The sequence below is a fragment of the Solanum dulcamara genome, chromosome 12 (assembly GCF_947179165.1).
Source record: "Solanum dulcamara chromosome 12, daSolDulc1.2, whole genome shotgun sequence".
Lineage (NCBI taxonomy): Eukaryota > Viridiplantae > Streptophyta > Magnoliopsida > Solanales > Solanaceae > Solanum > Solanum dulcamara.
Genome location: NC_077248.1, coordinates 5,372,541 through 5,433,488, shown reverse-complemented (window position 1 = coordinate 5,433,488; position 60,948 = coordinate 5,372,541). Strand labels below are relative to the sequence as shown.

Below are 60,948 nucleotides of genomic sequence, written 5' to 3'. Positions count from 1 at the left end.
GATCAGGTGGGAATGCGTCTATAGCACCACATATACACCTCCCCATATCCCCCATATACATATACATATACATATAAACAGCATGCACGAGAGCCCAACGAAAGTCGCATATTTATCGGAGTGACGGAAGGATGGTAACCTCCAATTATATTATGGATTAATCATGATCGCTTCGTCTCACCTTGAAGGAATAATTGTTATAAGATGAGACTATTATTTAAAAATCAAGACGAGAGTAATATCAAGAACCTTTTAGACATGAATCCGTTCTTATCATAGCCATCATAGACATATTCTCATCCTCGACATCATCAATGTCGTTATAAAACATATCCATCGTTATTGTCATAAAAGCTTGTAATACTGTAAACCTTTGTTTTGGGAAACTATAGGCATTTTGGAAAACATTGACGGGTTATAAGAAAAGTAGTCATTTTCTTGGGACCATTGACAGCTAGCTTTTGAAAACAAAGAAAACATGGAAGCACTTATGAAACCATAACATCGGAATCATGTCTTGAAAGAAAAAAAGGTAAGTCTTACATACTTATGCCAAAGACATGCCAAAAGAAGGAAAGGTTAGCTTTACATACCTGTGTCGAGCCTTACTAGCTACGCTTATGCGTCCAACTTATTTTTCCACATTCAAGAGAATTGACATAGTCATTAGATTTACCACCATATACTTGTCTTAATCTTTCAAATAAATTAATTTCCAATCTGTCAAAATTTCGACAACATCTCCCCTATAAATACACCATCCCCGAGATCTCAACTCGGCCACCATGTCAACAACCATATCAACAACAACAACCATCAGTATATATACAATCAAATCACCTCAACTTTACACAACACAAGCTCCAAACAACTAGCATAAAATTACGATACCAAAATAGAGTTTTTAACCTTTATTTCATAAAATCTTTAACCATACCAACCGGGGGGTCGTGTGGCTGCAACCAGAAGCACCCACACCCTTTTTAAAATACTTTAAATCCCTGCAACACGCAACCCAACCAGCTGCAACTGCAGCACCACAACGACAACACACTACGCGACTTCGATTTAACTACTACGACTTTAATTTAGTAGTTTCTAACATCAAGCATCCTTATACAATTTCTCTACTTCCAGCCATATTTAGGACATGTAATACACCTCATAACAACATCATAAACTCAAATTTGAAAGGAGAGACCTTACCTTTCCCGAAACTCGCCAAAACTTGCCTTGGAAGCTCGTCTAGCGCGGCTAAAACTTTGGGGCTGTTTGGTGACATTTTGGGCTGCTCCAAATCATAAATTTTCATTACCAATACCTTCATGACATCATGTTATACCCTATATAATTATTTTACGAAGCAAAATCGGAGACTTACCTCTTTTTCTCCCCCAAAACCGAGCTCTCTCTCTCTCTAGCTTAAAGTTTCTCTTCTCTTCTTCCTCTTGAATTTTCTAGAATTCTCTTGGAATAAGAATGACCCTAATGAGTCATAAGACACACACTTATATATAAATATCTTCCATCACTTATCCATATTTGAAAATAAGTCCCTCAAATATGAATATAGACAAATGACCCCTTCTCCACTTTTTTTCTAGAACTTTCTTTAACAAATAAAGATGACTTAATTGTCTTGCCATGTACACTTTGGTTCATATATATTATTCACATGGACATAAAAGAGTACACCCCTACATGAATTTTCTTGAACACTTTGGTTGTGAAATTCCCATTTTACCCCTAGCCTTCCACAATATTACCATAAGCCACTTTGCGAATTTTCCTTTTTGCCCTTAGCCTTTCCCAATATTTCCACACTACTAATGTTCATAAATAATATTCATAACCAACTTGTATAAAAAAAATTTGGAAGATGGTCATTCTCTTTACTTTACCACAGTTACTTTAAAATATCCAACCGTATAAAATACGGGATATAACAGTACATATCATCCTTAATTCGAGAAATACACTACTAACAATTCTCGAATCATGGAGAAAATTTAGAGAGAAGAATCAAAGGAGGAACTGAATTGTACCCATATTGTTTTAAAATCATAAAATTATATTTCTTCATATTTTATTTGTGATTGCAATTTATTTTCTATCACTTTAAAATTTGTTGCATATTATTATATTTTCAAGTATAAAATATATAGATCGATAGATAGATAATTAGTGTATATAATTTATATATTAATAAATAAGTTTGATCAGATTATGTATATATTGATAAATTTTTTGTTACTTAGCTCACTACTTTCACCAACTAAATGCACTAGAACGAGAAGTTAGAACTACATCATTATCAAATCAAAGATAAATTATCTTTAATATCACTTTACAATCATATTGATAATTTGTTCAAATTTTCATCTACAATTGTGAGCTATAACTTTCAACTTATAAAAATCAATGATTTCATCTTTTAATTTGTTTATAAGCTTAAAAATTTATACACCAAATTATCTATTATCTAAATTGAGTCACACATGTGGGGAAAAAAGTGAATTTTTGCATAGTCATTCAAAAACATCTTAATTATGCTCCATAGCTATAGTTTGCTAATTACAATTCGTAGCTATAGTTATAGCAGTGTTTGTATAATTCGTGCAGAATTTGTATATGTTTGTATAATTCGCTATATAATACGTAGTTTTTGTATAACGTTTGTATATTTCACTACACAATTCATGCACAATGTTTGCATAATTTGCTATACAATTTATAGTATTCGTATATTTCTCTATACAATTTGATTCGCGCACAACGTTTGTATAAATTGTACGAATTATACAAAACTTAACTGTATAATTGTGTGAATTATGCAAAACTCAAACTGTACTTACAGTTAGATGTTTGATGTGAACTATAATTAATTCAAAAAATAGCTATGTTAGCTAATTAATTAGTATATGTTTGCTTATCTGCGTAATTTTCTCAAAAGATAATCTATTTAATGTAATATTTTTGAATTGAATAAATAAAGAAAACAATTATTTCATAAATAATACGAAAAATAGCCTAAAATACCCCTGAAGTATTAGAAATGGTACAATAATACCCTCCGTCTACCTATTTGGTCTGTAATACTCCTACCATTCACCTTTGGGTCCATAATTGACCACTTATTTAATGGATCAAAATTAAAATAATTTAAATATTTTTAATTATGTGGCGGGCTACTATTGGTCACTATTTATTTACTTAAATCATTTTTTAAAACCCACCCATTCTAATTATAAATCCGACCCAATTAATTAAAACCTGACCCATTCTTCTAATTAAAACACATCTCATTCTTCTAATACTCACCTATTCTAATGAAAACCCTCATTCTTAATATTTCAACCTAAAAGATCACTTTTAAGATCAGTTCTTCTTTTCATCTTCTTTCTTGTTTTTGTTGCTTTTTTGTTAAAAATGTCAGCCTCTTCATCTATTTCTTCTCCTAAATAACTTCAATCTCGTACATGTAAGTGCGGATTGATGGCAAGATAATTTACAGCTACAATACTTGAGAATGGTGGACGCCGATTCTATAAATGTCGTCGTCTTGGGCCAAATTTTTGTGGTTATTGGAATTGGATTGATGAAAATCTTCCACGTCATATGTTAACAATGATTCATAATTAAAAAGTCGAATTGGATTCAATTCGAAAAGAAAGAAATTATTTGAAGAAGATTGTGGAGGATATGGGTGGCATTGAAGATTCTAATTTGAAGGAAATGAATACTAACGAAATGTATGAGTTGAATAAGATGGATACAAATAAAATTTCTGATTTGAAGAAAGTTTGTATCTTGAAGGAAAAAATGTCAAGTTTGAATTTGATGGATGGTATAGTGAGTTGAAATTTGAAGAAAGTTTCTGGCTTGGATGATAAAGTTTCAAAGTTAGAGTTGAAAGTACATTAATTGATAACTTTTCTTGCAATTTCTTGGGCTATTATTGTTGGTTATCAAACTGCAGATTTTATAGATGACAAACTATACCATCTTGACACTTTCTCAAAATATTACAACCACATCAAATCATACTACATAGAACTACATAATTCTTTCAGTTAATTCTCTCATTGACAATAACAAAATGACAGAAAACTAACATAACCTAATAATACTAATTTAACACAAAATATAGCAATTGTAACTACTTACACTGACAACCTTCAACTACTTATAAGACATATATACTCATAATACAATCAGTAATCCACAAAACATTTTCTAGATAAACCACCAAATTCATTCATATATTTTTCAGCCCATAAAACATTCTAACATTGTTTTACAATCACAAGACTAAATTGTCATTTAACATAAATGGCCAATGACAAATGGTAAGCATTCCAAAAATAGAAAAATAAGAAACTTCACCGTGCCATTACATAAAAAACAAAAAGTTACAATCACTACTTAGCAGTCACTATCTAATGTTTGCCCCTCTTTGCCTTTAGTTTCCCAATCCTTATCTCCTTGTCTATTGTCAACTGATTTGAGGTCACACATGTTTTGCCTTGCCAAGTCAGCTTTTTTGGTGAGTATGGCAGATTAGTAAGCATAGTAGCACCACTCTCATCACCCTTGAAGTCGATCCTTCTTTAACAAATTGGTTGTTGATGCAGGTTTTTCATTTGAAGTCTAGCCTTTTCTTCATATATCACCCTAGGCGCAACCACTGTCTCATCATCCTCAGATTCAATATCACCTTCAACTTCATCTTCATCAACAATTATAGCAACAACTTTTTCTTTCCCACTGTTTTTAGACCTCTTTGAAGGTGCAACAACTTTGTCCTTTACTTTTCTCTTTGAATTTGAAGGATCGGAGGAGCTTCATTAATTACTTGACTTAATGTTGGCTTGTTTGTTGACTAAAAGACACATTAAATTCAGGAGTTGGCATAAAAACTGATTCAACTCCTTCACCTGGTTGGGGCTCTGAAATTGGCACATCTCGAGGAACTTGTCTTCCTTTTTGAAGCTATAATATTTGAGAAAAAGTAAGATGACTAGATATATATTATAAGTAATGAACAATTGATAAAACATGACTTACCAGAGGGTATTTTCTTCGATTATGACCTGTTGCACTACAATTTCCACATGTCATTTGCAACCCCTTCCTACTTTTGGACCATAGTCCCTCTCTTTTTCTTGCCTCATCCTTTTCCTTTACTCTTTTAACTTTTGGTCTACCAACCATTTTACGTATTTTTGGTGGCTTCATGGCTTGAGAAGGATCAACTTTCCAAAATTTCTCACCACTAACAAGTTGAATTTTATGCAGGTACACAAACATATAAGATTCTTTTGAATACCACTAATGCATCTCATTCAGTGGTTCTTGTCTATCATGTTCTAATGCTTTAATAGCATGAGGACATGGAATTCTTGTCAAATTTCATGTCCTACAAGTACACTTCTTTCTACCAAGATTAACAACATGCCTATCTATATCCTCATCCACCTCATATCCTAAGTCTCCATTAGCAATAACTTGATAACCTTGTGCAATGATTCTGAAATCATTAAAAAGTTTCATGGCATATGGACTATATTCTTCTGTCCATTTTTTACCTTTTTTTTCAAGTTCTTACAACATTTTCATAACCTATACAAAGAAGTAAGATATGATCTTTTTTACAACCTAAACACATCCTTTTCAAAAGAGTAAAAAGCTTGAAAGAACTTTTAAAATATAATTTTTTACAATGTTTTACTGTTTCAAAATATAGAAGAGTAAAAATAGTAACCTTTTCAAAATAGTAAAAAAAAATTGAACATTTATGAAAAAGAAGTGATAATACCGTGATTCTAATGCCTTCCAACATCTTGATTATTGGTTTTTCCCTTGCTTCCAAAATTCATTTGTTAAAAAATTCAGTGAAATTATTTTCACAAGAGAAGATCTTGCAAACTGTGTCCAAATAGGTCATGCACCAGTGTTGTGGTGGATAACATAGCAAATCTTTGGGGGCTTGTTCATTAACAGAACCCACGATCTTTAACTGGTCTTCAAATTCTTCTACAAAGTACTCCAAGCAGACCACCAAAATAACTTCTTCATCTGTACACCATTTCAATTCTTGGACCAATTGGCTTCTATGTGCCTTGCACACCATTTATGTTGTTCTTTTGGAAGTAAATTGTCAACAACACCAAGCAGTCCCTGTAATAATAAACAAAAATAAAATTTCAAGTTAAAATGTTCAAGTGTATAAATTAACTAAAATCAGAAACAATCAAACACTTACAAAATTACCTTTTGCATATCAGACATAAGTGTCAAACCTTCACCATCTGCCAACTCCAAAGAGTTTCTCAGCAACTCTATAAACTATTTTCATGTTCTACTTGTTTCTCTATCCACCACTTCCCAAGCAAGTAGATAGAAATGCTTTACTGAATCTTGTCCAATTGCAGCCAATAAAATTTTCTTGCACTTTCCTTTTAAAAATATTCCATCTAACCCTATAAATGGCCTCAAACCAGCTCTCCATCCATTTTTTAAAGTTTGAAAGAAAATATACATTCTCAAAAATTTTCTTTCTCCATGTTCCAACAAAGTCTCTTTAGCTATATTTATAACCACATTAGTACCAGGGTTGCTATGCCTCAACTCTTGAGCATAAGCCTCCAACTTATTGAAATCATCAACATAGCTACCCTTCAATTTCTCTAACACAAGGCTTTTAACCCTCTTCATTTTTGAATAGCTGATAATAAGTGCAAAGTTATCATCTAAATTCTGCCTCATTTCTGTCACTTTATACTTAGGATTATTTTGGACCTTCTTCTTGAAGTAGTGTGCTAAAGCTTGTTGAGTAGCTCTTCTATTTTTAATGCTTCAAGGCATGCATGTTTTGTTTGCAAGGTCTTAATTTCAAACCCTTTTCCTTTCTTAACTTTAGAAATCAAACACACAAAAGGACAACCCACAATACACCTATATCTAACTCTAACAGAGTCACTTTTATAAACTCTAAGGGCAACTTCCTAGCAATTGAGTAGTAGCTTACAATTCTTTTAGCTTCATCAAGACTCTTGAAGCTCATACCCTTTTCCAACTCTAAAAAGTTGTCTAGTTTCTCATTTACTTCTTTTTTCTTCTCCATCCTAAACGATTCTGATTTATCACTATTGTGATCACTAGTATAAGGTTCATTTTCATCCTCTTCTTCCTCACTTGATTCACCTTCAGTTGCAGCATTTACTAGGACAAGGCAAGGTTCATTATGGTGGCTGATGTCAGTAGCTGGAATAACATGCTCTTCCTCATCTATAACAAATAGTTCAACTACACCTGACTGAGTATACAAAGATGTCTGCAATGTTCTTATGCCATAATCCTCCTCAATCACATAATACTTCCCAGAAGGCCCTTTGAGTAGAAGTTGTTTGACGTTTGTGAAACCTAACTTTTCATTAAACTCTTGACATATGTCTATATATGACAATAAATATGTATCATATCCTTTCCAAACCTGAGTCAATTTTTTAATGTAGCTAAAGTGAGGTGTCATCACCCACTTGCCTCCATAATTAAATAATAGGTCCACTTTGTCAACCATTCTTGAAGAAAGGCACATTAAAGACATAAAAGAAAGAGAAAAGAACCCTATTAGATAGCAACATAACATAAACAAACAAAAAAAATCTGCCAAAGCTAAAGAGATAGGCACGTTATAAACATAAAAGAAAGAGAAAAGGATAGTCAGCAACATAACATAAGCGAACAAAGAATCTATCAAAAGTAAAGGGATAGGGACAACATGCTATCAATATACATAAGGAAAAGAATATAATGCAGTACCCAAAATTCAAAAAAAGGGGATCATTCAAAAAAAATATCCATACCCAACAACCATAAATATATCTACAACACAAATCAGAAAAAATCATGTAATCAAGAGAAAATGACAACGAATAAAAGCTGAAAAAGAACAAATTTGAGACAACATTATAAATACCCTAACTCGAGACACCAATATAGTACAATGTAACACATGTATCACAATAAAAAATCTCCATAACGAGCATAGAAAACATGGAACATCAAAATAAGCATAAATATACATTGAATCGGAAAACAAATAAAACCCTAACTGAGAATATGAAGTACATAAAAGTTCTTACATGAGTTGAAGACAAGATTCTGAACGAAAAATTACCCCTACAATCAAATAGCCTCACCGATAAGTGTATTTATGTAGTTTTCTTCAATATTAGAGGCAAATGGTGGGGTTCTTTCTGAAAGTTTTCTTTGAAGTGTGAGAATGAAAGTGGGTTTTGGTTTGTTTAGTCATAGGAGAGTATTAGAAGATATGGGGCGGGTTTTAATTAATTGGGTCGGGTTTATAATTAGAATGGGTGGGTTTTAAAAAATGATTTAAGTAAATAAATAGTGACCAATAGTAATTTGTCACGTAATTAAAAAAAATATTTAAATTATTTTAATTTTGGTCCGTCAAATAAGTGATCAATTATGGACCCAAAGATGGATGGTAGGGGTATTACAGACCAAATAGGTAGACGGGGGTATTATTGTATCATTTCTAATACTTCAGGGGTATTTTAGACTCTTTTTCATAAATAATATTATATCAATAGTATATCCTAAAAAAAAACTAATATGGAACAAAGTTGTGTCAGGAAAAATAGAGTTACTAGGAAGTAAGTCCCAAAATTCAAAGCGGCGAAGAACAAATAAAATTTGCTATAAAAGTCTATGTGCTTCAACATTATTGAATTGTACAATTTTATTCATCAGCTTCATGCATTGATTTCTTCAATAACTCATAGATGAAAAATTCTATCGCTACGACCTTAGGCGAACTAATCAATTTTGATTTGTCAACAAATCCCTCCTAACACTTCTATTTATTGATGACATTTGGAATAAAAAGCATCTAATTTCATTTCTCAGGCATGATTAGCTGGATAATGCACATCTTTGTGTAGGTGATTTTTTTCATATAACTAAAACATTGACTAGTAATAAAAAATCCACCCACATCATATACACTTTATGCATCAAGTTTAAATAAATAGTCAACAACCACATAGTTGGTGGGAAAAAACAAGTGGCACAACTCACCAAGTAGTTTGTCAAAAATGAAGTGACATCTAACAACCATTTCAAGGTGGGTTGACAAGGCTCAAGTTACTAATATTTCAATGACTTTTAAACAAATATGTACAATTGTCGACGCACAACGTACAAGATTTTCAATGCATCAAGCCAAACAAAAAAAATTCATACTCTCACCAACTTCAACCAATTCTTTTTTCCTTAAAAGAAATAATAGAAGTAGCTGCACTTTCATGATTGGTAAGTGGTCACATAAAATTCAAAGGATTATAATATTCGATATTCGCATTAGAATCCAACTAAATTTAAATTTGTGATGAAATATTTCACATTAAATTAAAATGTTCCGTAATAAATGCAATTTTAGATTCAATTTAAGAGCAAGTAACAAAGAAGCTTATTGAAGTTGAAGTAATAAAGTTAAAATTTTGTGAATTGTAAAGTAATATTTCACTTGATTTAATTTAAAGTTACGTATACTTGATTCATAAACCTCAAGAATCAAAATTAAAATTTGTATAATCCCACAAATAAAATTGCTACAAGAACAATAACAAAATATTAGTATAATCCCACAAATAAATTTAAAGAGGGTAATATATACGGAAAAGGGTCAAATATACCTCTATACTATTGAAAATAATTTAAATATATCATTCGTTATATTTTTGGTTCAAATATACCCCTCATGTTATACTTTCAGTTCAAATATACCTCTCTCATTATATTTTGATACAAATTCACCCTTAATTTTAACGGAATAACACTTGAAAAACTCAAAATTAAATCATCTATTCTCAATTTTAAATATCTGATTTTTTTAGGAATAAATAAAATTTTCAGATATTTAAAATTGGGATTGAGTTTTTCAAGTGTTCTTCCGTTAAAATTAAAGACGGATTTGTACCAAAATATAATGAGAGGGGTATATTTAAACCGAAAATATAACAGAAAAGATATATTTAACCCAAAATATAATAAAAAATATATTTAAATTATTTTCAATAATACAAAAATATATCTAATCATTTTTCATAATATGTATACAGATCTTATCCTTTATTTTTCCAATACTACTAAAATAAAAACATTACAAAACGGTGTGAAACAAAAACTCACTATTTAAAATAGTAAATCCGGTCCAACGTCCCCACTTGGGTTTGGTAAAAAGAAACTCTTTATTGGAAAGTGAGAAGAAATAGAGGAGCGAGTCATTCGGTAGCCCCCATTTTTTTCTCCTACATTTCAGCTTCTATAAATACTCCCCTAAAACTTTCCATAAAACACCATCTCTCATTTTCTTCTTCTTATTCCACAGATCTAGAGTTTCTTTTTCCATTCTCAGGTTCGTTTTCTTCAATAATTAGGCTCAATTTACTTTTTCAGGCTTTATTTTTGCTTCATTAGATTATAGATCTGGTATATTTATGCATGAAAAGGATGTGATATGCTATCTCATTTTGATGTTATAGAGTCAGACTAATCCAATTCGCATGCTTAATGATAGAGGATTACTTACCACTCCACTACGACGTTTGGTGGTTGATTTATATATATTTGTGAAATTGTTCAAGGTAGTACGTAGATCTCGTTAATAAAATTGAGGTTTTAAAAAAAATTCATGAAATTGAACGAGATTAAACATCTAATTGTCATGTTGTATTGTTATAGTATCTGGAGATTACATAGATCTCGTTGATAAGCTGGTTGCCCTGCACAGGGTGATAAATAGGTTTCTTTTGGTTGGGCTAATGATGGAAAATGATAATTTATCGGTGAAATACTTTGTTGTCGTGTTTTTAAAATGAAATCAATTGAATCGTTGAGTACGTAGATCAAGTAAAGAAACTGGTCTTTAAAAACTTTTAAAGGGGAGAAAATGGGGCAATTTTTGGGAATATGTGGTGGTTTTAGATTCTATAATGAAATTTTGTGGACCAAATGTTGAAGCATAGTGAGTGCTTTTTGTAATTTCAGAGAGAACGGTGTTGTGATGAACACGACATTTTCTATTTTCACCAATGTAAACACTAAAATTCTCTGAATTCAAGGAGGTCCAACTTGTCAAAGTGTAACGAAATGTTTTAATATGATGGAATTCTATGTCTTGACATGCTTATTAGCAACGTACCACATTTTCTCGTGAATAGTGTTGAGATAGAAGTGATGACATATTATCTTGATCTTTTCAGCTAGACATGGAGACTTTCTTGTTCACCTCAGAGTCAGTTAATGAAGGGCATCCCGACAAGCTTTGTGACCAGGTCTCCGATGCCATTCTTGATGCTTGCCTAGAACAAGATCCTGAGAGCAAGGTTGCATGTGAAACCTGCACCAAGACAAACATGGTCATGGTCTTTGGAGAGATTACAACCAAGGCCAAGGTGGACTATGAGAAGATAGTACGTGACACTTGCAGAGGCATTGGGTTCACCTCAGCTGATGTTGGCCTTGATGCTGACCACTGCAAAGTCCTTGTCAACATTGAGCAGCAGAGCCCTGATATTGCCCAAGGAGTCCATGGTCATCTTACCAAGAAACCAGAAGAAATTGGAGCTGGTGACCAAGGTCACATGTTTGGCTATGCAACAGATGAAACTCCTGAACTCATGCCACTTACTCATGTTTTAGCTACAAAGCTTGGTGCCAAGCTTACCGAAGTGAGGAAGAACAAAACTTGCCCATGGCTCAGACCTGATGGCAAGACACAAGTTACAGTTGAATACAAGAACGAGAATGGGGCCATGGTTCCTATTAGAGTTCACACCGTTCTCATCTCAACTCAACATGATGAAACTGTCACAAATGATCAGATTGCCCAGGACTTGAAAAAGCATGTGATCAAGCCCGTGATCCCAGCTAAATACCTTGATGACCAAACCATCTTCCACCTCAACCCATCAGGTCGTTTTGTGATTGGTGGTCCACATGGAGATGCTGGACTCACTGGCAGGAAAATTATCATCGACACTTATGGAGGTTGGGGTGCTCACGGTGGAGGTGCCTTCTCAGGAAAAGATCCTACCAAGGTGGACAGGAGTGGTGCTTACATCGTGAGACAGGCAGCAAAGAGTGTGGTCGCTGCAGGACTTGCTCGCCGCTGTATTGTCCAGGTTTCTTATGCTATTGGTGTGGCGGAACCACTCTCTGTGTTTGTTGACACATACAAAACCGGAACCATTCCAGACAAGGATATTTTGGTTCTGATCAAGGAGAACTTTGACTTCAGGCCTGGAATGATGTCAATTAACCTTGACTTGAAGAGAGGAGGCAACTTCAGGTACCAGAAGACTGCTGCTTATGGTCACTTCGGCCGTGATGACCCTGATTTCACCTGGGAGACTGTCAAGGCCCTCAAGCCTAAAGCTTGAGATCGAGTTCCCACTCACAACTTTGCCTACCTATATTCTTGTGCCTATTATTCTTGTCGCGGACCAATAAACAACCTTCATTGATTGAGTAAATTGATGTCCTCTTTTTATATTTAAGGCGCTTTCAAGTGGAGAAGGAGACCAAAGGAAGTGTCTACATACTTTCAGGGATTCTAAGAGCTCCAAGCAATTCATCCTGTTGATTTTTTTTGTTTGAAGTACTTAATTTCAATGTTGCCTGCTTTAATCATTTCTGATATCCCCACATACGATCAAGTTCTTTTGTCATTGTGTTCATTTATCTAATGAGAAATGCAGCATGTTGTTGAACTATTGGTCCTGCTTACTTTAAATGTATACAGTTTTAGTTGTTTTACTCGTGTATAAATTTTTCCTATTAAGTAGTATGGCATAATCATCAAGGCGTGGTATAAAAAAGCAACAATGCTGAAAGCTGTCGAGAGGGTCTATTATGAGATGTTTAGTGTGATTGCGGGACATTATTTCCCATGCCGTGTACCAAACGACTTGTAATAGCATAAGCAAAATCCAGTTAAATCAAAATGGTAATTATGAAGTTTGAATCACCATTACAGTTAGGGGTCGTTTGGTTACAAGGGATTAGGAAAGTTATCCCCACTATAAAATTTAGGATTAATTGAGATAATTGTATTCTGAATCAAACGATTCCTATTGTCTTACTTGTTGAAAGCTCTAGATTACAAACTTCTGTTTCATTTTAAATTCTTCGTCTGAAAAGACGATCAAAGGCCCAAAATACTTATTAATATCTAATATTAATACAAAAAAGCACTATATTTCGTACATACAATATTTGCTAGACACAGTTCAGTTTATTGTGTCAACTTTTAGAAGACCAGAAAGTAGAATTAAAAATTAAAGGATGGAAGCAGAGTCAATAATAGTGCTGTTTGTCTGTATATCTTTTTTGTTGTTACAGTGAATGATGTTATGGAGCACATATAATATAACATAACATGAAAATCAATTCCAAAGAAAAGTTGGTCATTATAGTAAAATGTTGTTATAGAGGAAGTCGTTATTGAGAGGTCTGATTGCTAGATTGATTCTTTGACAACTGAACTATTAGGTCTGAAATAAAGTTGCAGTTAGATTGCCTTGCCTAAGTTACTTGCCAGAAAAATATATGCTGCTGTGTCTTGGTGTGGTGATTACACACACCCCATGAGTACAGTTTGTACTAAAAATTATGTTGCTCTTGCTTCTTTGTCATGTCCATCATTCTCCTTAACTGTGACATGGAATTTCAAACCCTTTCCCTTGGGCAGTTCCGTGTATCTCCTCTTTCAGCAGAGTGGCTAAGGTCATTCAGTTTCAGAGAATGAACCAGGCTGAAAAATCTGGCACAATGATTGAGAAGCTGCCTCTATTCTTGAAAAATCCTACAGTAACACGACAAAATACTACTGAACTTGATACAGAAGTATAATCTGAACTTCAAAAACATGCGACATCTCTAGTAAAAGTTCTTACCTTCCCTTCAAATCTAATCATAAGAGGGCCTTTTCTTGATCCTCGATAACCTCCTTCATGTTAAAGGAAATAGGAATGATTTAATATGAAATTCTTTTCTAACAAAACAGAATAAGTGTGAGAGTAAAATCTGTTTCATATAAACCATCAACCTTGTAAATTATACGAGTGACTTACCGATGTATAAATCAGGAAATTGAAGGCAAAGTTTTGACAGAGGTTGAGCAACTTCAACCTGCAATTCATTGGGAGCTAGTAATTAGTAATTTGCACAGAGTTCTATAAACGAAGTATATTAACAGGAGAATATTTCACAAAGATACATTATAAAGACTCATCTCAAAGGAGGAAAAGCAAAACGATAAGAGTCAATGACGTTGCGCAACACAGTTCTAGAAGGTAAATACTACACAGAATGTTGTTGACTATGTGGGGTAAGGATCAGAAACTCCATCTGATTTTGATGACTATTCGGGTGATAGAGATCTGAAATTCACTCTGATCAGATACCTCTTGGCTGCAAAAAGTCTACCAATGCCTCGTTCACATAATTTGAGACCTAGTTGGTTGTGCTAAGGGTCATGTACCAGATTTATCAATAATTCTTTTATTTTTTTGCACAATTTGGCCAAACGGGAAGAACGATATGATGGCTCACGAGTACCTGGATCAAGCTGTAATGACATTTAGCATCTTTTACATCATGAGAAACCTAAAGTTCTACCATCCCAGGGGATTGGAAGAAACAAAACTTGAAAAGGCCAGTTATTAATGCACCTGGATAAAGAGTTCAAGAGATACATACGAGATATGTCAATCAGCTGTGCCTCAATATCAAACTAGTTGGACACGACTTAAGGATATATATGATAATGAAGAGATCTTGATTTCTGCAATTACAGAAGACTGAAAAGCTCACATATTAATGAGAAAAGGATATCTAAGAAAGGGTTGCAGAATACTCACATCGGAAAGAGTTGTTGCCAAGCATTTTGAAACAAATGGTGCCATCAATACCAAGTCACTATTAGATTTCAGTGAATCAGTCAGACAATGCCACTGTAGGTCCAGTTCAGCAACATTGGTTGCAGTGAGAATGATCACATTACGGCACTTAATCTACGAAAGAGAACAGACATGCTAAAAAAAATTGAGGTTCAAACTTAAGTATCATAAACTCAGTGGTAAAAGAGCAACAAGTATATAGTAAGACATGAAATAGCTCTATGTAATCAAAAGAATAAATAAGAGAAATATGAGATGTTGAAGGAAATGAGGCAAAGACAAAGCTTCCACTAATGATCTATTTCTTCCGAGTAATTAACCACACTGACAACTCTGAATAAGCAGAATACCATGTTAGTTCTATGTTAGAACATTCAACATGACTTTCACAGAGTACAGGTATAGTTTTTACACTTCCTATGCCACAACTCTTTCTCCATTTCTTTCAATATAACTCTAGTTCGCCAACTTGGAAGGCCAGAGGAAAAGGATAAAATTTAGTGAAGAATTACTGCAGCAACACTCATTAGAAGTATCAAGAATAAAACCATATCCAAAGAGCAAAAGATAGTGCAAGGGGAAATAATCTGCAGAGTGGAAATGAAAAAAAAAAATATTCATGAAAGCTGAGAAGATTTAAAGGATCCATTGACAGATACCTAAGATATATGACAACAAAAATGTACATGGATGTGACAGTTTTTCATACAATATAACAAGAACTTGGAAAAAATATGACTACTTGAGAATAAATTCCAATAATGTATACTCTAACAAGGGCATCAAGTTAGAGGATAAAATAATTGTAATAACCATCCAATCTCAGACAACGCCACACATACCAAAGGCACAGACAGTTGTTCATGATGCAGCAATTCTGTAATACCTTCAGGCAGCTGTGCCATCTGTATCAGAAAAGGAACACAAATTTAATTTTTATAGGCAGAGAAGCTTTAGCTGTTGGAATGTTACAAATCATAAATTTAATGACATTTGAAATATATAAAGAACACATTAGTTTAGTTTCTGATACATTGCACTATTCTATCTATCAGAGCCAGATGATCTTGTACATCAGCTATACTAGTGCATGATTCTGAAATTGAGATATACCAATAATATCTCAACAAGTGTTCTAGATCAGCAACAACAACATACCCAGTGTGTTCCCACAAGCGGGGTCTGGGGAGGGTGGAATGTCCGCAGACCTTACCCCTACCTGGGGTAGAGATGCTGTTTCCAATAGACCCTCGGCTCAAGAAAAATGTTTTACAAAAACAGGAAGTGTTCTAGACCAGCCTTGGACAAAATTATCAAGCCACCAATTTTATCTTGCAGGGTGTATATTATCAAGTCAGTAAAAATCCATGTGATATTTTGAGATATTTCATTCCCCAGCAGTGAAACATGAAATGCATTTGCAAAGACTGATTCACCCTGTAGCATTAAGAGGGAATTTATTTATTTTGTATTCTCTTCCTTCAGCTGGTATTAGAGATTAAAGCATAAGTTTAGGTTACTAGGTGCCTCGACTATTAAGCGTTTTGTATACAAGGACCATACTGAAGCAGGCTCAGCAATTCAGTCATTAGTAATTGAAGATGCAGAAATGCAATTTCTGAAGTTCCATGAACAAGATGCTATGCTGGACTTGTGAACCCAAGGAGCTCTAATGTTTCCTTTTCAATCAACAACAAACTCAACATGAAGAGTTTTGTACCAAATTTCTAAATTTCTCTCAGCCGGTAAAAACACAAAATTGGATTCCCTCGATTAGAGCACTATATGCTCGTTCTTTAAATTACTATAGGTACTACATAAAATATGCTATTCTTATTTACTCTTTTTGCATATATACGTGTAATAAAAACCTCAGAACCTGTGGAATTTTGTAATGAGTAATGACTTAACCTCATTCTTGTCGCCGGTGCATTTTTCACCAATCAGGTGCCTTAAATGTTCTTCAAATTCTTCATCAGGAGCCTGCAAAATGAAGTTATGAGAGCATTAGAGATACTGATACATTTTACAAAGTGGAATATCAAAATAACACTTTTAAAAGGTTGTTCGATCAGCTGCATGGACTTCGAAAATACTGTTGCATCATTTAGATAACTAAGATGCTTATACAGTGGATCGCCAAACTAACTCGACCCCAAAAGTTAGGTCATGTGGTAAGGATTTCCCAAGATCATATAAGGAGACAACAAACCATAATAGAAAACAGTATAACCGGATATTTACATTAAACATATTTATGGAGACATCTAGCCATCTAGCTAACTTTATCTTGGCAATTTAATGATATACGCCTGACTATCCATCTCATCATTGTGTTTTCTTCTTTTCTAAATTTAACATTGGTCTCTACAGAACTTTTAACTTGATCTTCCAGCACTGAATAAAAGAAATAAAGGTAACAAATTGCAGCTTCAAGTAAGTCCTTTTTGAAAACACAAATGAACACTAGCCCATTGGTCGAAAAAATTAAAACAAAGCCAATGGTGTCCTAGATGCATGCTCCACCAAGCATGTGAACTGTGACATGTCCTCATATCAGACGAAGACATGGCAATCATTGAAAGTATAACAGAGAGAAATTTATTCCTATTTCCTATAATATCTTACAAGCAATACAAACTTGTGATTATGAAGCTTACTGAAAGGGATGAATCATTTGGAAGCTATTGTCACACTAAGTCGTGGAACATTAAGTAGCAGAGAGACCTAGTAAATCTATATTACATACCATGCGAACACCAAAAGCTTTTGCAACTCCAGCTACGGTGACATCCGAATGCAATGGACCTACCCCACCATATATAAATACCTGCAGTGAAATCAATTTTGGAATATATATGTTAAAACAGGTGGGCAGTACTCTCTCTCTCCCTCCCTCTCTCTCTCTCTCTCTCTCTCTCACACACACACACACATAACAGGCTGGTGCACATATATGAAACAATTCAATAAATATATCAATACCGACAAAAACGTTTACCATGTCATTTGTGGACTTCCGCCTCTCAACTTCCTGGGCCACGGAGTCTATCTGAATATGAAAAGGATGTGATTACGAACAGACGCTAGCATAAAGTTTTTTTTAATAAATGCTGAAGGTCCATCAGACATTTAACTATCAAGGTGAAAATCGAGCAGAAACTGACTTCAACTAAAGAAAACAATGGTCCTCCAGAAAAGTAATACAGCAGACTGTTCTACCTAAAAGTTGGCTCAGTATGGTCAAGAAACTATTTCAATTGCTAGGAGATCTTGAAGCTTATTATAGTTGAAGCTTATTATAGAGACAAACTTTGATGTTTTTCTATATTCTTTTTTGGAGTCACTTTCAGGCGTTTATAACTCAATCTGTTTTCAGTCGTTAGCTGATTTAAGTGCGCATCAACTTCCCAACACTTATTTGCCTTTACTATTTGCGAGCTGGATTGCTGCAAAAGTTGAACAGAATACAGGGCAAAAGAAAACAGAAGGGAATTCTGGTAACTCTTCTAGTATCTATCAGAAACCCAACTTCCAATGGAAAACTAATGTCAAGTTCATGCTAACCACATAATTGAACAAAAAAGAAGCAGAAATTATACAAGCTGTCAAGACATAATTATTACTAACATCATTTCGAGTGACAGCAAGCATCGATGTTGCCCAACCAATAGAATGGAGCTTTCTACACAACACAAAGCCCAACTTGTCCTCTACTGTGCCAAACCTGAGCTACGGAACCAAGAGAAAGACATCTGATAAGTAAGCAACTACAAATAGCAGAAAGTTCATACTTCAGGGTTATACTACATAAAGTATTTGCAGGGTATCAATTATCTGCCACGGATAGATGATGTGCGAACTGACAAGATGTAGCTTATTGCATCACATAGAGCACCGTCTCAACATATACTAATAAACAAAAATGAATATATCTACTTAGACAAATAAACATTGAAAGGATTAAGGATGCCTCTACCTGTTCAGCTGAACTCCTAATATACATCAAAATTTGTTAATATAACATGTAAACTTGACTCCATCATTATGCATTCCCTCATTGTGTAACTATCCTCATAGATGCAATATAGAAAAACTACCAAAAATATTCAGCACAACTAAAGGATGGAAAAACTTGGAAACAAGCCTTGTGATTATGAAGGAACATGTTTGTTTAGACGCCAAAATAACCTCCTTGATTCCTGTTCAATTCTCAAATGAAAAGATTTGCTTAGAGAGGAAAAAATATTTTGAAGCAGAGGATAACTTATTCTTAAAGATCTGCTATGAACAATAGGTTCCGTACAACTATGTGATTGCAAAAGTGATCCAATGCAGGACATCAATTACCCCAAATTATTCAGTTTTATTAAACACAACACAAGTAAAGTTTGAGTTGAATATCCAATAAGAAGAAATCAGAGAGTAGCACATATGCTCCTGACAGATTGATTCTAGCTTCCAACGAAAAGAAGAGATGTATAAGGAACCAAAAAGAAAATAAAGAGATTGGCTGAATATGCACCTGAACTTAGAAATAATAACAAGAAGCCTCAAAAGAACATCACTATCATACTGATCATCAGATTTAAAGGTTTAGAGCCAATAACTTACAAAATTTCATCTCCCACAGCAATGATTGAGGCAGTAAGCATATTATTGGGGTTCAAATCCTCGATTTTCAGTCCATTGCTAACAGAAGATAATTTCCCACAAACTGGAGAAGAGTACTTCTTTACCCTTCCAGATCTTTCCAGCCTTCCATCAGCAAGTAAATAAGCTGGCCTAAACTTTTGTTTGCTGTTGTTGTTGTTCCTGATGCACAATAGTGCATTAGGAACAGTGTCATGGATGCTCCCAATTGAAGTATACCTATGAAATCAGTGAAATAAATAGAATGCTCAAATAATTGCAGGTACACTTCTTTAAGTAAGTTGAACTTGAAATGTAAAAGGTATCACAACCACTTCACAAGAGAAAATATGTCATAGATTTTAGTATAAATCTCGAAAATGTATATCCTTATCATGCTGCTGAATGAAGAATCATTGTAAAGAATTTTGAAGCAACATAACTGAGAAATTACCCATGATCATATAGGCTGCAGTAACGAACTTTGCAAACCAAAAGGAAGGCCCATACATCTCTGCCATATCAAACTTAATAGGTTAGTCATTTTAATTCTAAGAAATAAGAATCAAACAGAAGAATAGATGATTACTTTTCAACAAAAAACTGCTAGATGAACATTATCCATGGAAAAGTAAAACAAAACTCGACAAAAGTGAAACAGGAGATGATGCTAACTCAAAAGGGCGAGCAGTATAAAATAATCTACTGCACAGCTACATGCAAAGAAATGAGATAATGCCTTCAAAACTTTAGCATAATTCAACGTATAGACCTTATTTTATAAGAAAACAACATACAATCTATAAACCTTCATTAACATACACACACTCCTAAATACAAACAGCCAATAAGACCATCATCACTTCCCAGGAGCAATAACAAATGCAATAATAATACACTAAAGCATATATGATAGTGTAACATGAAATAATCTTTAACATAAGGCCTCATATCAAACTTTGAATTCAACCTAAATAATTGCCAATTTCAAAAGCTAACTCAAGTAGTTTGAAGTTAATTTCCATCCTCCAAGCTATATTCAGAGGACCTTCAATGTTGATGTGTTTCATCGAAAATAGCAGCTCTTTATGCATAAAATTTATCATAAATACTATCTTTAGCATTTAGCACGTAATCTTAATATAACTGGAGCACTTTACAATATTTTGCAGCTCCTTATCCCTTGGCAAGTTCTTTTCTTTTTGTAATAACCAAGAAATCCCTGGTGAATTAGCTGGCCCAAGCCCAACTGACCCATATTTGGGAGAAAATGAATTCACCCCTCTACATTGCTCCCACGTAAGTATCAAGCTCCTTGTCAGTGGTAAGGTTAGAGCTCGTGACACGCATTCTATCCGCCCATCCCACGAGTATCTACGCTAAACCAAATCCCCGGAGGCTATTATCCTTTAGAAAGTTCTTGTTAGATCCATTTTGGATTAATTGGTCTAAAGTCCTTACTTGCAGATGCAACCTTTGTTTATATTGCTTGAAAAAATAAGTCTCAATCTTGATCCCAAATATCAAAGGATTCAAAAGTCACTGCCCCAGCACTTCAAGTTTTCCAACTTTAGATGTGAGTGTGACCATGCATATACATAGTAATCTAATAATAAGAAATCATATAAGGAGGGTTTATTAGGTGCAGTCTAACCTGTATGACCAATCCAAAATTGGATTTATCCTCATGAAAGGTGGCCACCCAGGTGAACTAGGTGAGAATTGCTCCTGACCTACCTGAAAAGTATGTGAGCATAAGCAGCAGTCAGCCACAGATCACATCTACAAATATTCTGAAAAAATGGCCCAGTAGTTGGAAAAGTTAAAGATCGTATTTCATTACCGCAGTAGGATCACCAATTCGCACACCAAGAAAAATAGCTCTAATTGGATTAGCCTTCAGCAGAGCTTCCAACCCTGATTTGAAGTCGAGGCGAAGAATATCCATTTGCAAATTGTAACTGTTCATAGAAGAAGGACCAATTCAAATGATAATAAAAGTACTGCTATCATTAGAGGGAATCCTAATATGTGATTCGTGTCAAAGGGAGGGAAGACAAATTAGCATTTCTTGCGTACGTGGCTGCGGTTTCATAAGTGAATGAGTTGATTTCAGGAAAGGCAGTCGGGGTCTCAAAATATATTGTCCGTATCGGAAATGCGTTTTCACCATCAGCGACATCTTGTGCACTACTTTCTTCAGCTTTATGCAGAAAATAGCCTGCTCTCAGTAGGTGAAGCAAAACCTAAATTGTAAAATCAAACATCACATATTTGGTCAAACAGAACAACAATAACTACTTGCCACAACCCCACCACAAGTTGGAGTCGGCTATATGAATCCTCTATATCCATTTTGTTCCATTTGGTCCCTTTTCATCCCACTACTCAATAATTTGTCTTTAGAATTAATTTGGAATTTTTTAAAACTAGAGATAATCTAAATCTTACATATATCCATACATCTTTGTGCAATGTCTAACCAATTTAAAAGACTCCTGTCAATCACCAAACCTAATATACATTTTTGGTTACTAAAGATGTGAAGGAAAAAATAGGCATGTAAATAACTTACCGTAGAGTCTTTCCCTCCATTGAAACTCAATGCAACCTCTTGTATGCTGTTTAAGGGGCCAGGGTTCAAACAGAAGGACAAAGGATGAGAAACACTAAACCAAGTTTACCATAAAAGATAAAAATAATAACAATAACAACTAGATCAACAACTGTTCTTCTATGCTATTCCCTCTGTCCCATTTTTCCCACAATTTTTAATTAGTTTGTCCATAAAAAAGAATGACCATTCTCTAAAGATGGAAAGATTTACCATTTTCTAAATGTCCAAATTAATAAATAATAATGCAAATAAATATTATTGCATTCAATCTTCTAAATATTAATTTAGCATTGTATTACCAAGGCAAATATAATATTACCCATGGAAACTTATTCTCTTAATCTCATGAAAAATCAACATGCTTGAACAAACTGAAACTAAATGAGTCAAACAAGTTAATGACTTGAGAAACAAGTGTAGAAAGTAGAAGATACATCTATTTACTGTTCATCGGCATGACTAAAGTGCCATTAAAACATATGCTCAACACACTACAAACTAAATTATATGCCACTATCTGCAGCACATAAATATAGATCTTTCAGAAGTTCACAATCTAGAGCAAATGATACACTGAATCAATCAAATAGCAAACGGACAGCACTTCATCAAATAATCCATGATGAATTAACCATAGGAAACAATAGACCTTCAAAACTTTATCCTACGAGTACGTACAATGACTTTAATTTACAACTGACACAAACAATCGATTTTCCCTACGTTAAAGATCTAAACATTATGTTGCTATAATTGTTTCTTTTCTGCTTGAACCATGATACACAAAGTTGTTTGCATCATAAAACCATACAAATTAAGTTCAAATTTCCAATTAGAACTAACTTAAGATAACTGATATTATCACACTAAAGCAGGACATTAAGTGACTAATTGCATAATTGACCTACTCAACACCAGTAAAAGATCATAAATTTCAACTTCTATACTTTTTTTTGATAATCATGGTGTTCGAGCCAGCTTGGGCTCACCTCAACTAATTTCATGGGATACCAGCCACCTCCCACTAGCAATAGGAACCAAATAACTCTGTCCACCAAAGCTACGACAGATGGGAAGAAATCACCTAGTGTTTTTGTCTCTACTGGGATTTGACATGAGACCTCATGGTTCTCAACCCACTTCATTGACCACACCATTGAGTGCACTTCTATACTTCTTTGTAACATGCTGATAATTTTCCTTCAACTCAGAAGCCTTTTATCAGATATTTTGACAATAAATTCATCTCCCAGAAAAAACTATATGCGCTAAACTCTTTATCCCCATTTCTAGGTTGTGATCAACTATGTATAGCACTCTGCCCGATAATCAGAATAATGCTGCTCTTGAGGACAGCAACATTTAATCCTAGTACTCAATCAGTAGCTAGCTGGAATCAATTTTATTAAACCATTCCTAGAGACCCCTCTGGTTTGTTTTCTCCGACCAACGCAATGACCCAATTTACATGCTGAAATTGTAACTTTTCCCAATGCAATGTCCCAATTTGCGTGGTTGGTACGCAGGAGAGTATTTTTCATAATGAATAAATTTTCCAGTGTTTGGTGATTGGAATCTTTTTCCAAGGAAATGTTTTCCAACAAATATCCCAACTCTTACTCCATACCACTTCTTTCAACTGAATGCTCAAACATGTCACCAAAACACTATCATCACACCCTATCCTCCGCCTTGTATAATTATCATGTGTCACCTAAACCTAACCTAGAACATAATGTTGAATATTGCAAACACGCACATTGTTGTATATTCAAGGCAATCAACAAGTATCTTTATGCCAATGCAACCTACAAGAAATGCTAAATCAATGCATTGAGACAAGTAGCAACTTCATAGCAAGAACAGAGCCTCCAAAAATACAAAGGAAAAGAGAGAAGCTTACGAATACAGAGCGAGTGCTCGTCTAATAACATATACGGCATTAGTATACTTTGTCTTCAACCTACTGTCATCACATTCTCTAATTGCTTTATCGATCTCCATCGACTCTTTAGAAAAGAATGAACCTTTCTGCACAGAAGCACAAATGACAAAAACAAGACACCCCAGATTCAATATCTCCGAACTTCTACAACTAAGCATACATATCAGTGAAAGAAAAAAAAACTTCTGACATATAGATTTACAGAACAGAATGGATCTCTAAAAATAAATACTTCCTCTGCCCCAATCTATTGGCAGTTCTCACTAATCAGAACTAATTTAACCAACTTCAGTGACACAACCAAAGGATTACCACACATCCCGATCCCAAGGCTATATAAACCCCACATCAGCACTTTTCTATACCGGTGTGGGGCTCAAGTTCCATACCTTGCAATGGATCATAACAAACCACCACGCTTTGCATTAGTCATCCTAGACGGCTCCACACTGGGTAACTTTCACTCTACCACTAGATATTTTTAAGTCAAATGAAAATTGAAACTTTAACAGTGAAAATTTACCTGGAGTTCAAGGGGTCAATCAAGAACACAAGAAAATCTTCTTTGATAGACAAAAGGGAGATTTTGGTATTCAGAAATTCGCTTTAAAAAGTAAGCTTTTTGCTTGTATCTTTCTTGGGATTAGCCATTCTTTGGGTGTCAAAACAGTATCGACCAAGAATGTGGGAAAGAATATGGATCGGATAAATGTCACAATACTTAGGAGCTGGGATTTTATTTTATTTTTCCATTTTATTTAATTCATAGTATAAAATTATATTATTTGTGTTTCTCTTTTTCTGGCTAGATTTTTATCCTCATTAAAGGAAATTTTATTACTTGGGAATTTATCAAGATTAAGGGATGTTTGAATAATCTTTTTTTTTAAGTGATTTAAAAAAGTCAAAAGTAAGTGGTTACCTATTTTTGACTCTCTTTTTTTTTGTACTTTTTAAGTATAAAATAAAGTGTTTGAAAATATTTTATTTGTGTTTGTCAAACACTTTCAAATCTAAAAAAACTTAAAAGTTAAAGTTACTTAAAATAAATCAATTCAAACATCACTAATTATACAAGTATAATAAAGAATAGCATATTATAAAGATTGGATTGAAATTTTTTTATTTTCTTTATATCAATTTTTATTTTTTTTATTGCTTTTCCCAATATTTTACTATAGAGAAAGCCGCTATAAGCAAACAGTTGTTTGTCGATATTTGTTTGTTACTTTCTCTGTTCTTTTTTATCTGTCAAAATTTTTCTAATTTAATTTTTTTTTTTAACTTGATAAATTTGACAAATTAAGAAAGTACAAAAAAAAATTACCTATTATACCCTCAATTTATTGAGAGAGTTAATATTTTTGAAATTAAAATGGTTTGGAATTTGAATTATGGCTTTAGTGATTAATAAGGATAAAATAGTAAACTTAGCATATCAATAATTAATTTCTTAATAGATATACCAAGTCAAAAATTGACAAATAAAAGGGAACGGAGGGACCACTTGCTAGTACTACTATTTCTGTGTCAATTCTTAAGACAGAAATTTTCAACTACTAATAAAGATGAGTGAAAAAATATTAAGAAAAGAGAAAAATAAAGTTTCTCAAGATCTTTATGGGGAGATAAATGGTCTATTAACTCCAGAACATTGGGCCATATTTCTTTGGTCAAGTTTAATGGGCTTCTTTTGATTCTAATGTGAAAAAATTATTTGATTGAGTACTTTTTAAACATTAATTATTGATTTTAGCGATATTTTTTATTTATTACCATTTATAGCAATACATAGCAATATTATAATAAATCTACACTTGTATTAAAAGTGAATTATGCATACAATATAAATATATTATAAGTGTTTTAAAATATATATTATGTTTGTATAGTAAGAAACTGACAGAATGTATTATAAGTCTATTAAAATATGTGATAAATGTATTATCCATCTATAAAACTTGTATTATATATGTTTTATAAATAGTTCTCTGCAATGTGTATTAAAACTGTATTATAAATGTATTATAAGTGTTCAGTGAATTTTTTTTATTGCTATAAATGGTAAATATTTTCTTAATATTGTATATTTATGTAAGTTTTTCTTCTAATCTAATATAGTATCGAATTTTCGAAGATCCTTCGTTTATTAAAAATTGGGAAGCTTATAAAATTTTTATTAGTTTAGGAGCTAATTACTTAAATATACTCTAGTTTGCAATATTATGAATCTTACTAGATTTTGGTGCATCCATATTGTTCGCAACAAATTTTCAAAGGTGTCAAAAATTAACTGCAATAAAAAATAAATAAAAGAAAAGGGTATTTTTTATTGATCAATTTGTGAGTACAATTTCATTACTCTCTTGATTCTTCTCTCCTAAACTTATCCAAGATTCGAGGGCCTTCAGTAGTGTACTTTTCGAATTGTTGGATGATTTAGATGTCCTAGAGGTGTATTCCAATCGCCAAGATTGTTGTTAGGGCTTCGTTGTTTTAAGTTAATCTCCGGGAAGAACTTTGTTGATCACTCCTTAGAAGAACTATGTAGTAGATGTTGTAGCTTTCTCCAATACTTGTTGAAATGTTTTGCAGAATGCCCTTTGAATGTCAGGTCTATCTCCTATTTAGTTGTTAGGGGTGGACAAGATTTCTTATGATTGGCCAAAAGGTGTCATTTTGACACTTGACCGATTGTGATTGGTTCTTGCATTTGACTGGACTACCACCTTATTTAGACACGTGATGTCATCTTGTTGGTCTTGGACGACTAGTCATCATGACATGTGGCATGAGTTTGGGCTTCAAGGTGTAATGGACCTTGGACTTGAATTTATTAAAAATAGATTTTTTAGAAATCACATAGCGTAAAGGCTAATCACCATTTTTCCTATCCTTTTTTCAATTTATAGAAAATCCCTTTAAAAAATAATAATCCGGATACATTAATTCAGTAATCCAGATATATTAATTAGGATTTTTATGTATCAACAGGTAATATTTAAAGCATGATACATTAAACATATATATAATTTATGAATCAGAATTAATGTATTCGGATTATTGAATTAATGTATTCGGATTACTAAATTAATGTATCCGGATGGAAAGAATGAATTTTTGAATTTTTTTTTGAAATGGATGAGAATAATAAAAAAATATGGTAAATAAAGGAGTGTAATTAGATAATTTTTTCTTATTAAAATGGACTAATTAATTTATAAAGTCCAAATTAATTAATCAACCCAAATGAACATGAATTAAATTCAAAATTTTATATGAATTTGACCCAATAAAATTTATGGGTCTACACATTTACACCCAGATACATCTAGATACATGGAGTCAAAATTAAGTAAAATTCATTTCAAATACACTGTATTCAAGTGAATTCGCATGTATTTAAAATACATAGACAAATCTCGCTCACATCCCTCCATCTCGCTCGTCACTCTCCTATGTATCTGGAATCAGATACATATAAATCATATTAGATACATGTATATGATGTGTATCTTGTGTGATCGCATGTATTTATGATACATGACTATCTCGCTCGCCTCTCTTTTTATTTTTAGTATATCTGATAGCAAATATATATATATATAGGTATATTCAATAGACTCAATTTGTCTTCCTCAATATTTAAGCTTAGTAAAATTCCAAAATGGTATTTTTCAAATTTCTTCGATCAAACCAATTCAAAATAAATACAAGTAAGAAATATGTTGGATTTATGAGTAAATCAACATTTTTGACAAGAAAAAATGAAAATTGTTTGAAGCACAATTGCATCAATTACATATTCCCAGAAGTTATTCGATATATGACTTAGTTCATAATTTTAATAGTCGACTTGTGTGTAAGTAAACTATTTCATGAGTACTCCTTCTGCTCTTTTTTACTTGTCAAAAAAATTTTAATTTGATTTTCCTTTTTACTTGTCAAATTTGATAAATAAAGAAAGTATAATTTTTTTTTACCTATTATACCTTCAATTTATTGAGAGAGTCAATATTTTTGATATCAAAATATTTTGGAATTTGGATTATGACTTTAGTTAATAATAAGGGTAAAATTGTAAACTCACTATATCAATAATTAATTTCTTAATAAGTGTGTCAAGTCAAAAATTAACAAATAAAAAGGAACGGAAAAAGTATATGCTATCTCTCATTAACATATATATCAAATAACTAAATCCTCCCCCCCCCCCCCCCAAAAAAAGAGAATAGATAAATAAATGGAAGGAAATTATATTTTTCGTAAGCGATTGAGATTTGAATTTATGTTTTCCGTGAATATTTAACTCACTATATCAAGAGTAACAATTAGGTGACACGTATAAATTACGATAAATTTAACTTTTAATGACTGGCCAGTAAAGCTTTATTAAATACTAAAACAATCACTTTCATTAGCAACTCAACAAGTCATCTTTCTGGAATTTTATTTGGTTACGACTTTTAAGAATGACTTATCTTTGTATTATTGTTAGAGTCCTTATTATTGATAGCGAGGTCACTCTCTCACGTAAAAAGACAATTTCATGTATTAAAGCTTTCGTTATGTGCAGAATTCGGAGAAGGATCTGACCACAAGGATCTATTGTACGCAGTCTTACCTTGTATTTCTGTCAGAGACTGTTTTCAAGGTTTGAACCTGTGACCTGGAGATCACCCAGGTCGCATGGCATAAATTTTACCAGTTACTCTAAGGCTCATATATTTAATGAAAATTATATTTAAAAAAGGTTATCACGACTTTTCCACCCCCAATAACTCATCTTTGTTCAATGAATAAAAAAAAAGTTACACATAACTTGAAAGTTTTTCTAGTTTGAAAGATTGAATTAAATGCGTGAAAAGAAGATGGGGAAAATAAAGATTATTTTTTTTAAAGACTTGAATGTGGACATATGTTTGTCTAAGTTCAACATTTCTATGGCATTTATTTCTTCCCTTTTCATCTTTTAAATCTCTTTTCGAGGTGGCACTTACCAATTGGTTCTCTAGACTCTAGTTCATTTGGATAATACTCTTCCGATTTACTTGCTAAATATTATCTAATTTGATTTTTATTTTTATTTGTCATTTTCGTTAAATTAAGAAAGGACAATTCTTTTTTCCAATTATATCCTTAATTTATTAGCATTGAGTTAAATATTTTTTAAAAATATAATGAGTAAATATGTTTGAGATCCTATTAATTAATAGGGATAAAATGTTTAACTCATTATACAAATCATTATTTTTTTAATAGTTGTGTCAATCAAAATTTGACAAATAAATCAAAAACAAGGGAGTATTAAGCATTTTAAAAAGCTAGAGGGATAAACGTCATAAGAAAATATCACCTATTTTTTAAAGTTTAAAATCTTCATTTAATTTTCGTTTTAGGTCACTAATGTACTTAAATCACCTCTAGTCAAACGATTTATGTATGACTTTGTGCTTTTTCAACATGTGTGGTAATCTTTGCCATCATATAATTTTGCCTTTAAACTTCAATTAATATCTATATTCTTCAATTTTGTGTATGTATAAATAAATAATTAAACTTATATAAAGTTGAATAAGTAAACATATTTGTTCTATGAGACAATTCGTAAGAGATATACTAAAACTGATTTATCATTAGTAAAGTGATTTATAATCACATAAATGATCAAATAGTATTTTAAATCACAAATTTTAAATTTCTTTCTTTCTTAAATTTTGTGTTGAGATAAGTAATACTACCCCCGTCCCATATTAGATGGCATCTTACTAAAAATATTTATCTCATATTAATTGATCACTTACTAAATCAAGTTATAATTAATTAAATTTTTCCTATTTTATCCCACAATTAATATGACATTTTGAATATAAACAATTCTCATTACTAACTATTTCTATACTTTATTCATCTTGCATTAATATAAACAAAGAGAAAAAATGATAAAATCTTTCAATATATTAATAATTTTTAATCATCATATAAAATTGAAAATGCCCATTTAATATGGGACAAAAGTGATATCACATAAATTTGACAGAGACTGTAATCAACTAAGTCGATGACACCGCCTTTGTTATGTCTCTTGTGGTGATTGATAACACTTGGCACTGCACTTGAAGGTGTTATAGGAGGTTACTTCATGGGATTGTATTTTGTCTTCTTGACTGAGACATGATAAATTAAATGTACATTTATGGTATCAGTTGGGAATATTTAATTAATGTGTTGTTTGTTATATGTGACAATTTGAGAACCAATTGCTTCCCTCCTCAAAGCGGTAACTTTTGTCAATGACCTCCCAATTTCCATTGTTGTTATTATTATTTCATCTATTTCATATTAATTGAATTTGTGAAACAATGCACATATATTAAAAAAAATATTTAAGAATATAATTTAAATTATACTTTCTACTATTGCCTTTTGTAAAATCATAAATATAGATTTATTTCCTAAAAAATTATAAAACTTCAATAAATAAAAAGGCAAATATGGAAAAAATTTCAAACTTCCATTTTAAACTTTGAACAATTCAATTATTTTGAATAATGAAAAATTCGTAAAAAATTCAATTAATATTGAATAGAGCGAGTATATAATCTAGGGGTTGTATGATATGATATATACCAAATTATCTTATCATATCGAAATTTTTGATACTGTAATTTTGGTATTATGGTATTTGATATCGTATATGATTTAATTTTTTATTTTTTTAATATTTAGTACGGTATTTGATATTTAGAAATAATATACTGAATACTATACCGAAGTATATAGTTAAAATACTAACAAATATGCAATATCATATTAATATAAACTATATGTTTAAAAGTTGAAACATTGACAACTCTATTTTGTTGAAATATATATTAAATGTAATTGATTAAGAAAATGAGTTGTTTGTATTTTCTTTTGAATATATATATTTCTACATGTGTAATGTGTTAGTATGATACAATTGAGATCTTTTTTTGAATTGTCGAAGTCTTAATACTCTATTATATGAGTATATTAGTCAAAATTGAACAAACTATAGTTACCGATTTACCATACTGCAAAATACCTAAATCAAAATTCAAATCATCAAACCATGTCGAATTAAATTGGCATGATAATAATATAATAATTTTAAAAATCAAATACTAAAATTATTGTATCAAAATTTCAAATATCATATCGTACCATGTCTATTCCTAATATAATCCATATCATTTCATAGAGTTTTAAGTTAAGATTGACCACGACTAGTACTCTGGAGATAGGAGAGAAATTGAAGGATATGGGGGCCTGGGATATTAGTGGGGATGCGACCAGTATGTGGGATAAGACGGCTAGTTGTATTAGGGTTGTAGCAAGAGAAGTGTTGGGAGTCTCGACAGGTAGTGGTATTCGGCATCAAGGGGACTGGTGATGGAATGGAGAAGTGCAAGAGAAGGTGGAAGCAAAGAAGATGGCGTATGCGAAGTTGATAGAAAACAAGGATGAGGTGGAGAAGTGGACGAATAGAGAACTTTATAAGATAGCGAGGAAGGAGGCGAAGTCGGTGGTTTCGACGGTAAAAAGGCAGCTTTTGAACGCCTTTATGCTGAACTAGAAGAGAAAGGCGGGGATAGGAAATTGTTTAGGCTAGCAAGGGCACAGGAGAAAAGGACACACGATGTGGATCAAAGAGCATTAAGGACGAGCATGAAAAAGTATTGGTAGATGAGACTCTCATTAAACAGAGATGACAGTCATACTTTCATAAACTCTTGAATGAAGAATGGGACAGAGATATTGTGTTGGGAGATTTGGATCATACAGGGAGGCTTCCCGATTTTGGGTCTTGCAGGAGTATTGAGGTCAAGGAGGTTAAGGGTGTTGTTCATAGGATGCGCTGGGGAAGAGCGACCGGACCTGACGAGATTCTTGGGGAATTTTGGAAGAGCGCGAGCTCGGTAGGTTTAGAGTGGCTGACTAGGCTATTTAATGTCATCTTTACGACAAGAACGATGCCCGAAGAATGGAGGTCGAGCGTCATGATCCCTATATACAAAACCAAGGGGGATATCCAGAGTTGCAACAACTATAGAGGTATCAAGTTACTAAGCCATACTATGAAAGTGTGGGAAAGAGTGGTGGAGATGAAGGTGAGAAGAGGCGTGTCTATCTCAAAGAACTAGTTCGGATTTATGCCGGGACGCTCAACTACGGAAGCCATCCATCTTATGAGAAGACTGGTGGAGCAGTATAGGGAGAGGAAGAAGGACTTGCATATGGTATTCATCGACCTAGAAAAGGCTTACGATAAAGTTCCAAGAGAGATACTATGGAGATGTTTGGAGGCTAGAGGTGTACCTGTGGCGTACACTAAGGTGATCAAGGACATGTATGAGGGCGCCAAAATCAGGGCAAGGACAGTAGGAGGGGACTTAGAGCACTTCCCAGTTGTGATGGGGTTGCATCGAGGATCAGCTCTTAGTCCATTTTTATTTGCTTTGGTGATGGATGGATTGACGCGACAAATTCAAGGTGAGGTGCCATGGTGTATGCTTTTCATAGACGACATAGTCCTGATCGATGAGACTTGTAGCGGAGTTAACACTAAGCTGGAGGATTGGAGATATACCTTGGAGTCTAAAGGGTTTAAGCTGAGTAGGACCAAGACAGAGTACTTAGAGTGCAAGTTCAGTGAGACACCTCAGGAGGTTGGCGTGGAAGTTAGGCTTGGTGCCTAGGCCATCCAAAAGAAAAGTAGTTTCAAGTATCTTGGGTCTATTATGCAAGGTAGCGGAGAGATTTACGATGATGTCATGCATCGTATTGGGGCAGGGTGGATGAAATGGAGGCTCGCTTCTGGAGTGCTATGTGACAAGAAGGTGCCACCACAACTTAAGGGCAAATTCTACAAAGTGGTGGTTAGACCGGCTATGTTGTATGGGGTGGAGTGTTGGCCAGTTAAGATCTCTCACGTTCAAAAGATGAAAGTTGCCGAGATGAGAATGTTGAGATGGATATGTGGGCACACCAGGAGCGATAGGATTAGAAATGAGGCTATTCGGGACAAGGTGAGAGTGGCCTCGGTGAAAGACAAGATACGAGAAATGCGACTGAGATGGTTTGGACATGTGAAAAGGAGAGACACAGATGCCCCAGTGCGGAGGTGTGAGAGGTTGGTCATGGATGATTTCAAAAGAGGTAGGGGTAGACCGAAGAAATATTGGGGAGAGGTGATTAGACAGGACATGGCGCAGTTACAGCTAACCGAGGATATGACCTTAGATAGGAGAGTGTGGAGGACCCACATTAGGGTAGAAGGCTAGTACATAGTCTCGTTATTCTTCCTTATTAGTAGACGCATTAGCACATTATGATTTCTTGTGCTATGATTTCTGTTATTATCTATTACTTTCTGTACTTCTATACTTTGATTACTCTATTTTATTCGTAAAGCTTTCGTTATTTGTTTTCCAAATCGCTTCGAATTTCTTAGCCTTATCTAACCTCTTTCTATGCTTTTATTGAGGCGAGGGTCTTTCGAAAACAGCCGTCCTACCTTGATAAGAGTAAGGTCTACGTACATTTTACCCTCCCCAAACCCCACGTTGTGGAATTTCACTGGGTTGTTGTTGTATTCAACTACTAACAAAACCCAAACACAAGGACAAACCACTATTATTACAAGCATGCATAGTTAAGTTTGTCTCCTAAACAAGTCAAAATTAAAGTTGTCTTTATTGACAAACACATTCTTCTCATAATACTCCCTCCATCCCTGTTTACATATCATTATAAAGTTTTATACTATTCTTAAAAAATATTAATTAGGAATGTTATTTGACTAATATATTTTTTATTAATTCGTTAATCTTTATCTATTTATGTGTTATTTAATTTTAGAATAATTAATGCTAAAGACAAAATTGAAAAAAAATAATTAATTCTCTATTAATTATTTAAATTGATAACTATTTTAAAATAAATATTTTTAATATACATGACAACTAATATGAGACGGATAAAATAATTGTGATGTTCATGTTCATTTGTGTTTATCTAAATTATATTCACATAATCTGTTATTTTTTATTGATACAAATATTTATTATTCTGTTAATAATTTTGTTGATAAAAATATTTATGATTCTCAATTCAAACAAATTCTAAAAACAAATATTTTTATTCACTGTAACACCTTTTTATTCCTATTTGACAAGGACTCAGAATGAATTAAGATATTTCTAATTTTATAAAAACCCTGACATATCAGATCAGACCATTATTCAATTTGGGGAAAATTACATCAAGTAAATATATATTAGTTAATTAATTAATATAATTATAATTTAGTTAATTTATAATTTATCATAAATATTTAGCATTAATTATAATTTGAATTTGTATAATTCATACATTTGTATAATTCAAAATTTGTATAAATTTTATATAATATAATTTGTATAATTATTTAAAATTTAGATGTTTTAGTTTGTATAAATTCGTTATTTCGAGTTTATACAAAATAATTCTATTATACAAATTCACCCACGAATTATACGAACCCTCGAATTATAAAATACCTGTAAATTATATAAACAAGTCAGCTTAAATTATAACTACAATTATAAATATACAAACCATAACTAAAGAACATAATTAAAATATTTATAATAGTTATTTATGAAATATTGCTTAAATTTGCAAGCTAATTATTTATATTTGTCAAATGAATCGGCGCACGTGAATTCTATCCAAAAGGCTAACTATCCACTAAAGTCAAATAACACACTCAAACTTGAATAGTTTTTTTACTTGAAAAAGAATAATCTTTTCTTGTTCAACTTATGTTGTTACATATTTAATAATTATTGTAATTACAACATCTTTATCATGTTTAAAATTATAAATTAAAGATTTTTTCTTAAAAAATAACTTTAATGTGATTAATCATCCGAAAAGACCAGCCAACTAATCCCCACCATTATTTTGATGTGATCACCAACACATTAGTTTAAGATTATAAAATTTAATTTATTTTAAAAATATATTTAATTAAATTAAAAATATAAAATAAAATAAAATAATTAATTAAAATGTAAAAACAAACGTCAAATCAAATTGTTGAACTTTTATCTATTTTATATTTTTTAGAAAAATAATTTAAAAATTATCAAAAGGATAATACTAAAAAAAACTCTTTAGTTTATAACCTTAAATATTTTTGGTTGGTCATATCCAATAATTCACATCAGTATCATCTATGCTTGGGAAAATATAGAAAGATTATCACATAATTACGTAAATTATCCAATCCAAAACATCTTATAGTATATTAATTAGCCTAAACGAATCTATACTTATTTTAGTCTAGATTCAAGATCTTGTTATATTATATTGCTCTATACATTCAACCAGCATCTTTACAATTTGTGCTGTGATTAAAAAAGAAAAAACAAGAACAAATTCATGAAAGCCATGGAAAGTTTTGGTCTCCAAATGCTTGTTGGCCGATGGTTTATGTTTTTTGCTTCACTTTTAATCTTATCTGTCGCAGGTGGCACTTATATATATAGTCTCTATTCAGAAGAAGTGAAGATTTCACTTGGTTATGATCAAACAACCTTAAACTTACTTGGTTTTTTCAAAGATTTAGGTGCAAATGTTGGGATTATTTCTGGTCTAATCAATGAAGTTACCCCACCATGGGTTGTTATTCTTCTTGGTGCATTCATGAATTTTTCTGGGTATTTCTCAATTTGGCTTGCTGTTACTGATAAATTGACTAAACCCAAAGTTTGGCAGATGTGTTTTTGTATTTTCATTGGGGCAAATTCACAAACATTTGTTAACACTGGTGTTTTAGTGACTTGTGTCAAGAATTTCCCAGCAAGCAGGGGAATTGTAATTGGGCTATTAAAGGGGTTTGTTGGTTTAAGTGGTGCTATACTAACACAGTTGTATCATGCCTTTTATGGGAACAATGGGAAATCTTTAATCTTGCTTATTGCTTGGCTTCCTACTGTTGTTTCATGTGTGTTTCTAAGAGTTATTAGGACTATGAAGGTTACTAGGCAAGAGAATGAGCTGAAGATTTTTTATCAGCTTTTCTTTATGTCACTTGGTTTAGCTGGTTTTCTTATGGCTATAATTATTGTAGAAAACAGAGCTGTGTTTAGTAGTGTTGGTTATTGGTTAACTGCTGGTACTATTCTTATTTTGTTATTTGCTCCTATAATTCTTGTTGTTAGAGAAGAATTGAAACTATGGGACACTAAGAAACAAAATTTGAGTCATCCTGTAGAGATTGAAGTTTCTGAAATTGAGAGACCACTCCAATCTTCAGCGACTGTTGTTCCGATTAATGATCAGAAAGAACCTGTTTCTTTCTTTCAAGATGTGTTTAAGCCACCAGAGAGGGGTGAAGACTACACCATACTGCAAGCGGTTCTCAGTATTGATATGTTGATTCTGTTTATTGCTACGATTTTTGGAGCAGGGGGGCTTTTGACAGCTATGGATAATTTAGGCCAGATTGGTAAAGCTTTAGGTTATCCTAAAACAAGTATTACTACATTTGTGTCACTTGTGAGTATATGGGGTTATCTCGGGCGAGTAGGTTCTGGATTTGCCTCTGAGATCTTCTTGGAGAAGTATAAGTTCCCGCGTCCCTTGATGCTGACAATAGTGCTGTTTTTTTCCTGTGTGGTTCATGTTTTGATTGCGCTTGGCGTGCCTAACACTCTGTATGCCGCCTCTGTGCTAATTGGGTTGTGTTTTGGTGCTCTATGGCCTTTGATATTCGCGATCATATCTGAAATCTTTGGCCTTAAGCACTACTCCACATTGCTCAACTTTGGAGGTGCTGCTAGCCCGGTCGGTGCCTACATCTTCAATGTTAAAGTAGCTGGTAATTTGTATGACAGAGAAGCAATTAAGCAAATGGCAGCTCATGGGATCATTAGGAAACGCGGTGAAGACTTGACTTGCACTGGAGTTGAGTGTTATAAGTTGGCTTTCTTGATAATTGCAGCATCTACTTTTGTGGGATTCATTGTTTCATTGGTTTTAGTACTCAGGACATTCAAGTTCTACAAAGGGGATATTTACAAGAAGTACAGAGAACAAGCGAAAGCAGTCGATGCTACTGAGTCTTAGTCCAGAACAAATGGTGATGCTCCATTATAGTGTGTTATTCATTCTTATATGTGATTATAGTTTTGACATCTTGTGCTTAAGGCTGATATCAGTATGTACAAGGAGTTGAAAGTGTATACACGATGTACAAGTTGAATTTTATATAATATGTAATGGAAGATTTGTTTGATTGAACTAAAGCTGTGTAGAAACAAAGTTTATAGAAAGTCAATTACAAAGATTTACATAGCCTCAAAATCAGGCAGCAGTACTACCACTGGACCTAGCTCCCAGTAAGTCTGTCCTTACCCGAATCTGCTCGACTCTCCCTCCGTCTCAATTTATTTGTCTGCCTTTGACTTGACATGAAATTTAAGAAAGTACGAAGATTTTTGGAACTCGTGGCTTAAATTAAAGACATGTAGAATATATCAAAATGTCTTTTAATCTTGTGGTTTTAAATATGTCGTGTGGAACATAGAAATAAAAAGTTCCAAAATAAAAGAAAGAGACATTCTTTTTGGAACATACGTAAGATAAACAAATTGAAACTGAGGAAGTAGGTGTTATCGATCCATGGTAAGAACCTGAAGGTTGAGTCCTTTTACCACTTGAAATTTTGGATTCACCCAATCACTCTTGTCTGAGAGTGGAAGAAATTCTAATAAACATAACAATAAACAAATTTGAATTAATCGAACTCATGAAAAACATACAGCCGGAATAAGGCTTCTGTGCGAACCATAATATGTCAGGATCAACTATTAACCAATATAAAAGAAATCATTGTTGTACGTAGTAGAAAAAATGGATTTTCTTGTATTGATTGGGGCAGAAATTAAGATAAGATAGTACGTAGTAAGGAACATAGCCAAAAGTATAAGATCCAAAAAAGACACTACTATTCTTTTTGATTCGTCATTCATAATTGGGCTCATCTTTCTCTTTAATAATTTGACGTGCTTACAAAAATGACGTACAAGGCCATACACCATGTCGATAACAGCACACAGTGTGGCAAAATGTAACCCAATCAATTCGAAGCGCCAGCAATTATATAGGGAATTTTGATTAATCGAATCAGTGAATTTTGAATATTAGATCATCAAACTAAAAAAGAGCTAGAACCAAGTACTATTATTCATCTCTGTAGCTTTCTTCTGATAATATTGAATGCCACATCACTTATTAATTTTGATTTTTTTTTAAATGATTAGCCAAGTTTCAATATTTGTGAAATCTTTCTTTGTTTCTTACGTAAACTTTATGCCAAATCAATTATATTTACTCTATAAAATATTTTCCCATTTACCCGATAAAAGTAGGTATATAAAATTTTCACCAACAAAAATGTACATTGGTTTGAGGAACAAAGGAGTGATTCAGAAACTGTGTACTGAAAAGGCTCTTGTTTTACTGATCAAAGATAATAATCACCATCTAGTCTGTCTCAATGATCGAAATGAATGGCTTTCTCTGTCCCTCCTCATTGTTTGTGTCTAAACCGCAACTCTTTTACATTCGCGGAAGTTTAAAAACTCAAACTCATAATTCAATGGTCTATTGAGCCAAGGCGAATCAATAGTATATCCAACACTCCAATTTCCTTAAAAATTGAAACTTTTAATACAAAGATAAATAGCCCCAAGCCAAGCATGCAATAGAAAGCGGAAAAACTAATTGGTTCACTATGTAAGGAATACAAATATGAAGTACCAATCTATGTATTTTTGGTACTCATGTTACTGATTCCTTTGAGACAATTGTTTCACTTTGGTCTCTGAATTTCTTATATATATCACCTTTGTAAAATTCCCTTGTTCTAATTGTCAAAACAAGTGAAACAAGACAACTTATCAATGTAGCACCAGTGATTACAAAAAAAGCCATTTTATAGCACTCCACACCAATACATGTCAAATCTTCACCAGCATTTCTAGTCAATCCTTTAGCTCTCATTTGTCTGAACGCCATTTTGTCATACAATTGGCCTGCAACTCTAACATTGAGTATATATGCACCAAAAGGGCTAGCTCCAGCACTCAAATTGTACAAAGTTGAGTAGTATTTTAGCCCAAATAACTCCGATACAATCGCGAATATCAATGGCCATTGTGCGCCGAAACAGAACCCCATTATGATTGAAGCAATGTAGAGGGAATTTGGTACCCCGAAAGCGATGAGAAGGTGCCCGGTACATGACATGAGGAGGACTAATGTGAGCATCAACGGACGAGGGAACTTGTTTTGGATAAGAAGATTTCGGACACAAAACCTGAGACAACTCGTCCAAGGTAGTTCCATATGCTGAGTAAGGACACGAACGTTGTGATGCTTGTTGAAGGATAGCCTAATGCCTTCCCAATTTGGCCTAAGTTGTCGATGGCTGTCAGTGTACCACCTACCCCAAAAGTTGTCGTTGTAAATAGAATCAAGAAATCTAAGCTGAAAATAGCTTGCAGTATCGTGTAGTCCTCACCCCTCGGTGGTGGCTTAAACACGTTACTGAAGCAAGAATTTGGCTTTAGGTCACTAATTTCTAGTTGTGCTAGATTTTGTTGTGCTAGATTTTGTTGTGCTAGTTGAACAGAAGACGGATTTTCTGTGACAACTTCCACTTGTGGAGTATCATGTAAGATTTGCTGCTTACATTTCCACAAGATAAACTCTTCTTTAAAGACAAGAATTAAAGGAGCAAAGAGCAAAATCAGTACTACAACAGCACTTCCTACATATTCAAGTCTAGTGAAAATTACCTTATTTTGGACAACAATTACAACCATGATAAAAGCAGCTAGACCCAGTGAAATAAACAGAAGTTTGTAGAAAATTCGAAGCTCGTTGGGCTGTTTATCCACCTTCATAACCCGAACAGTTAGTAGAAAAAGGCAAGAAACAACAGAAGGAAGCCAACCAATTAACAAAACAAGAGACTTCACATCATTTCCATAGAAAGCATGATACAATTGTGTGATAATCGCGCCACTTAAACCAACAAATCCTTTCAACAATCCTAGTACAATTCCCCTGCTTTCGGGGAAATTCTTGACACAAGTGACTAATGCACCAGTATTAGCAAATGTCTGAGAACTTGCACCAATACATATGTAAAAACACATTTGCCAAACAGGAGGTTTAGCTATCTTCCCTATGACAGCAAGCCATATCATGAAGTAACCAAAGAAATTCATGATTGCTCCCATGAACAGAACAACCCATGGTGGAGTGACTTCGTTGATAAAACCGGATATCATTCCAACATTACCACCTAAGTCTTTAAAGAAACTTAGTAAATTTAAGGTTGTTTGGTCATAGCCTAATGAGGATTTCATCTCACTACTATAAAGGCTGAATAAGTAAGTTGCACCAGCCATTGACATGATTAGAAGAGAAGCAAAGACCATGAACCATCTGCTCATGAGAAGATGGATGCTAAAGCCTAACATATTAGCTTTGTTGACACCATTTTCATTTAACTTTGACATTATTATGAGTGGGAAAAAAGGGAATTGTGCTTACTACCATACTAAGATTAGGTTCTTATATACTACATTTGGTACGCCTCAATCCTAAACAAATTGGGGTCGATAATTATATACATCATCAATATAAGAAACTCTTTACACTATCAAGTTAGAGCCGTTTAGATTGGCTTATAAGCTGCTTATAATTTGTTTTCAGCTTTTTTTGAGTGTTTGACTGACCAACTTAAAGTCATTTTGTGCTTAAAATAAGCCCCAATAAATAGTTGAGTTTATTTGGATGAACTTATTTTAAGTAGTTTATAAGTTGAAAACAGCTTATAAGTCAAAAAAAAATGGTATGCACCTACTTTTTTTTTAAACTTATAAACTGATTAAAAATAAGTTAATCCAAACAGGCTATACCTACTTCTTTTTTAAAAACTTATAAGCAGTTTTCAACTTATAAGCTGCTTAAAAATAAGTCAATCCAAACAGGCTATTAGCCAAATTACACTATGTAGCTAGGTTAAAATTTTAGTTTTTGTACAAATATTATATATCGACTCCCGTCAATCATTAACATATGTCTATTTTTTCAATATTTTAACACCCCTCAATAAAAAAAATTGGCTCCACTACTGACCAAGAGATATCTACTTAAACGTTCTTAAATGTGGGAGACAAGTTAGTTGCTATACCAGGTAAAGATAATCTAATGGTATAAAATTTTCTTACTTTGATAGTATATATAACTTGAACACTCTCTCTATATATATATATAAGTGTGTGAAGGAGCTTAAGATCGATTTAAAATAGTATAAAAAAACACTACATTGTGAGTATATATGATTTATAGTGTGTTTGGGCAAACTTCTAGAAAGTGAAAAGAAATACTTTTTCCAGATTTTTTTTTTTTTTTTGAAATTTGAGGTGTATGGCCAAAAATCAAAGATGCTTTTAAGCAGCAACATAAACAGTTTTTTTTAGTCAAGAGAAAAGTATAAATTAATTCTTTCAAGACAAAAATATTCTTACCAATAGTTATATTTATCAATCTATATTTCATTATTTTAAGGTCGAATAGCTTAATAGACTCTATTACTTGCATCATCATATTGACATCTCGACCCCTAATTCATGGATTTTCATCTAGATAAGTTAACTTGATTAATAAGTCTTGTAATGTTGTGAATTGTAATTTATATCTCTATAAATGTTGTGAATTATAATTTATAGATCTAATATTGCCTACTTAATAAGTAAGAGTTAAGTAATGAGACATGATTTATTTTAGCACCTTTAACATCTACACTAACGCGTCACTAAAACAAAGTGAATTGCACTATTTAACTTAAAATTAACTTCATGTTTTAAGCATGCTTCGATCTCATCCAAAACTTCTTTTTTTATGAAAAGATCTACGATTACTATTCTTCGATTAACAATATGCAATCAACTTTTTGTAAGAAAAATAAGTACTATAGCACTTCAATTTCATATGCTTTTACAAATTTAACCTTAGCAACGAGTCTTGACTAAAATAATATTGTTTGACAAAACACTCACATTATTAAATCAGGTCATCTATCTCTGTCCCACAACATTATTTTAAAAACCAAAATTTGGGGATCTAAGATTTGATAAGACTTACGAGTGACATATTTGATTTAGGGAGAAAATATACACTAAATTAATAAATAAATTACGTGTTTTATATATACATATAGAGAGAGAGACTATGATTACCTAATAATATATTTTGTATCTTAACTTATTTGTCATGATTTCTAAATACAATTTTTTTTAATAGTCCACTCATATTTTAGAAATCATAGATTTGCAGGTAATCCACAAAGTCAAATCTGATATTTTAGGATAGACATGGGTGATATTCTTGTTCTTTTGTATTCCAACGCGACAAATAATTTGAAATGAAAGAAATAGTTAATTAACACACATTTTACTTTAATTTTATCAATCATGATAAATTACTTGGGCCCAACTGCACATACTTTTTGTTTATCAACATGTGCATTCATATTTTTGTGATGTTGAATTCTATCTTTTTGTTTATCAACATGTGTATTCATATTTTTTGTGATGTTGAATTCTATGGACTAAAACTATAGATTCATGACAACCACATGACATTAATATGGTAAAATGTTAGTGGGAGAAAAGGGACACAATGTTGACTTATGTTTTGTCTTGGCAAGCAAAATTGATGAATGCTTGGAATAAGTGGATTATATCATTAGAAATTGACATAATTTTTTTGGTCACTTGAGTTTGTTTATACACTCTTCATCTACAACAAAAAGTACAGCAAATTGATGAATGATGAATGCTTGGAATAAGTGGATTATATATTATTGAATTACGCACTAAAGAAATTGACATATATTTTTTTGGTCACTTGTGTTTGTTTATACACTCTTCGTCTTCAAAAAAAAACATCGCTTTAGCTTATTTCATGTCCACTGAAAAAAAATTTAAACGATAATTTACTAAATTACCTCTATTTATTAGATATTCATTAATAATTAAACAATATTAAAAAAAATAGTTCCTTAATATGAAGATATAATTGGAAATAATTACTATTTTATGTCTTAAATTTTTAAAATAATATTTATTTTGGAACGATTTTTTTTCTTGAGCTAAAATGATACTTGAAATATACAACAAGGACAATAATATTTCTTTTGTGTGAACACGTCTTCCAATAAGTTCGATAGGCCTTTAAGCAAATTGATTAAAATATGATACCCCTCTAGGGAAATTATCTTAATTTAGTTGCGTAGAACATCTATAGGTCTTAGTTTTGAACTTATACAGATTTGAAACTCATGAATCTTTCCTTAATTTTGAAACTTCAACAAAATTGTGAACCTCATTAATCGTTCTTTGATTTTGCTTTTATAAAGGTTTGAATTTCATGAACCATTTCTTGATTTTGAAATTCTAACAAATTTTGAATTTGGGATAGTCTTAATTATTATCCTCAAATTTGATGGTCTTTAGTTTTTCCTCTATTACTCATTTAATAAAATTTTGTTGACTAAAGTATCCATCTATCCAGACCTAATTCGTTTGAATTTTCTTGTCTAGCTCAACATAAGTTCTATAAGAATCAAGTTATTTCATATAAGTTATGTAATATTATTTAGAAATTGATGTAGTATTTAAAAACTGAAGTTATGCTTTTCAGATATGTGTTCTTTATCAATTTTTTATTTTAAAAAAATGATGACTAATGTTGATGGTAGATGTGCTTTTTTCACTGCATAACTGATGGGATATTATGTTTGGTGTTAGGAAGTAATTTGTTATATCTTTTACGATATAACTTATAAGATATTATAATAAAAAAATCTAAATTTATGTCACGCAAAAAATATTTCTTATTTAGATATTAGGAACATTTTTAACAACTTATTTGTTACTTAAAATGTCGGGAAAAAAAACATTAAAAATTACACATATATATTTAGAAAAAATTATGCGAATAGACAAACATATACTAGTTAATTAGCTAACATAACTATAGTTTGAATTAATTACGGATCGCGGCAAACATGTAGCTGTAATTACAGTTTGAGTTTTGTATAATTCGTGCAATTATACAAATGTTGTGAGCGTTTATACAAACGCTATGACTGAATACAGTTTGAGTTTTGTATAATTCACTCGATTTATATAAACGTTGTGTGCGAATCGAATTGTATAGTAAAATATACAAATATTACAAATTGTATAGCGAATTATACAAATGTTGTGCATGATTTATTTTTTTGGTTAATTTTTGGTATTTTATTGATGAATGAATGAGTATAAAAACACCAGCTTACACCACATCTGGCAAAGTTCATTCCCTACATGGCCCAATCGATTAGGAAAGAAATAAACAAACAACCAAAATCAAAACACTTAACACTTTGAACCTACAAGCCCAGTCCATTTCGGATAGAGGGGCTATATTTGTCTAAGTAGGGTTTCCAAAAAAAGTGGAGGGGGGGGGGGGAGGGAGAGCCTTTCTTCTTCTTTGTCTCCTCTCCACACTTTCCGCCTTTTTCCTTGAAGAATGTTGTCTTTTTGGGGCAACTCTCACCTTCATTTAACATTGTGCATAAATTGTACGGTGAAATACAAACATTATACAAAAACTGCGAATTATATAAACATATACAAATGTTGTGCAAATTATACAAACACTGTTATAATTATAGCTACAAATTATAATTAACAAATTATAATTATGAAGCATAATTAAGATATTTTTGAGTGGCTATTAGCGAAAATTTCTCATATATTTAAGGGGCAAAACTTAAACACCATCCCTATCATTTGTGACAGTGTTGTGCTAAAGAAGGCCCATATACCACTACATCAGTACAGGCTCAAGCCCAAGAATCTTTAGCTGGATTGTAACCTCCATCCCTCCGAGGCCCATGATCCTGCCTAAAGTACAATAATGTAAAAAGAAATGGAAAAGAAGACTTATACCCAAAAAAGAGAAAGTATTTACACTTAAATATCACATTACTTTCAATTTCCTTTTTATTTTAAAATGACATAAATTTATTTTAAAATTCATCCGCTAATATCATGCTGACGTCAACACTCATCCTATATGATATCAATAGAATATCAATATACGGATGAAGTATCACAAGATTAAGCTCAGTCCTGCATGATATCGATAAAAAAAGGGGAGCCTATATGACATCGATATAGTATCAATATACCGATGAAATATCACAAAGAATATATTTTTTACTAATTTAGAGTTTAATAAATAATATTGTGACTTTCATAATTTTCTCTTAATTGTTTCATTTTTATTTCTTAAAAAAAAAGCCCAATCCTAAATGATACTGATAGGGTATCAATATACCGATGGAGTATCATAGAGAATTAAACTCAGTTCTATATGATATCGATATAGTATCAATATACCGATTGAGTATCAAATATAATTAATTCATAGCAGTGATGCTGAAGTCATGCGCGAAATAAAAAAGGAGAAAGTGGATAAGAGGATAAATAGTTTGGGTCGTAGGTCCATTAAAGTTAAATAATTTGGATCATGAGTTCATTAAATGTAAATAGTTTGGATTGTGTTCAATTTGGGTAAATAGTTTCTTAGTTGGATGTATTTTATGTAGTTTTCCCAAAAGAAATTGTGTGGTATTCCTAATTTATACGACTCATTTTTTTTAGTTAGTACCTCAAAATATGTCACATTTCTATTATTAGTACTCCCTCCGTCCCATTTTATGTGTCACTCTTTCCTTTTTAGTTTGTCCCAAAATTAATATCATCTGACTATAATTAAGAATAATTTAACGTTAAACTCCTCCCTTTATCCACAATCACACAAATATCTAAGATTATTTTAAACTATAATTGTAAAAAGTCAATTTTTTTCTAAAACACCGCATTATGTCAAAAAGTATCACATAAAATGGCACAGAGAGAATAATAATTTAACTTTAAAATACTCATAATCACACAAACATTTCTAACTTATTTTAAACCATAAATTTCAAAAGTTTTTCTTTATTAAATTATGTGTTAAGTCCGACTATATTACATAAATTGAGATTTTCTTTCTTAAACAACTTGTCAAATCAAATTACATTGCATAAATTGAGACGGAGGGAGTAGTAAGTTGTAAATTATGAAACTTCAGGGATTGAAAAGAGTACTTTATAAAAAAGAAACTTTCGAATATTATACCAACTGCCATCTTCTTTCCTAATTCCACGCTGAATACAAAAAACAAACAGCGAAAATACGAAGAAAAATAATCAATCCATCGCTGGCAATTCAGGTTTATTCAATATTTTCTTCTGGTTTTCCGCAAAATTTTCCATATTATCAAATGAGTTGATCAAAATCAAGTGAAATTTCTTAATTGTTAGAAATTAATTTCACACTCTGAATTCTGAAATTTGAGCTTGAAATGCAATTATGCGACATGAAGTTCATAGATTTTTTTTCTTCTTTTTATTGGCCTAATTGTTCACATACAAAGGTATTATCTTTTTCCGAATCTGAATTCAGTTGATGCATAGCTCAAAGAAAATTGAAATGAATCGATCAATCAACTAGGCTGCAGTTCCCCAAATTGATTAGGGTTCCGCTATATGAATCTGGGAGTTCAGTTTTATTCTTCTTGATTTAGTCCCCACTTAAACTAAGAAGTTCGTAGAATCCTGAGATTTTGATTGTTAAAACAATGGCAATTATATGTACTCCCTCTGTCCCAAATTTAGGTGTCTAATTTCCCTTTTTTGTCTGTCTCAAAAAGAGGTCTCTTTCGATATTTAGTAAGTTTCCAATTCCAACTACATGGAAAGTTTAAGACCACAAGATCCGAAAGTCTCCCATTTATTTTGTAAACTCTGTGCCGGTCAAACTAAGACACTTAAATTGGGATTTAGGGAGTAGTATTTTGGAATCCTTTGCGTTCTTGAAATTCTTATTCGTTTTTAAAAAAATTCATTTAAAAGGTGGGATGCTAATTTTGTGTTGAGTTGTGATTATTTGTTATGATAATTTCAGGTAATTAATACTAGAGAGTTTTAAGCGTTATGGCAAGGATAAAACCTCAAGCTCTTCTACTGCAAAGCAAAAAGAAGAAGGGGCCAAGTGGTGTCAGTGTTCCTACAATTATAGTATACATCCTAATTGTTGCTGTGATGGTGTTTTCCCTGTTCTCTACATATAGATACTGGTCTCGAAGGTTAGTGAAAACCTTTTCTTGGAAATTGTCGTAGCTACTTGTAGGATCTTATCTATTTTAAGTTGTTTATTACTGACTATCTTTTGATTGTTTAGCTTTGACATGTAAAAAAAATGTTGTTATTTAGATAAATTTGGATTATAGCATACATAGACAAAGTTACATTCCGAGAGTAGCAAAGTAAGTGGCTAATTTTCAATGTTCTTGAACTCATGCAATGTTCTTTGCTTCAGAGAGCAAAGCTCTCTTTGGCAGTTGTCGAGGTTCTTGGGATTGTTGGTAATGGTCCCTATTCGTACGTCGTGTTATGATTATTTGGAAGAGAAGTGAGGCAACAGAATGTTTAGGTATGGCATGGCCCTAGTTACTAGTTGTATGTGAAGTGTAAGATGTGGAATACCCTAATTTCTGGGTTCTTTATTTGCCTTTATAGAGAACTAATATTAAAGCCTGTCGTGGACCCCTTGTATCTGTATCCAATACTAACTTAATCATGTCCTTATCATGAGCTTCTTAAGTTTTGATATATCCATTTCCGACACTTGGTGATCACATTATCTGGTACTAAAAGACTTTCAATACTGTCTTATCTTTATCAGAAGTATTTGGTACTCTTCAGATCTAACTTTATGTGTCATATAATTGTTAGTAGTAAGGGAAAATTTGTTATTCTGTATAGTATTTACTTAGCTTATACATTAAAACTTTTCCTTTGTTTCTTACACTTCGTGTCTAGTCAAATACGTCACATAGAATGTATGAAGGAAGTGCTGCTTTGGATCTTGTGGTAATTAATACTTGATGTTGAATGACTTGTGTCTTTATGATAGTGGGGAAGATTTAAAGTTGGAGTATGTTGTTCTTTTTCATTTTCTTTCTTTCGTTTTCTAGATTAAGTTATGTCTATATAGAAAAATAATTATGGACATATGATGACAGGAATATAAACTATATGGTATTATTTTATCGTAATTTTTGCAACTTGCCAATTTTTAAAATTTTTCTTATTCATGCCTGACACAAGACTATTGTTAGTGCTAGCGCTACTTAGTGTAGGTTAAATACTCTAATATAGAAATAAATGTGGCAGTTGATGCTGAGTGGTGTTGTACTAAGGATGGGCTACCTACAGCCAGAGATTAGCTTTGGATGCTGGTTCTTGAGGAGAATTGTGAATTTTATGACCGTAGGGGAGCACTCAAAAGTTGTAGACTTGAGTTATATGACGGGAGTTCATATTGTTAGAGGAAACACCAACTAATTATATCTTAGGTTGAGCACATAGAAATACTTTTTTCTAATATGTGTGGCGATGAGACTTGAATCCATGACCTTTGCCAACTCTTTTATCATGTTATATTGAATGACCACCTCAATTAAAGTTATAGCCGTTAGAGAAAAGGATACTCTTATTTATTTATCTCAACCAAAAGAGCTCATTTTCAGCACCCTTATTTTTGTTGACCACTGCGCTACATGAGTCCACCATAATATGTGAAAATGTAGTAAGTTTTTGGTGCAAAGAACTCCAAATAATGCATGATTCCTGATAAACTCTAGGGGGCGTTTGACCTTGAAAATTGTGAATATTTGAAAAAAGTAGTTTTTATTTACAAAATGAAAAATGATATTTGAAAATTGGTAAATCTGGGATGGATACTTTGTTTCATTAACAATGCTTCACTTGTACGTTTGTTGAATATTTTGTGACGAGATGCATTTGGATAGATGTTTTTCCTCATATTTTGACCTTTTTATTTTCTTCTGCCTAGATCAACTGTTCAGACACAGGATGGTATATCAAACAGAAAGGTATGGATTATTTTACAACTCCTATTTTTGGTTGGTAGATATTATTGCAAATATTCTTTCTTGAGCTCCAATTACCGACATATGCCGTTTGTTATGGTCCAGATTTAGATTTTTTTGAAAATGGTGGTGCTTGGGTCAGCTTGCTTGCACCTTGATTATTGCACCAGATACGCATTACCTTCCACAAGTATAGGCACTGGTTTTTTTGTGCCCACCTAGATTTAGACAGATGCGAAGAATCAAGAAATCACCTAACTGATTTTTGTATATGATTTGATTTGAACCCGGTTTCTCAGATCCTACAAACTGCATTTACCTTAGTATTCTTTTGCACTCATCTATATCCTTACCTCTTTCTTTGCTGCAGTTTATCGAGCGGAAGAAATCTGATATTCCTAATTACGCTGTAAGTTCAGAAAATTCTCTTTCCTGCTTTCTTGTCAGCTGGTATTTATTTTCTGAATACCAGCTTTGAGTATGCCGGTGTGACAGGCAGGAAGTCCATCCTCCTCCCTCCTCTCATCCTCTTCAACTTCCCTTCGATCATACTACTAGCATGTGTTCTTCACTTTAGTTGGTGCTATAATTCAATATTAACTTGTCATTTCCATTCAAGGAAACAGTTTTCTTTTTGTATCTTCCTTACATTGTAGCATATAACGGTGTTTCTCTTTCAAATCTGGAGTATTCCTCCATGCTTTTTTCTTGGCGATAATTGCATATTTCAATGCTTTTCTGTTATGTAATCCTTATTTCCTTTCTAGACTTTGTTAACTTGTCTGTGTCGTTGGTAGCTTATAAGCACATCGAAAGGACAGATAACTGTGGAACTTTACAAGGATGGTTCTCCTGACATTGTCGATGAGTTCATTGATTTCAGGTGCGTAACTGGTATAACTTTTTGTTTTTTGCTTTTTCTTGTCTTTGGTTGGTTCTTTTTTCTGAGGCGACAATCAGATTACTCCTAGTTTATATACATCTAATAAGCCACCTTCTTTTTCTTTTTTTTTCTTTTTTTGCGGAGATGACAATTAAATTTACCCTAGTTCATATAGATCTAATGAGGCAACCTTCTCTAAGTAGACGAATCCAAGCGTTCATCTCTTCCCTACCTCACATGCAGCACCTGGTGACTTATACGCATGCTTCGAGAAGGAGAAATTCTGGGATTAGCTTATGTGATCCTCAAAAACATTCAAAACAACCTGCTACGAAAATAATAAGGGGGAAAAAGACATTTTTTTCTTCACATTCTAAAGAAACACTTGCCTCAGTTTGAACTTGTGGAAATTAGGAATTTGGTATAAAGGGGAGTTTCCAGATGTTAAAATCCACCTTTTTCTGTTCTTTCTCTTTTCTCCCTGATTTTCAAAGGGAGGAAAAAGAGGGAGAGGGAAAAAGTAATATTACTGAGCATAGGAATGATGGGATTTGATTTGCAAGATCCTGACCTTTTTCTTTTCTCTTAAAGGGCCAGGGAGTTGATAATTTGGCTATTTGTGGTTGTCAATTCACGATTTCAAGCTGATGAAATGTTGTTAATGTTATTTTCACGAATCTCCGCCACTTCATCGCCATTTATGTGGTTCCAAACTCTTTGGAATTCCAAAGCTTTCAACTTTCACATTATTGTTTGACTGATCTATCATTTACCATTTGAGTAGAACTTTGAGAACAATCTGCAGATACATGGGTTTTCTAACATTTTCTATGGACAGCTTGTCACTTATTCCTCTTTAGGAATATATCTCCTTTTTATCCTAAAACCAGAATCTTTATGGACTTAACAATGTATGGGTGCAAAATAAAGCACTGCCTCATGTAAATGCCTAACTAGAATGATGAAAATCTTGGAATGCTAGTCTTACATGCTAATGATTCACATGGATGCTTAAAGATGATTGTGTCTTTAGCAGAGATGAATGGATAATATGGGATAAGTGTCATCTAAGGAACATATTGGTTTTGGATCTCCATCACAAAGTTCCTTATACAGATGCGAACCTCAAGTGCATGTTGATTATAGTGTAAAATAGTCAGTTTATTTATCTGTTTTTCATTTGTAAAGTTTTGGATGCGCAACCTTGTGTAACAAGCATGATAAAAGTATTAACTTCTAAAACGTATTTGCAGTCAGAAAGGTCACTTTAAAGGGATGCAATTTACTCGTGTAATAAAGAACTTTGTCATCCATGGTAGCAAAATTGAAAGCCCTGAAGCTACAGAAGATTGGACATCTAGGGGAAAACAGTACAGCCAACTGGACACAAGGTCTTCGTTGCACATCATTTGCTGTTATTGTGTCTTATACAGTTGCCTTGAGATCCCCTTGCCTCGTTGGTTTTTGCTAAATTAGCAATCTTAATGTTCAGTCTTAAGCATGAAGCATTTATGCTTGGTACTTCCAAAGCAAAACATGACGGTGGAAGATTTGATCTATTTATTACAACAGCACCAATACCAGATTTGAATGACAAGATTAATGTCTTTGGGCGTGTCATCAAGGGAGAAGATGTCGTGCAGGTATAGATCTTTTTCCTTTTCCTATCAGTTATCGCATAAAATATTTAAAGGACAAAGTTAGATATTTGATATTTCACTGCTTTTCCACATTAAATATTTAGTGAACATTCAAGTCCATACCGAGACTGTGATTAAAGAACTATTACATTATGATTTGTCAAGAACTGACAAAAATCTATTGGCAAGCCTGGCAGCGAGATTTCAATGTTTTTCTTTCTTTTTTCGACCCCCCACCTTAATGATGATGGGTCGGTCATGACTATTCAGGAAATCGAAGAAGTAGATACAGATGACCACTATCGACCTAAAACTCATGTACAAATCAATGAAGTAATTCTCAAGCACAAAACCTGAACTCTCTGTCCATGAGATGCAGTTACTTGTCATCGATGAACAAAAGCAGGCAGCATCATGAGTAGGTTTAGTTTCAGGTTATAATGGTTTAAACATCTTTTGAAGATTTTAATTCCTCAGAGTTGACATGTTGCAGCTTGCTAACAGTGCTTTTGATGTAAGATATGGATTCCATTTGTGTAATTTGGCTAGGTTCTCTCCCCAAAATTTCGTTTAGGATAAACAATCTGGCTGTTTATGTTATCTTATAGTATACAGTATATTCAAAGGAAATTTTCCATTATACAAGGCGATGATTTGTGATTTTTCATTCAAGATCCAGATTAGACATTTCTGAGTCATGATACCAAACAAATTGATATCAACACTTCAGATTTAACTGGTTCATAGAGTTCTTTTTCTAATACTTTTATTTCTCTCATGTTTGAATGTGAATGTGAAAAAAGAAAAAAAAAATGTTATGTAAAGAAGAGTTCGTAAGAAAGTAAGATCCAAGGATATATTTGATCCTCCCAGAAATAAAATACCCTTTTAGACTGGTGACTGCCTGATGGTTTTATGAGAATTTCTGTGAAAGTGGATAAATATAATGGTGAGGGAAATGACACTGCTTCTATTAGTTGTTTTGTTTTCGTCACTATTTTCTTCTTCTTTACATCTGAGATTTCTGCAGTAGAGTCTAGGGTCTTTTGCAAACAACCTCTCTATCTCCACGAGGTAATGATAAGGTGTAGGTACACTCTATTTTCCCCAAATCTTTGTGAAATTTTACTGGGTATGTTGTTATTGCAACAAAAAAAGAATCTTAGTGTACATCTTCATATGCTATGCAAAAAACTTAGAGCTGAACATCCTCAACAAGTCCAGTCAATGCAATATTCATTGGAATTACCATTATACTAGACAAGCACTAATAACTATTAAGTAAAACAAGATGGGATTAACATTGACCACTTCTTTCTTAGCAATGAAATCGCTCTAGTTGTTTCTCTGAGAAACTGAAATAATCAAGCTGACAGCTTCCATAATAAATTATGAAACTTAACTGCCGGTGAGCAATAGATATAAATAATAAGAGTAAAAGAAAAGTGTTCCTCCATCATACATAAGCAAACACTATATAAGTGATTTTGGAGAGATCAAGCTTACTGTAAAAGCAATTCCATCCTGAATGGCATCAGATATTCCAAATCGCCCTCTGGATGTCCTAAATGAATGTGTCACTTCATAAAGAACATATTCGACCCAAAATAGCACTTCACAGTCTGCAAACCTATATTTCGATATGGCTTTACAAGTACCCCATTATTATTTAATAACTATGTATTCCAAGATTCATTGACATCATAGTCTTTCAATACCCATAACTCAAAAGTGCGTTTAGCATAATGACCATAAGTAGAATAAGCACAAAGCATTCCGTCCAATACGGAAATGCCAACAAGGATGTTGCCCTCCAAGCATAAAATTTGCTTTGGTAATGATATCTCTGTGTACACTTCATTTGAAATGCTAAATGAAACCAAAGAAAAAATTCTTGAAGTCCTATGATATCCTCCGGACATTCAGATAAAATGAAATGCATCGTTTACTAATGCTAAAGAAGAACCCATACGATACAACCCAGGGAGAACCACACCCTAAGTAGGTAGCTCTTTTCATAGCACGGTGGGCACGAAGGGTGATGATTGACTCTGATACCAATGATATAACCCAGGAAGAACCACACCCTAAAAATTAACTATTAAGTTGGGATAACCCAAGGTTATATAAGTCCCACATCAGCTTCCTATTTAACCGATGTGGGACTTTTGTCATTACGATCATAACACCACACCAACCAGCCAACTGTCAATTCGATGAGGATGTTTATCAACAGTTCTTCAGGACCACTTTTCAACGCGAGAATTTGACCTACAGTCGATTCATAACCCAATCCCATACAATAAGTATGGTGTGGTAAAATTTGTGGTTCAGGGAGTTGTATTGATTCTCTTGTGGAGGGGTTCCACAGCATAAGCGTGAAGTCTTTAAGTATCTAAATTATTATAAGTAAGAGGGGAGATGAATTAAGAATTTCTTTTAAAATTTTTACAAAGAAAATCAAAAAATAAACTAAAAACTTGTCAAATATTTTATATTTTATTTTATAATATATTTTTTTGAGATAGTAATGCTTTAATATTTGACTTTAACTAATACGAATACTCCTAATTTATTTAATTTTTGTCAAAGTAAAATATTTTGTCCATATGGAGTGTGTTGTGATAATTTTAAAAAAATAAAAGAGAGAGTATAATACTCACACCATGATGAGAGTGTAATAAAAGAAAGATGTGTGTTTTTCAAACTAATAAGTGATAGTTTAGGTATGAAACTCAAATTGAAAAAGGTGATAGTTCAGTATTTTTAACACTTATCTCATTCATTTATAATTCACATTTTTGCATATTATATCTTAAAATTAAGTAATTGGCTCTCTTGCATTACGAATGTATGGTGTTATACTTTAAGGATGTGTTCGAGTTGGAAAATATTTTTCTATTTTTTCGTTTCAATGTCAATTTTTTTAGATAATACTTTCTTTAGAAAATTAAACAAGTTATTTAAAAATAAGAAAAATGACTTTCATAATAAAAGTAGGAACAACAATTCGCATTGTGTTCCACACCCCGCCCTCCCTACTTCACCCCACCCCATTACCCCCTTCCCCTCTCCACAATGTAATTCCCATTGTATCTAGCAAAAATGAGAAAGTATTGATATAGATAGATTGAACGAATAAATATAGTGTTAAATTAAGCGAATAGATACAATGAAATGGAGCAAACAAATACATCAAAATTGATCTATCAATGATACAATACGAATTTCCAAAAACTTTATCCGAGATACAACACGAAATTCAGATACATTTGCAAATTATAGTAGCTAGGTGGAGCTGATCGTTTCATTTCCTGTTTGTCACATTTGCAAATTATAGTCAAAGTGGTGAATTTTGATATTATTATCAATGAATACCTCCTACGTAGAAAAGAAAAGGCTTTATTTTGTCATGTATTGACTGTCAAATAAGAATGATAATAGTGGCTGATAAGCAAGTGTACGTTATCTTGCCAAATTAATCCTTGTTAATTGTATTGGTGGAAGGTATTTGATGGAATAGTTAAAGTACACAGTACGCACTAATTAATCTGAAGTCTGAACAAAAAAAGTAAGAGACAAGCAATCGAAGTAGAGAGTATTATATATTAGAAATTGCAGTAGATAATTTGAAATGAAAGTGATGACTTATATAGGTCCATCACACGTTAACGGATCAGGTTTTTTGACACAGCAAGAACAGAACAAAAGATAAAATACTTAAAATAAAGAACACAAGAAGTTTACATGGAAACCCTCTTGCTCAAGGGAGGAGAAAACCACAATCTGTCTCATAAGATTTCAACTCAACTACATTATAATCAAGGATCAGAGATTTAGATTACAAACTCTTGCAATCTAGGAAATAAATTCCTTTATAGTTCAAGAATAGATCCACAGATATTAATCACAGAAATATAAACCTAAGGACAATTAAGAACGACGAGAACTCTATCAGGTCCCATGCTGTTCTTCAAGAGAATATTTCTTGAGAGAATGACTTTTGCTTTTGTGAAAATCAAGAATGCAAAAACCGTTTTGTGTAATTGGAGAAGAGACTTATATATGATGGACACAAAACCTTGGAGCAATGCCATTGGCTAAGAACCTGCTACTTCTGCAAATAGACGTGTACCAACAATCACTGCAATAGTGACAGTGGTTGCAGAGTACTTTTTATGGCTATCATGTAACGAAAACCACAATTTCTCTTGAGACCAGGTCCCACATTAGATCTCAAGATTTGTTAAATCATCAAAATTTCAGAGTCAGCTCAAAATAGCAGAAAGAAGTATAAAATAATATAAAAAGGCAAATATAATTTAAATTTTTGATTCAAATTAATTGGATTTGGAGCTGTTCAAGGCAGGGGGAGGATATCTTCCCTTCCAATAGAAAAAAGTAAGAAATTAAATGTTCTAAAGATAAGGACAACCGAAAATTTGAATTGGTAATACTTGTCTTGAATTGGCTTTACCTACTAAAGTATGAGTGGTAATGTTTAACAACTCATGACAATCTTTTAGTTGGTCAAAGTCATGCTTGCTATTTTTAAAGCTTTGAAGTGATACCTCATTTTATGTTGGGTAATTTCATGGATAATCTAAAATTTGTTGTTTGTAATACAAATTTCACGAAGTAATTTTATAAGTGAATTTGGAAAGAATATTTTGTGCACATATTTGCTTTTGGGTAAAGTGATTAGTCGAAAATTCAGATAGATAATAGTTTCAGTTTTAAGCGAAGAATGATAGTATTCCCGTAAAAATAAAGTGTGTAGTTAAGCATCCGAATATAGGATAAGGGAACTTTTGGCTATTTTCTCACAACTTAGTGACATTTGATCATTTTTATCTATTTTAGTTAAAAGAATGATAAAACTCCTCAAATTGTGAAAAAAATTATTTGTCCCGTTTGCTTGTAAAGCTTAAGCGAATAAGTAAAACACAAATTCATGTGAATTAGTTAAAACAACCTAGGCTTATTTTTATGGTGCAATAGGGGTTAATGTAATTTTTTGCTTGTTAGAATTTTACAATTGTGTTATAACATGTAAGTTGAAAAAATTATATCCTATATAATTATAAGTCTAATTTAGTACACTTCAAATAAAGAGTTGAGGGTTGATCTACAACCACCCTCTCCACCCTCTCCCTCATGAAATTCACACACACACACACACATATATATATATATATATATATATATATATATATATATATATATATGCGTGTTTATGATATTCATATCCTAATTTAAACATTCATTTCAAATTATTTACTATGATGATAATTGATATTCTAAAAGAATACGAACAAGTTATAATATATTTAATTACATAGGTTTTACCATGAGCCAGTCGAAATAGATGAGTGTTCAAAAAAATTAAAGGAGAATAGTTCATCCATATTTTACTAATCCTACTCTTAATCAATTGACTTTATCTGATATAATACGGGTATTATTAATTGGTTTATACAATGAGTTGATGGTCAAATTATATTTGAAACGTATCGATTGGTTCGGTTAGGTTTTGAATCGGTTTGACTTATTGTTTAGCGATTTATAGATTTGTCAAACCGTTATAAAACCATTAAGATATTGACTTATCAGTTATCGATTTATCGGTTATTGATCATTATCGGTTCGGTTATCGATTTAACCGTTAAGATTTGATACAAAAAAACCAATTGAAAATCACTTAGAGACAATGTGACAAACCAAATGAACCATGCACATTAGTTGATAAATTGTGTCTTGCTCAAAAGCAAATGTGAAACATAGTATAATAATCAAGAGTTTGAGACAACAAGAAATAAAAATATGAAAATAAAATCCTAAGTGAAGGACTTTATATGCCGAATGACAATAAATATAAATTATTAAGTTACTATCGGGTTATCGGTTAATCTGTTAAGAAATATCTTAAACCGTTAAGAATCGATAACCTGATAATAAAAAAAATTAAAACCATTACCGATAAATCAATAACTTTTTTTCGGTTCGGTTTATCAGTTTCGGTTCGATTTTGAACAACCCTAATTTGAACTATATTTTTTATGAGGTTTACATTTCAACTATAAATTATTCTTTATAAAAAAATTGAATTATCACTTTAATGTATTAAAATACACCTTAATTATTAGTTATTTTCTTTTTCTACTTAATTATCACCATCGTTTAATTTAAATAAGAAAAGAGAACAACATAGTTAATACATGAATGATGATAGTTCAAGAAAAAAAATGAATACCTAATAATTAAGATGTGAAACTCGAGAAAAAAAAAAGATAGTTCAAGTATATTTTTGATCATTATCTAATTTAAAATGTCTTACTACATTAGACATTTTGAACTAAGTCATGTTCTAATTAAATACCTTTAATTCCTAATAAAGTGTTTCAATTAGATATTTTCAATTCAAATTTTGAAAAAACTCTTGCACTTATGTGGTTTTTATTCGTTTATTAGATAGTTAGTTAGCCACATAAAATATATAATTTTACGACTTATCGAGTCAAATATATATAATTAAAGATGATATATTTTATATTTTAACTAATTAATATGCGAATGCGAGAAAATATTTTTTGAACTAGCCAAACATTAAAAAAAATAAAAAATATTTCCTTTTAATCTAATTGGTTTTATCCTCCATATGGTAAGCACAAACGGATAAGAAGAAAAAATATTCCGTGAAATTTCAAAAAAGCAATCAATCATTTTCATTAGCGTCCCCTCAATTTTTAATTATCTCACTTTCGTCACTTTCTCTTTCTATCTTCTTCTACTTCAAATTTGTAATATCTATTTACTTTTTCTACCCCTCATTATCTCAATTCATCGCCGGAAAGTTACACGCCGTCCGATCAATTTCCCGACCTACGGCGGTCATGGATCGCCGGTACTCCACTCAAATTGAAATTTCCCGACGGTGATATTTCTCATCTCCGGTTATAGATTTCATGTATTGTAAAATCAGGTACTTGTGAACTACACATTGCAATCATTAAAGCTCTTCATCTTCTAGATCTCTGTTTGCTTACCGAAAGTTTATGTATTTAGTTGAGGTTTTTGATATCTACAGGTAGGTAAAAAAAAAGTTACAGTTAGGGTTTTTGTATTGATTGGAAGGGATAATGTTGAATAAAATCATAAAGCGAGGGCATAAAAAGGTGCCTAAATCAGAAGTATCTGATTTTGGTCACGCGCCGCCGGCGGGAGGTAGGAATTCCGGCAATGTTTCGACGTCTGATGTGGTGGTGAATCATGCTTCGAGAGGAAACATGGTAACGAATTCTATTCAATCACAACAGACACCTTCAGTGATGACATCTGCAGCTCCAGCACCGGGAAACATTGAGAACCTTCCCTTGTTTCGTGACGTGCCGCTATCCGAACGTCAAGTGTTGTTTTTTAGGAAACTACAGATTTGTTGTTTTCAGTTTGATTTCACAGATACGATGAAACTTGTAAGGGAGAAAGAGATAAAGAGGCAAACACTTGTGGAGCTTGTAGATTATGTTCAATCTGGTGCTGGAAAAATCAGTGAAAGTAATCAAGAAGAAATGGTAAAGATGATATCAGTGAATATATTTCGTTGTTTACCTCCGGGTTCTCATGAGAATACAGGATCCGAAAATGTGGAACAGGAAGAGGACGAGCCATGTCTTGAGCCATCTTGGCCTCATTTACAGCTTGTGTATGAATTGCTGTTGAGGTATGTGGTTTCATCAGATTCTGATACAAAGTTAGCTAAACGCTTTATTGATCACTCGTTTGTATTGAAGTTATTGGATTTGTTTGATTCCGAGGACCCAAGGGAGAGAGAGTATTTGAAAACAATACTTCACCGCGTATATGGGAAGTTTATGGTGCATAGACCATTTATAAGGAAGGGAATCAATAACATCTTTTATAGGTTTATATATGAGACAGAGAGGCACAGTGGGATAGGTGAGTTACTAGAGATTCTAGGGAGTATTATAAATGGTTTTGCGTTGCCCATGAAAGAGGAACACAAGCTATTCCTTGTTCGGGCACTCATACCACTGCACAAACCGAAACCGGTTGCAATGTATCATCAGCAGTTATCCTACTGTATTGTTCAGTTTGTTGAAAAGGATTACAAGTTGTCCGATACAGTTATAAGGGGTTTGTTGAAATACTGGCCTGTCACCAATTGCCAAAAGGAAGTCCTCTTTCTTCAGGAGCTTGAAGAAGTGTTGGAAACCACACAGGCGGCAGAATTTCAGCGTTGCATGGTTCCTCTTTTTAGACAGATTGCTCGTTGCCTTAACAGCCCACACTTCCAGGTTAAGGGAAATTTGTAGTGTTTATTTGTTTTTTGCTTCATGCATTTTTTGTTTATCAATTTACTATTCATTAGTAGCTCGGTTTTTATTTTTTCTTTTCATTTCCTCGTTCGATTTCAATTGTCGATTAAATTTACATTTGCTGTGAACTGTGGATAGAATAGAAAATTGACGTGACTGTGTTTTCTGTTTTTTGGTTGGTTAGATCCTATAAAAATGTTCTTTCTTACTCTTTTTTGTTTGTTTCGGGAGAAGTATTTTCTAATGATTGTGTTGGCATGTATAACTGTGTTAATGAGTGAAGAAATGAAGTAGATGGTGCTTAGATGGGAGCAATTGTCATTTCTCCGAAGTCCCAATGTTTATCTTTATCCAGTTAAAGCCTATTTCTTTCTGATTTGTCATATTCCTTTAACTAATTTATGTATTGGGTGTTCCATCTGTCTAAGCCTTGATAGATAGAGTTACATGGTACTTGTGTTGGTGGGAGACAGAAGCCCTGTGAAGTTAATCGGGACACGTGCAAGCTAACATGGACACCACGATTATTATAAAAAAATCTATGGATTGGATGTTTCTCTGAAGGCACCTTATGCAGGCCTGAGAGAGGATCATTAAAAACTCGTTGGATTTGAGGATATGCTTTGTGACTTTTCATAGACTCTATTATGTTCCACATGACAAAGATGAATTTTTTTTCTTATGCTGCTAGCTTCCTGCTGACGGAACTCCCTGTAAACTGCCTTTGTATCCTCATTTTCCCATTCACATAAGGACAAT

The 60,948-nt window shown here is 32.8% G+C and overlaps 5 protein-coding genes, 1 long non-coding RNA gene and 2 pseudogenes across 12 annotated transcripts in view; 4 read left to right on the top strand and 4 right to left on the bottom strand.

Annotated features, from left to right (window-relative positions):
• Positions 1-4,322: 4,322 nt before the first annotated feature.
• Positions 4,323-5,684, bottom strand: LOC129876743 (uncharacterized). Its single transcript, XR_008763408.1, has 2 exons — positions 5,068-5,684; positions 4,323-4,992 (listed from the first exon to the last, which is right to left on the bottom strand). It is a non-coding gene; the product is annotated as an uncharacterized LOC129876743 (long non-coding RNA).
• Positions 5,685-5,805: 121 nt separating this feature from the next.
• LOC129876710 (uncharacterized) lies at positions 5,806-8,287 on the bottom strand (annotated as a pseudogene).
• Positions 8,288-10,317: 2,030 nt separating this feature from the next.
• Positions 10,318-12,803, top strand: LOC129876251 (S-adenosylmethionine synthase 3-like). Its single transcript, XM_055951628.1, has 2 exons — positions 10,318-10,447; positions 11,295-12,803. Exon 2 carries the CDS (start codon positions 11,301-11,303, stop codon positions 12,471-12,473), a length of 1,173 nt encoding a protein of 390 aa, XP_055807603.1. The 5' UTR covers positions 10,318-10,447; positions 11,295-11,300; the 3' UTR covers positions 12,474-12,803.
• A 581-nt stretch (positions 12,804-13,384) lies between these two features.
• Positions 13,385-24,909, bottom strand: LOC129876250 (uncharacterized). Of its 6 annotated transcripts, none has more exons than XM_055951626.1 (17): positions 24,711-24,908; positions 24,146-24,273; positions 22,201-22,246; positions 21,705-21,871; positions 21,469-21,586; positions 21,280-21,362; positions 20,080-20,139; positions 19,608-19,865; positions 18,624-18,720; positions 17,995-18,045; positions 17,743-17,823; positions 16,905-16,976; positions 15,836-15,898; positions 14,955-15,107; positions 14,166-14,223; positions 13,989-14,041; positions 13,385-13,897 (listed from the first exon to the last, which is right to left on the bottom strand). In XM_055951626.1, the coding sequence occupies exons 2-17, from the start codon at positions 24,244-24,246 to the stop codon at positions 13,820-13,822; spliced, it is 1,539 nt and encodes a 512-aa protein (XP_055807601.1). In that variant the 5' UTR covers positions 24,247-24,273; positions 24,711-24,908; the 3' UTR covers positions 13,385-13,819. The 6 variants fall into 6 exon arrangements, 1 of the variants encoding a protein (XP_055807601.1); XR_008763343.1 differs by having other exon boundaries at positions 13,859-13,897; positions 14,166-14,878; positions 24,711-24,909; XR_008763345.1 differs by having other exon boundaries at positions 13,859-13,897; positions 14,166-14,765; positions 24,711-24,909.
• Positions 24,910-35,456: 10,547 nt separating this feature from the next.
• Positions 35,457-37,493, top strand: LOC129877364 (uncharacterized). Its single transcript, XM_055952861.1, has one exon. The coding sequence runs from the start codon at positions 35,639-35,641 to the stop codon at positions 37,325-37,327; it is 1,689 nt and encodes a 562-aa protein (XP_055808836.1). The 5' UTR covers positions 35,457-35,638; the 3' UTR covers positions 37,328-37,493.
• A 1,369-nt stretch (positions 37,494-38,862) lies between these two features.
• Positions 38,863-40,863, bottom strand: LOC129876354 (uncharacterized; annotated as a pseudogene).
• A 5,637-nt stretch (positions 40,864-46,500) lies between these two features.
• Positions 46,501-52,525, top strand: LOC129877079 (peptidyl-prolyl cis-trans isomerase CYP21-4-like). The gene is made up of 8 exons (XM_055952558.1): positions 46,501-46,606; positions 47,341-47,521; positions 49,294-49,333; positions 49,701-49,739; positions 50,128-50,213; positions 51,467-51,604; positions 51,706-51,856; positions 52,124-52,525. Exons 2-8 carry the CDS (start codon positions 47,370-47,372, stop codon positions 52,208-52,210), a joined length of 693 nt encoding a protein of 230 aa, XP_055808533.1. The 5' UTR covers positions 46,501-46,606; positions 47,341-47,369; the 3' UTR covers positions 52,211-52,525.
• Positions 52,526-58,595: 6,070 nt separating this feature from the next.
• The window catches only part of LOC129875955 (serine/threonine protein phosphatase 2A 57 kDa regulatory subunit B' beta isoform-like), a 7,448-nt gene continuing 5,095 nt past the window's right edge, over positions 58,596-60,948 (top strand). The window contains exons 1-2 of one of the 2 annotated variants that reach the window (XM_055951212.1): positions 58,596-58,835; positions 58,941-60,168. In XM_055951212.1, the coding sequence (XP_055807187.1) occupies positions 58,993-60,168 (1,176 nt within the window). In that variant the 5' untranslated portion in view covers positions 58,596-58,835; positions 58,941-58,992. Of the gene's footprint in view, positions 60,169-60,948 lie in introns of both variants that reach the window. The other variant, XM_055951211.1, reaches the window with a different exon arrangement.

Bases quoted from the DNA above. Each gene is read 5' to 3' on its own strand.
- LOC129877079 (XM_055952558.1), top strand. From the start codon at position 47,370: ATGGCAAGGATAAAACCTCAAGCTCTTCTACTGCAAAGCAAAAAGAAG. The intron at 49,334-49,700 runs GTATGGATTATT...TCTTTGCTGCAG, and splicing joins ATGGTATATCAAACAGAAAG to TTTATCGAGCGGAAGAAATC. The intron at 49,740-50,127 runs GTAAGTTCAGAA...TGTCGTTGGTAG, and splicing joins CTGATATTCCTAATTACGCT to CTTATAAGCACATCGAAAGG.
- LOC129877364 (XM_055952861.1), top strand. From the start codon at position 35,639: ATGAAAGCCATGGAAAGTTTTGGTCTCCAAATGCTTGTTGGCCGATGG.
- LOC129876251 (XM_055951628.1), top strand. From the start codon at position 11,301: ATGGAGACTTTCTTGTTCACCTCAGAGTCAGTTAATGAAGGGCATCCC.
- LOC129876250 (XM_055951626.1), bottom strand. From the start codon at position 24,246: ATGGAGATCGATAAAGCAATTAGAGAATGTGATGACAGTAGGTTGAAG. The intron at 21,363-21,468 runs GTAATGAAATAC...CATACTTTTCAG, and splicing joins GAATTGGTGATCCTACTGCG to GTAGGTCAGGAGCAATTCTC. The intron at 15,108-15,835 runs GTATGTGTGGCG...TCTCTTTCGTAG, and splicing joins AACAACTGTCTGTGCCTTTG to ATTAAGTGCCGTAATGTGAT.